This window comes from Xenopus tropicalis, chromosome 5 (assembly GCF_000004195.4).
Source record: "Xenopus tropicalis strain Nigerian chromosome 5, UCB_Xtro_10.0, whole genome shotgun sequence".
Taxonomy (NCBI): domain Eukaryota; kingdom Metazoa; phylum Chordata; class Amphibia; order Anura; family Pipidae; genus Xenopus; species Xenopus tropicalis.
The window spans coordinates 99323136-99395224 of NC_030681.2; the positions used below are offsets into that span (position 1 = coordinate 99323136).

General features: G+C 39.6%; 1 protein-coding gene across 1 annotated transcript; it reads left to right on the forward strand.

The window, feature by feature from the left end:
• The first annotated feature begins 26850 nt into the window (after window positions 1–26850).
• On the forward strand, window positions 26851–60298 carry ephb3 (EPH receptor B3). Its single transcript, XM_002935148.5, has 16 exons — window positions 26851–27182; window positions 45715–45779; window positions 46041–46713; window positions 46819–46974; window positions 52750–53079; window positions 53461–53585; window positions 54366–54528; window positions 55141–55246; window positions 55411–55466; window positions 56211–56333; window positions 56549–56796; window positions 57171–57386; window positions 57565–57714; window positions 57825–58018; window positions 58509–58664; window positions 58999–60298. The coding sequence occupies exons 1-16, from the start codon at window positions 27128–27130 to the stop codon at window positions 59105–59107; spliced, it is 2925 nt and encodes a 974-aa protein (XP_002935194.1). The 5' UTR covers window positions 26851–27127; the 3' UTR covers window positions 59108–60298.
• The last annotated feature ends 11791 nt before the right edge of the window (window positions 60299–72089 follow it).

A 72089-nucleotide genomic window follows, 5' to 3' on the forward strand; every position in this document is an offset into this window, starting at 1 on the left:
TAAGACACGAATTCGAATCCGAATTGGAAAAATTCCGATTGGAAAACGAACATTTTGCGTCTTTTTCGTATTTTTTGCGATTTTTTCAGCGCCTTTACGACTTTTCGGAAATTGTCGTGACTTTCTCGTTACCAATTCAATTTTCGCGAAAAAACGCGAATTTTTCGTAGCCATTACGATTCGCTCGTATCTTGTCGCGACTTTTTCGTATTGAGTGCTCGTAAGCGGCGGCCGAAACTTTCAGACTTAGCATGATTTTGGAAGCCTCCCATAGGACTCAATGGCACCCTGCAGCTCCAACCTGGCCCAAGAAAAGTCACCATACTGAAGCTTGAATGAATCCGAACGCTACGAAAAAATCGCAACATTTTGCGCAACTTTCGGAATGGCTACGAAAAAGTTTTAACGCTACGAAAAAATCGCCAGATTTTACACAACATTCGGATGGCAACGAAAAAGTTGCGATAATTTTCCGAAAAAATCGCCAAATACCGATCATTACGAAAAAAACGCAATCGGACGCATTCGGCTGAATGTATTATGCGCGCCTTTTTCGTAGCCATTCCGAAAGTTGCGCAAAATGTTGCGATTTTTTCGTAGTGTTCGGATTCATTCAAGCTTCAGTATGGTGACTTTTCTTGGGCCAGGTTGGAGCTGCAGGGTGCCATTGAGTCCTATGGGAGGCTTCCAAAATCATGCTAAGTCTGAAAGTTTCGGCCACCACTTACGAGCGCTCAATACGAAAAAGTCGCGACAAGATACGAGCAAATCGTAATGGCTACGAAAAACTCGCGTTTTTTCGCGAAAATCGTATTGGTAACGAAAAAGTCGCGACAATTTTTGTGGGCTATACTCACACAATGGCAGTCCCAGAGAATTTGTTAAATCTGCAGCTGAGAATGTGAACTGTGCACAGGCCCTATTAATATGATTATTTTTATGAACTGTATAGGAAGGAAACCTGACTAAATGAAAAAGAGTTATGTTGAAAGCAAATGTTTTCTAATGCTTGGGGAATATTGCATTACTGCAAGAAACACAGCAATGATCAGTTCTTGGCATCATGTTCCAAAGATAAGATTTGATAATCTTGATGAAAACAGTCTGCCCTATAAGATTATTTATGACAATGTTTTAAAGGGACTATGCTATAAATATAATATTAAATCATGCAGGGCTCTAATCGTTTGGACTGCTTGCTGTCGTTTGTTATATATCCTATTCTGCCAACATATAATGCTATCATTACTGTCTTTTTCTCATTAGATGAAAAAGGTGGTTCACATTAAAGTAATTTTTAGCATGATCTGAGAACTTTCAGTATGAGTTGCTCTCAGGCTTGGAATTTAATTGTATCCGATTACCAATGTTTATTTAAAGGGGTAGTTTACCTTTACATTAACTTTTCATGTGATATAGACATTGATATTCTGTGGTTATTTGCAATTGGTCTTCATTTTTTATTTCTGATGTTTTTTCAGTTATTTAGCGTTTTGTCCAGCAGCCCTCCATTTGTTATTTTAGCAGCTATCTGGTTGCTAGGGTCTTTTTTTGTGGAAGTGGTTTAAATGAGGGATGGGGATATGAAGAGTAGACGGCCTGCATAGAAATATAAGAAATAAAATGTAACAATAGTAATAACATTTTAGCCTTTCAAAGCAATAGGGGTCATTTAGGAACATAACCGCAAGAGCAAATGCATTCAGATGGACACAATGGAGCATATTGATGCAATTAATTAAAGTACTTGCATAAGTAGAAGTATAGGCTTCCATAAGTGGGCAATATGATCTGCTTTGCAAATACTAATTGATACAGTGCATCAGTATTGATTAGCAGTGGCATACTAAATGAATCCTGTTAAATTTGGGATCAGTGCTTCTGAGATTAGGAGATGTACTGTATATTCTAAGTACTGCTCATCCTATAATGTGGAATGTATGCTGGCTTTTCCAGCAATGATGAACACATGTAGTAGCATTCAAATGCAAGGGAAAGCAATGAAAATATATGTGCTATGCTTATAAGCATAGTTATATAATTATATAGTTATATAGTTATGTTGGGTTGGAAAAAAACCAGTCCATCAAATTTAACCCTTCTAAGCGAACCCCAACGCACACACATATACCTATACACTCACATTCATAAATTATATAAATATATACCAGTGTCAATACTAATTATAGATTTTAGTATCACAATAGCCTTGGATATTCTGCTTGTTCAAGAAATCATCCAAGCCCCTCTTAAAGGCACTAACAGAATCTGCCATTACCACATCTCTAGAAAGGGCATTCCACAACCTCACTGCCCTCACCGTGAAAAACCACCTACGCTCCTTCAAATGAACGTTCTGTTCCTCTACTCTAAAGGGGTGGCCTCTGGTGCGTTGATCGTTTTTATGAATAAAGAACATCGCCTATATGACCATAATCCCCTCTAATGTACTTGTACAGAGTAATCATGTCCCCTCGCAAGCAAGTTTTTTTCCAGAGAAAACAACCCCAACCCTGACAGTCTAACCTCATAGTTTAAATCTTCCATCCACTTTACCAGTTTAGTTTAATGAATTTGCACTCTCTTTAGCTCATAAATATCCTTCCTAGGGAATAGAGGCTGAAACTGCACTGCATACTCAAGGTGAGGCCTTACCAGGGACCTATAAAAAGAGGCAAAATTATGTTTCATCCCTTGAGTCAATGCCACTTTTATGCAAGACAGCACTTTATTTGCTTTAGTAGCCACCAAATGACACTGCCTCCCAAAAATCCAAATGGAAAGCTGTGGCTGTCCTCCCCCTGATTACCTGCCACACCAAGTGCACACAATCCATGTGATTTTAAAATTATGAGAGAAAAAGGAAGCACATTTTTATTCAGATACTATATTTTTGGTAAACACATTTGAATACAAATTAGGGGTTGGAATCAGTTTGGTTTTTAACACTGAACACAATATCTGGTCAAGTACAACAGTTATGGATTCAGTAACAATGAGTAGCAACAGCACCAGCAAGTACAAGTAATTATGCTTTCCCATAACCTGCTTAGAGGCATTACATACAATTATTGCAACTTGTGTGTGATTAACTGAATCAAGGCTAATTTGCCTCTGTAATGGTGCCTCATGGACAAATTGTGGTGGACACAATTTAGAGTGTGCCTAAACTGTTCAAAATTTGCACTCATAAATGAGATTTTTTTAATCATCTCTTCTGGCACAAAAGAGCTCCAATGTTTCTTGCTATGAACAGCTTTTTTTATGGAAAAGAAAAACAACAACAAAGTAATATGTTAATGCATCCATATTTTTATTTTAAAGGATACAAAAGGTTGCAAGAATAAATACTGTTTACAAGTATGCACTGATAGAGCTACTAGTAGTTTTAGGTCTCATGTAGATTGTGCAAATGAACAGCAGAGTACAATTACAAGCTTCAGAAAAGCCAAACCCTTACACCCCAGCTAGGCTTGAACAGAGTGTGTGTTTGGCCTGCAGCAGCTTTATGCTTTTGTTAGCCTGTAGCATTGGGACATCAATGCCTTTACAAATGGAGGTCTCCTCTTCTGAGCCACTGGCGTGAGCTATAGGTGAAAGCACATCTCACCTGGCACTCACTTACACACAGGCCCAGACTGGCAATCTGTGGATTCTGGCAAATCCCAGAGGGGTTGCTTTAAGATTCCATAGACAGTCACTATTTTGTGGGCTGCTGGGGGACTGTTTGGGCCTTTGTGCACTTGAAATGCCAGGGCCAATTTTGAACCCCAGTCAGGCCTGCTCTCATATATATGTGCACACTGATGTTAATTTAGGTCACTTTTCTGTGAAAACTAACCTTACAAAAAAGTGCTTTCTGTAATCCATTAAAGGAAAAGTATACCCTAAACAGGTAGATCTCTATAAAAAATATACTGCACTAAATAGCTCATATGTAAAACCCTCTTTTATCTAAATCAATGATCCACAACCAGGGCCAGATTTGAAAGTTGATCGCCCCTTGCATCACCCTACGTCCCACTGTGCGCTCGCACCCTCAGCCTGGCCCCCTAGCTCTCACTACATCCTAGATCTACTGCACTGGGGACTAGCTGGGAGATTTAAACACATCTCCTGTCCAGTCCCCAGCACAGATGCAGCCAGCGGGCAGCATGCTGCCCCCAGATCTTTGCCTCCCTACATCTGGGCCATTGTGGCCTGCCAATAAATTCAGGCCTATCCCCAACCAGTAGCTTGTGAGCTGCCAGTTGTCTCAAAGCGGATACTTAATTTGATTTTCTGACTTGGAGTCAAGTTTTGGTTGCATAAAAACAGATACAGTACTGCCAAACCGAGCCTCCTGTAGACTGCCAGTCTATGAAGGGGCTACCAAATAACCAATCACAGCCTATATTAGGCACCCTGGAACGAAAGTTAGCATTAGCTGAAATGAAAGTGAGGGATAGCAATTATATGCTGAATTCAATTTATTTACAGCTGTTTAAGGATCTGTTTCAAGTAACTATTAGGCATCCCAAGTTCAAAGAAATGCTTTCATTGACAGAATATCAGACAAGACTAATAAGTTGCTAGGTAATTCTGGTAAAGTCCCTATGATCAGCACTGTCCTTTGCATTAGAGATATTCATTAAACAAGAAAAATCAACTGACTAATGAAGGCCTAGCCCCAATTAGTCTTAAGCAAAATTTAATTTCTTCATATATCTGCTTGTTAGTTAAAGGGCTAAGATCATCACAAATTGTCGCTCTGTAACATATTTCTATTTTATTTCCATGCTCTTCTAATTAGTTCTGGCCAGTGTCCCTTACTGAGTGCAGCCAGTCTTAATAAAATTATATTTTTTTTAAAAACAGTTATGGAGCTGTTTCATTTGTTTTACTAAGCCCTTTTAAAAGGATCCAGGGCTCTATTACAAAAGGGATGCAACAGGCATGAATGGTGGATCTGAGGGTCCCCATTGACTTCTGCAAGGCAGTTGTCCTGACATGAGGTAATTATTATTAAAAATAGTAAATATTTGAGTTTAGTAAAAGGATTTCTTAGGCGGCAATGTTTAGAAATATGACCCTGCTTTGCAGAACCTTTGTACCATACAATAACTGAGCTAAAATATGGCATCATGTGCCATAACAATCACACAGGGCACTATAATGGTCATGGTTTTAGCAATGAGACAACGCTGCCATTTAATAATAAACGAAAGCTACATCAAAATATATTTACACACAATCAGCACATGACAGCTTTACATTCTGCTGTGGTATAAATAATATCATCAATCCATCATCCACAATCTAATTGTGACTAATGCCTTGTTTCAATGGTAGGTGCAATCCCAGTTGTAAGGAATTACTTTTTTCATGCTCATTTGGACATACAAGCAGGGCTTGTGATTTTAGTTTTCCTTTAAATTAAATTACTTTATTTATAACCTTCCTCAAAACCATAATGTTTTCAAGCATAGATAAAAAAAAGTTTCCAGTTTGATCACAGTTTCCTTGTAATTATCATTCGGGAAAAGAACCTTCATGTTTCTTAAATTGCCAGCAGGTGAGAAACAAGAGACAAACATATCAGGATTTTATCTCATGTGAGTCATTTCATATACAACTGCCTGTATTGTGCTGTATAAAATGAGAGATAATGCCCTTAGCTTTCATCTTTAAAACAGATGTTTGTTTTATGATTACAAGACAACCGTACAGTAGACAAAAGAAAGTTTTGGTTTAATCATCTAACCTTGTACAGTATGTTGCTTATACGGCTGTTGTATCCCTAGAACAAGTCTCCTCATTGTACCTTTGAATGATAAATTCCAGTATGAAGCAACTTCTATGTCCTCATTGCACTATATTGCTGACTGGGGGAGGAAGCCATTCTTTGTCCTACTCTCTTGCTAGTCAGTAGTCTGCAATGTGCTAGGAAGGCAGGAAGTAACAAATGCAAAGACAAATATTTTCAAATTCCCAACAGTGTTTTTACAGTTCCATTTGATGCAAGGTTGTGCTGAAATTTCTGCTTTTTCTGATTTGTTATGTTATATTATTTTATTACTGAATACTGCCAAGCCTTCACACACTAGCACAGACTGCCACCTTCAAGGATTTGTCTCTAAATAGCATTATAGTTTGCACTGCATTGTTTTGTACATTTGAATATAACAAAGTTTAGCTTACAGTTTTATAGGGCAACCACAGCAATGCTCTATGGCAGGCCCAGACTAGCAACCTGTGGAATCTGGCAAATGCCAGAAGGGCTGCTGTTAGATGCCATAGACAGTCACTATTCATTGGGTTCTTTGGCCCTCTGTGTACTTGAAATCCTATGGTATCCTTACAGGAGCATATTATGTGTTAAGCCAAGACAGTTTGATTTAATGGATCCAGTGCACAAAGTCAGAAAGTCATAAAAAGTGGCAACATTATCATTGCAATAATGCTTAACCTTCTTTCAGGCATTTGTGTTAGTCCCATTGCACTGAACCACTTAAAGCTTACAAAGCTAAGTCCTTGTGGGCAGTAAGGTGAGTGTGCAGAAAAACTGTGATACAGAGGGGATACTCAAAGTAATAGGCTGCTCCACAAAGGATAAAGGCACACTGGGTGACTGTCTAGCGTTTGAGCATTTTTTCGCATAGGCCACTTTTCACTTATAATATTGCAACCGGTGAAAGGCAGACAGGGGCATCTTGACAGTCATTTTAGCCCCCCGGGGTGCAAGAGTACTAAGGGGTTCCTCATTTCCTAGGCACTTGATGATGTGCTCTGCACGGAGCACCAGTTTAAAAATCCAGCACTTGGTAAAGAACACAACATCAGGACACGCAACTTAGTAAGGACAGGGTCCCCCAAACTGTGGCCTTTTTTGCACTTTGCACACTGTATGGGGAATTGCACCTGTCCCTTAATGTTTGCCTATAACATTTTTTTCTCTTCACACTTTCTTTTTATGGGAGTCTGATCTTCCATTTTGGTTTTCACTTACATGCAGTAACGATAGCAACTTTAGCTTTTGGTTTACATGCAATATTTTGCAAAGGTGTATATCTAAAGGAAGCCCCATGGCTTGAAGCTGCATTGGCCAAGGGCCTCTTGTGTATTTATTAAAAAGAAGTTCTAAGATGAGCGCTGAATAAACTATGCCCTCATAAATATCATCTAAAAGTATTTTTTTTCCAAACTGCCCCAGGGCACCCTCTGATTAGAAGCAAAATGCAAAAAGGCTTTCATTCTCTAAAGACTGTGAAACCTGGGGAGGATATTTAAAGATAGTGAGATGCTTTCGCTGATAAAACAAAAAGAAGTACCGGTACTATAATTAACATAAAAAGGCCCATGTTCTAGTAAAGTTGTGACAATTACAAGTCATAAGATCAAGAAGAAAGTAGAAAGCCTATAGACATCTATAAATACTCAGATGAGTGTTAAAGATAATATGGGGCCATGCATGATATACTACACATAAAACACATGTATATTGCACACAATTAGGGGGAGATTTATCAACATTTCAGTTTTCAGGGTTTTTTTTCACGATTCAAGGTTTTTAGCTCTAAAACATGCACAATTCGAATGTTTTTTCAAAAACTTGAATGTCTGGTATTTATTAAGTGCAAAAAATCCAAAAACTCAAATGTAAAACTTTGCCGTCTTAAAGTTTGCAAGTTTATATAGAAGTCAATGGGAGTTGTCGTAGGCAAAGTCAAGCCCTATTTTCAATTTGATGTACTCGAGTTTTATTCGAGTTTGTAAACTTGAAAATTCGACGTATTCAGTTTTTTTTATTTAAACAAGTTTTCCTTGTTAATAAATAAGCAAGAATTCAAAATGTGAGTTTATTCCAATTAGAAAAACAATCTCAAATTCACAAACTCGGAAACTGATAAATAAGCCCATTAGTTTACCTTCCACTTAGTTTACAAACTCCTCTTATAGCCAGAACACATTTTTTAATTTTTATATTCCACACTAAAAATTGCATGATGTGTCTGACTTAGAATGTCCAAATTCATGCGCAAACAGCTTGTATGTTATTTTAAAAACCGGTCTTTCCGCACCTGCTGAAAACATTTAAATCCTTTAGTAGCCGCAACTATTCCATTTCAGATGTTTCTAATAATATATTTAAAGGGGAAGTAGCCAGACTTAGCATAAGTCATTTGCTACATTCCTAGAGGTGATCCATATCCAACCTTGATGGTTGCCATTGTACTGGGACATTTCTGTTGAAGGTTAATTTTTAAAATATGACACTATGTGTAAAATGTATAAAATTGTACAAAGTGCCTTAGCATAGGCACAAAGGGTTGCATCTCAGCCTGAATGCAGTGCTGCCTGCATTTGGCAGTTTTGAATTGAGAAGCTAGGGTGTACTGGGGGCTGTAAGGTGCATGGAAACTCTGTATTTACTGTGTGCCTGTAGTGGGCATAAAGTACCTGACAACCATTCTTTTAATCTGGTGCAAGTGCCTGGCAACTGATTCATGCATGGGCCAAAAGGAGTGGTGTTTTGTATCTCTAAAGGTCCCCATACACGAGGCGATTTCACTCGTTGTGCGACGAACGATTATATCGACAAACGATCGTATGGCGATCGGGTTTCCATACGATATGCCATCCACGGGCAACGATAATTTGCAAAAGATTTCATCGTATCATTATCGTAAAATACGTACTATCGTACATCTACGTACGATCCAATGTCGTGGCGGAAGCGGTATTTATTTATGTTTGTTGACTTCCGCTGCTGGCAGTCATGACATGCTTCCCCTGGTAATCTGCTATGTTATCACCTTGCATCATGGCAAGAACACTCCTGGTTATCCTGCACCCAGTTATCTGTTGATCTACTCCTTTACAATCACAGGGCTGTCAGGCTCCCCAAGACTGTACCATCATCCGTTAAATGATGGGGGTGTGCAGTCTTGCTACTTACTAATCTAGTTAGCCATTTAAACTTAATTGCATCTGAGACAAGTCTAATTTAGAAAAATCCTAAAAACGTAATAAGAAAATGCTGTAGTATTAGCAAATGAAAGGAATGTAGCCATCTATTTTTAAAACGTAATCTGTACAATCCAGAGTAAAGGCCCCCATACACGGGCCGATAGAAGCTGCCAATATCGGTCCCTCGGACCGACTCGGCAGCTTATCTGTCCGTGTAGGGGAAGAAACGAGCAGGCTGGCCGAACCTACTGCCTCATTGCCGCCTACATAATCCGGTCGTTTAGGTACATAGTAACATAGTAGTTACATAGGGTTGAAAAAAGAGTCCATTAAGTTCAACCCTTCCAAGTAAACCCAGCACACACAACCTATACTTACCAATCTATACACTCACATACATAAACTATATATACAACCACTAATACTAACTGTAGATATTAGTATCACAATAGCCTTGGATATTCTGCTTGTTCAAGAACTCATCCAGGCCTCTCTTAAAGGCATTAACAGAATCTGCCATTACCACATCAGTAGGAAGGGCATTCCACAACCTCACTGCCCTGGTAGTTATATTAACACCCATGAAATGTACAGCCTTCCAATTTTGAAAAGGGTGCTACAGCAATGTACAGATGGGGCTATTAAAGTAAAGGGATACTGCCCACTTTGGGTTGGCTTATGGCTAAAATCCTATTGGATCTTATTGCCAGGTGTTGAGTCAGTTTCGGACCTGTCTGACCATACCCCTACATGAGTTACAAGCATAAAGAACCAATAACAACTTCAATGGCAATTATTCATTTTACTTGACATACAGTTCTGACCTTTATGCAAAAATCTTTTCTTAAAAGCAGAATTGTTGTTTTTTATTGCTGCGGATTAGCATTTTTCACACCACATTTGACATCAGCCTTAGATAATACATATTAATGAACTGCCCTCAAAATCCCTACCAGAAAAACTACAGGCATATCCATACAAAATGATGATATTTTCTAGAAATAGTGCAGAAGTGCAGACTAAGTGAATATTATAGATGCATTTAAAGCCAGTCTCATTCCCGGTCTCTTAAGGTGGCACGTTTGAAGTTTAAGGGAAAGACATCAAAAGCTATAGATGACTGTATATAAAATAGCATAATCCTTGTGGCTTTTTTCATGGAAGAATCGTATTCATTTCTTCAAATAAAGTTTCTGACACTTGCTGAAGCTCTTTGGGGAGAATGTGAATAGTGAATTGCCCAGTAGAATTAAAAATACAGTACAGAAATGCTATGCTGCTACGCTGCTCTGTGGGAACAATCTGTGCCTCTGAAATCAAAAACACAATAGGGTATGATCACACTTTTTTGTAGATATAAACTCTTACCCACAGCGACGGTGGGTCCGGGTGCTCATGCCCCAGACCATTCAGCAAAGGGAGCCATCACAGAAAACCAAATATGAAGATGGGCAGGCACTCCGAATTATTTGTTGCAAAAGTAGATAAATGCAGCCAGTAAAATATAGTTAAATTAAAAAAATATAAATTTTATTTTATCCATATGTAAAAGCAAAATAGCCTATTTTGCTTTTACATATGGATAAAATAAAATTTATATTTTTTTAATTTAACTATATTTTACTGGCTGCATTTATCTACTTTTGCAACAAATAATTCGGAGTGCCTGCCCATCTTCATATTTGGTTTTCTGTGCCTCTGAAATGGCAGACGGCCCATAGCTACACTTACAAAATTGACCTTTTCTGCACCTAGAATTTAAATTGGGAGAAGGGTGTGAAGCAGAGTTCGGATCTCCACCACTAAAGGGTTAAAGAAAATGGTCTGCTAGTGATTGTCTGCACATAGTATAAACCAATATCGCAGTATTTTTCCCCAGTGCCGTTGTTTGAAGATGTAATAAAAATGCCACTTGAGCTCTGTCAGTTGCTGATATTCCGAGAAATACTGGATGTTGTCACATAGTTAATGCAGGTAAAGTACAGCATTACTAAGCATAATATATCATGGTTATAAAAGCAGTTTGGGATTTATTCACAGCAGTCTTTAGTTAGCTAAAGATATACCACGCCATATAGCGTGGAACACTGAAGAAATAAAAATGATCTGAATGCTACCAGGGCATCTTTATGTTGGCATTGTTGAACTATTAGTTCCTGAGTGTATTGAACCGTTCTGTGATAAGGTATCAGAAATAGCAGTAAGCAAGAGATACTGTTGTACAATCATTGACAAGAAAATGGTATAAACATATAAGGAAAAGGAAGCATAGGGAGTGTCACATATACATCTCATTCTATATACTTCATTTTGAATATTAACAAAATAACCTAATTCTGTGGCAATTCAGTAAATATTAGCTGAGCATATTTTTGTCACTAATAATACAGAACTTCTCAAGCGCATACGAGTCTTTTTAAGCAAGAAAACAGACCAAAGCTTACTAGATTCTCAAAGTGAAACATGGGGACATGCATGGATGAAAACTTTTACTTGCGCAATGCCTATTTTTGACCATTTCCCCTTTAACCACACCCATTCAAAGTCATGCTTATTTTAACTCTGAAAAAACCTTGAGAATGAAATTTGCTATACGGATATTTCCTCATAAACATTATTGTAACCTCCATGAGTGTTGGAACCAGAGCGGTTGTACGTTTTCAGAATAACGTCCAAAAACATTTTATGCAGTTTAAATACTTTTTAACTGCATCCCCCCCATGATAAGGTTTCTATGCTCCATCCTGGCCAGAGCCATAGTTTTCACAGGTAAATATATAGATTCAAAGATATCAAAGAAACAGTATTTTAATTCCATACAATTTTAATAATTTGATATCTTCTTAGTGGGCAGGTATTTAGTTCCTATTAGAAAATAAAAGCTGAAGGAAGATGGGAAGAAGTTTTGTAGGTGTTTAGGTTTAAAAAACACTCATCCATCAGGTGCAACCCTCTGCTCATGTAATCCCTAAAAATCTCCCAGCTGATCCAGAGGAAGGCATAAAAACACCTAACTTCAAGCTTTCAGCTTGTCTCACAGGAAGAAAAAATCCTTCCTGACTCCAAAACGGCAATCAGATTAATCCCTGGATTAACTCTCTGTATATCTTAATACCTGTAACCTTGTATTTCTTGCTTTTCTGAGAAAGCCTTCAGACCCATCTTGAAATGATCTGCCAGCATGACATGTACATTCTGCATTCCACTGTACTCTTTTCACCATCTAAAACCCCCTTTCATTGCTGTAGATTAAATCATCATTCAACTGATGATTCAAGAGCTGCCGTCATGCCCTTTGGGAACACCCATTGGTAAATAAACCTCTACAGAGACTTTTTTGTATTACCCCCCAGATACATGTGTATAAAGTGATCCTATCCCACCACAAGCATCTCTAAATAAACCCAAATCAGTTGGCCTTGCCAGCCAGGGCTGTAGATGTTATGATCCATGGCAGACAACTGATTTCTTGGAAGTTCAGTTTTCCTCCATTGCCCTCCTACATGACTGAGTGTAACTGGCTGTAGATATGATGGATCTGGGGTGTGGCCTAACATTTAGGAATGTTTGGATAAATTATATGCAAGTATTTTCCTGAAGAAAGAAAATGAGATAATAAGCCCCACAGGGACAAGGAGTAACCTGAATGCAAATATCTGAACTGTGTAATATGCCTGGGCTTTTTAAATAAAGATGCCACTAGCAATGTTGCTTTTATGCAATCAGAAGTAAGTATATTTTCAATGGTTTCTTCCATATATTCTCAGTTATAGAGTACTATAAGCAAGTCCATCCCATATTCCTGCTACATCATTAGCCTCAGGTCTAATTTCTAGTTACATGGCCACTTTAAGGTGGCAGCTTTAAATCTCATTGAGTACCCAGCATAAATACCACTGAGGCCTGAAAAACTGGAAGAATGCCATTCAGTTGCTTGTGTTTCATAGCATAACCATTTGTGTGAAAGTATTCAGCTGAACATGAGATGTCTCCCCATTCGCCCAGTGTTCAGCGCCAGCTCTCGGAGACTCTGAATGGGAAAACCACATGGAATCATCTGCTTGGACTTCACTAGTGGTTACTGGGGAAAAGGAATGTGCTTAATGCTTCCCAGCTTTGTCTGTTGTTAAACTACAATTCTTAGCTGTCCTCAAAACCCTTCCACAGATAGGTGGCTGCTAAAAGCTGTAGTTTAGCACTAAGTACCAAACTACACAGAGGCTGCTGTTGCAATTTACCCATTGCTCTGGTTCATGCCACCTCTGAGTAGGAGAATGTTTTTGAACTTAACTAAAAACTAACAACGCTTTCGTAAATTACTCGAAAAGCATAATAAACACCTACAATGAAAAATGCAGAAAAAAACAGTGTATTATGATTAACATGATTTTTAAGCAATTAAAATAGTAGCAAAACACCTTTTTATATACATTTGTACACATTTTTTATTACATTTGATTTTCGTATAAAGGCCTCTTTACTTCTCATTCAATATAATTTTTTACCATTTACATTTCAGGCTCCATTTTCACATTACTTTGTTATTCTTCTCTCTCTTCTTCCTCCTGATATGGCTGATCTTTGCCTCCCATCTATCCCCTTGTTCTGCAAACTTTAAATTATATTTTCTCCTCTCTTCCCTTTGCCCCCGGACTTATTTCTTTCAGCTTCTCCAGAGACAAACTCAAATTACCTGATCCATTACAAAGCCTATGTAGATTGCTTGGAATGTGCACATGTATAATTACTCATGCAACACCATAAATGGTCCTAGGAATTTACCGATTATTAACAGCAGTGCATGGGTTTAAAAATTACAGCAACGTTTGTTCACTTATGTGGTTGCTGAAGGGTATAGTTCAACAACACCTAAATTGCAAGTGGATATAGGTTTGTAAAATTGTTACATGACCGTGGCTTTAATTGCAGGCCCAGTGATTCTTGGGACCCAGAACAAATGCCCCGATTACCCTGCCCTATAACTGGCCCTGGGCAGTTTCAGGCAGATTCAATTGCAGAGAAAACAAGTTCTAACTATACCCAACAGCTGTATTCAGAACAAATGAGGCATTTAGAGTTGCAGTTATTTTATAAGGTGTGGGGGGGGAAATATTCACAAAAACTATTTTCACACACTAAAAAAAGCCTCACAAAAACAAAAAATAGCTATGAATCATGGCCCATAAGAAACCCGTTTCAGAGCAAATGACCTTGTCACACAGAGCTAGCAATCTGAATGAAATCTAGATCCACATATGGAATTTCCCTCTACTCAGTGAACTCTCAGCTCAGGGAATAAATTTCAGTTATCTGGCTCTATCTTCTACAGTCTCAAAAATGTTAAACACATGTGGTGTGCATGTACTATGTAAACAGAAAAAGCACAGATTTCTTGATCACACGTAATGCTTCTTCACCCAACGCTAGAAAGTTCTGCAAGGTCACGTTTTTCTTTTCTTCTTAAGGTTTTCGTGTAATTTTTATTATGAAAGAGGGCGATCTGACCACAAACCAACTTTAAACATGCTGTGGGCTTGAAGAGATTTTATTTGGTGGGTTAAAGGGTCTAATTGGCACTCCCCACCTCAAAACATCCTGAGGGGTTTCGCTTCGCACAATTGCAAAACAGAATCCAGAGAATGACAGAGAAACAGACTGAATAAGAGTGTCACACTTGCAGAAATAGCCCCAGGGCAAGCTTTGCACCAGCAGTACTTCCTTCTCTGGGCAGACACACACATACATAAATACACAATCTGACAAACACACAGGCGCAGAGTGCTCTCACACACCCTCATGCTGCTGAATATCCGCACTGACTCCAAAGCTTATGGAAAATGTTGAGTCTGATAATGTTTTCCATCTGACACAGAGACATAATATGAATCTGATCCCAGCAGAACATACAGAGCTGTGCCCACTCCAGACAGAGATACGGCCTCTCGGTAAAAAAGCAATTTCGAATCTGCACATTCCATCCACCTAATACCAGAGGAATGTGGGAGTCTCTATGTAAAAATCTGCCTCAGATCTGTTTAACAATGACTTACAGCACTAAATGCTTCGCCCTATCCCAGCATGGGAACCAAACAAAAGCCAAATGTTCTGTTATTTTCAGTGTAGGGATTCAAACTGAGATGGGCTTTATGATTAGGAGGGCTCCTGATGTCTCATATTTTCCATTCAAAATCACTGCATGCAGCTGGGCGCTGAGGCAAAGTCAGGCTAACAACTGCCATTTTGTTCTATCCATGCTGCCTGCTGAACTGTGTGTGCTTGTCTGTGCATCATTCCGTATGTAGTGCACTAACGCTAATGCCCCACAAAGAGATTAGTTGTCCACGATAAATGTTTGCTACCGCGGGAGACTAGTCTCACTGAAATGCCTTTCCACTGGCAACAATTTGAATCACGGGTGGAAAAGGCACACTAGTTGCTTTGTTGCATATAATTGCTTGCAGAAGTAAACTTAGCGCAACTTTGGAAACACAAAGCAACACGTATGCCTTTCCACTGGCGATTCACTTAGTTGCCGATGGAAAGGTATTTCGGAGAGATTAGTCGCCTGCAGTAGCAGAGATTTTTCCATGGGGCATTAACCTAAAAGTGACAGATGTCTGACAGTATATGTGTATACCTTGGGGTGTTTCCCCTGGCCAAACTGGGAGTCATTTATAAACAGTGGGTAATTTTGTACCTGGGCATTTACCCATGGCAACCAAACAGAAGTCTGCTTTCATTGTTATACCTGGCTGGAAAAATGTACTCACTGATTGGCTGCTATAGGTTACTGCCCAGGTGCAAATTTGCCCAGTGTTTATAAATGAGCCCCAATGACTTTGTTAAAATTAAACATTTAGGTCAGGAATGCCAAACTGGCAGAGATTACAACTTGCAGTAAAGTTGATATTTACATGAGTTTCTTAAGTTGCAGGTTACAGCCCTCTTGCATTGCACAGGGTAAGGCCTATCATAGATTGGCTACTTGTGGATTGTGGCAAATGCTAGGGGACTGCTGTAAGATGCCATAGACAAGGGCCTATTTTGAATCCCGGGTCTGACAGGGTTCCCTATAATCCAATCCTGCCTTCAGCAAACCGACACTTTGGTCTATCTGACTTTTCCAAAACACTCCCCTTCCATATTAACCCACTTCCCAGAACATTCCAGTTTGCCCCTACAACTTCTAGCATCTGCCACACCTTACTAGGTCTGCAAAAGACCCGCACGAGGTGCTGAACTGTTTTTTTTGTTTTTTTTTAGACAAGTGGTTGTCAGACATTTTTAGCTCAAGTCCCCTTGGAGAACCAACCTTTGTTCACAGCAACTCTTAGCTTATAACAAGGTTACATATGTAATAAGGAAAACAATGCTGCATGAGCTATTCATTACTAGTTTGAAAAACATATAGAAATTTTTAACTCCAAATCTCACCACAACTGACTAGTTGGGCTTAAAGAGTTAATCTAGAGTAGCAAATCGGCATTAACCTGAAATCTCAGCCTAAGGCTAATGCCACAAGGAGCGTATTTTCGGCAAGCCAAAAAAGTTTGCAGAGAATACGCTCCATACGCTCAAAAATGTCCCTACCTGTGCCTGTAAATTGAATACACTTGGGTGCAGGCACATGTAGCCTATATCTGCCGAAAATGTATTGCGTTGTTTACTTACCACAAATGCAGTGGGCAAAGTGCAATTCCGAACACAATTAGCATATTTTTACCGCCCCTTGGGGGTGCAGGGGTCTCTGAGGCAGCAGACACGGTGGACCCTGCACCACCCAGTCCTACCCTGCTAATATAGTAACAATAGTAGAAATCAGTATATGCACTTTTGTGGAAATATATTAAAAGGTGCTGCTGGTCTAATTACCTACAGCAACTAATCAGCAGGCAGCATTTCTTGGTCATCAGTTTAAATGCAAACATCTTATTGGTTGCTATGAGTTACTGCATCTGGCCCAATGTGCAAATTTGTCAGTGGCCAACTCAAAATAATTTGGATTATTATTAAAATTGTATTTATAAAGAACCAACATATTCTGCAACATTGATATTTCATGCAGCTTTAAATCCACAGGTAACCAGCTCAACAGGAAATCATTAAGAACCATAGCACCCAAAATGCACCAGATGACAAACATTAGGTTAATTATCATTTCAATCTTGTACAATACTTAATAAATAAAAGCTACAGGAAAAGTGGCTTGATTTCTTGTATATCTTATTATCACCTTTCTGTTTGCCTAATTAATCTAATTTCCTTGTATTCTTTGATTTGTATTTATTTTCTATTATTAATTTGTATTCTGACAGAGTTTTTCCCCAGGCCATAAGGACAAAGACAGATTACAGGTCTTTGTGTCCCAAGGTTACCTGGTGTGTCTTGCACTCTTTGTTTTCTGTGCTCCTGAAATGATTAAGGGTCACACATCTGTATCTCCCTCTCCTTACTATCCTCCTAACCTTACTATATCAATATTGCAATAAATATATGCTTAAATTACTTTCTAATCCTGTAGATCATATATGCTTAACTCATTGCTCTTTGGCTGTTGCTGGACTATCATTTAAGAAAAATCAATGGCGGGAAACATGTTCTAGTCACAATATGTAAATGAGATAAAGTATTAGGGCTCTGGCACACGGGGAGATTAGTCGCCCCGCGACAAATCTCCCGTGTCTCGGGCGACTAATCTTCCCGGATTGCCATCCCACCGGGGAAAATGTAAATCGCTGGTGGGATGGCATAAGCAGCGGCGCGATTTCACTGAAATCGCGCCACCGCGTATGTCATCCCATCGGCGATTTACATTTTCGCCGGTGGGATGGCAATCCAGGGAGATTAGTCGCCCGCGAACGGGGAGTTTTGTCGCGGGCAACTAATCTCCCCGTGTGCCAGAGCCCTTAAAGTGGTGTCCCAGTCTGTTGTCTCATATAATTTGCACAATGCTGATTAAACTGTTCGATCATTGGGTCCCTGTCCAACTATATAATGTTCAGCACATCTTCCACTTTTATCTTTTATTAAACATATGATCAATATCCGAACATTTGTCAGAAGAAGACGAAAATCTGAAAGTGTATGGCCACCTATAGGTTTCTAAGGTGATCAAACTCTTTGCCAGTGGCATTGGTTCTTATTGGTCAAAACTATAATAACTTTTTTTTCCCCTGCTTCCATCATTTGCTGGTCTTTTGCTACTGGGCTTGCAAAAGTTGCAGTAGATCTGGAACATGGGACCTTGCACCATGAAGCAAAGTACAGCTGTAGGGCTAAAGGTGCTAACACACTGTGCCACCTGTAAAGGATGTTGTGGGGAGATGGTTTGAAGTAAGAAATTGCTGATAACTTTGGACATCCAGATCTTGCTGTGAAGAGAAGATGCACCTAAAAAATAATCCATTGGTGACCACTAAGCTCTGTTTCCTTGACTGCAAGTTTTACATGGATAAGCCTAACAGGAAGTCATTAAGAACACAAACAAAGAACTATACAACCTTAAACTCAAATGACAAAGAACAGGCTAATTAATTATCGCTAAAACAATTGCAAGTCGTTCTATTATTCCAGTAACTAGAGAATTCCAAGTTGACAGGTGGGTAACTTAACAAGATCACATTTTTTGGAGAACACAAATATTGGCTTTCCTATCTCTATTATCTTTCTTCCTATTAATAATATTTCCACCAGGAATCATTTGCACTGTCAGGCTGGTAAAAAAAAAGGCCAGGTCCAAGTAGCAACCCTACTAAAACTGAGGTATTCTTTAAATGACTCTCGGGTTCCTGGAATTGGCCACTAGGAAATATCTTTTGCCTCTGATCAGCAGTTTCTTTTTTATTCATATGGACACTCCACTGATTCTTGGATACAGAATTGCAGAAAATGTAGTAATCTATAACAACCAGCTGATTAGTAAATTGTTTGGTTTAGGTTTGTCAGTAAAAGAAAAAAAACCTGGTTAATATAGAATAGAGCATGGAAGCAATTTCTACTTTTATTAAAGGAACAGTAACGCCAAAAAATGAAAGCGTATAAAAGTAATTACAATATAATGTACTGTTGCTACAACTGGTGTGTTTGCCTCAGAAAGACTACTATAGTTTATATAAGTAAGCTGCTGTGTAGCCATGGGGGCAGCCATTCAAAGGAGAAAAGGCACAGGTTACTTAGCAGATAACAGATAAACCCCCATTATTTGGGGCTTATCTACTAGTTATCTGCTATGTAACCTGTGCCTTTTCTCCTTTTTTCCAGCTTGAATGGCTGCCCCCATAGCTACACAGCAGCTTATTTATATACTAGTTTTTCTGTAGCAAAAACACCAGTTTTTTGCAGAGCAACAACACATTATATTTTAATTACTTTAAAACACTTTATTTTTTTGATGTTACGGTTCCTTTAAGAAATGGGCCCCAACATTTCTGTAATGCTTGAAGTTGTCACAGATATGGCTTTACTCCTTTTAAAAATATACTTGAAATTAATATTTGATCTACATAATGAAGATTCTGATCTTTTTGTTAATGTGGTGCGGGGAGCCCTTATAAACACTGACCAATTTGTGTGTGCGTGTATGGCATAGAAAGTGCCAAAACAGGCCAATCAATGGTATACCCCATGCCTTGGAAAAAGGATAGAGGTGTGTCATAACCCATGATAAGCAAGGATTAGCCCCATGATTAGGACGGATTAGTGCAGTGATTGGCAACATTCGGTTTGCCAGCTGTTACAAAACTACAAAGCATGACAGCTAAGCAGTCCCTGTTACTTAGCTGTGAGTCACAATCCATTATAGGAGCTGTGCGTCAGCTGGTGTGCCACAAATGACCAAAGCCTGAATCAGTATCTGATGGAAAGGGTTGCAGATTCACAGTTGTTGCAAGGCCACAGATTACCCATCACTTGATCAGCATCTAAATAAAAGGGAACCTGGGTGCTATACAACAGCTGGAGTGCCATAGATCGCTCTCCTGCAAGAGTCTCATGCAAGCCTTGAATGCTGTATCTTGGGTTTGACCACAGGCTTCCTTATCATTCTGCCACATTTACATTCATTATTCTCTGGGTGACAAAGACAGCAGTGTGAAGGCAGAAGCCTACATCTGAGGTTTCTCTTTAACACTGGTCTCAAAAAAATGTTTTCAGGAGTTTACCACTACCAGTGTCTTCCCTGCAAATAAATCACAGCAAAATGTCTGTGCTGACAAGACCTTGGCTCTTCATAAAGCAGAATCAAATGGATAAAGAAAACTTTGATTACTGCAACAGGCGGTAACAAAAACATATTATATGTACCTAACAATATTGGAAAAAAACCTTATTTAGGATTGCTATTTTTTAAAAAATGGAGCAATTTATTTTATATATTGGCACTAAATATAGCAAAATTTTCCTTAGGACATCTGAGTAGAAATCTAGCATAAAATGAGGATTTTCATTGTATTATTCTTGCCATAGGTGACCAATATAAACATGTTATTTTTATGAAGATTGCCCAAGTGCAACCAAAGCATTGGGAAACATGGCTTCACTACTCTAAAAATAATAAACATAATCAATATATTAATATAAATATATAAAAATAACAGAAAAGTATAAGGGGCTAGGAAAACTTAACAACCATCCAATGTGGCCATACAAAAGATCACTTACCCAATCTATGTTGGTGAATGTCATGTTACATTTTCTGGAAAAAGAAAACAAAAATCACTGATCACACAGAACACCAACATACTCATTGCCTTTAGATATTTCAATACAAACAAGTATAACTTTCAAAACAGAGACTGAACCACACAAAGGGAATTTAACAAGCTTCCTTGAGGCTCCACGGTAAATGACTGGCTACATTAATTGTGAGTTTTATTCTGTATATATATAATAAGTTTATTTATGTCTAATACTGCACCTACCTGCAAATAAAGACCAGGCAGGATTTGGGTAAAATATCCCCCATTACCCCCACTTTTACCTTCACTTGGCTGCCCCCAGTGACATCATAACATATTGGCACATCAACAGGCTCACCAGGAATCTGCAGCCCAGATGTTTGAACTTTCTTTGGGCTTTGGGGCACATGACTGGTTAATTCATATAAATAAATAAAACATACATTTAAATCTAAAATTAGGCAAGGTATATGTTAATATATTACCTTTCGTAAGTAAATAACTTTCTTGATGATTATCTGGTTCCTCGCACCCCTCTGTAGTCAAATAATACCTAACCCCATGTTAGCCAGGGCATTAATCAGGAGTTTTTTCTTTTCTTTTTTTCTTATCTAAACATTTATACATAGTACTGTATAATAATACATTATCCTTGCTCATCCCCAAGGCAGACCAGCTTCATCCAGAAGGGGTGTTGGTGTAGGAATGTGCGGAAATGTTTAGAAGGGAAGGTGTGGAAGACTGGGTGGATATAATGCTATTGTCCATAGCTTGTGATACAGTAGCCATCTACATTCATGCAAACAAAATAAACAAAGTTTTCCCCTTGGGCTTTACATAACAAATCAGAAAAGCAGCTTACAGTAATCAGGTTGAGAAACTATTTTTCTTATCTGATCAACTGATCCAATCAGCAGCTAAAATTGGCCATTACCCATGCAATCCTTACACAGAACAGCCACATTATGTGCAGTGTGGCCTGTTAAGGAGTTAGGGTCCTGACACTAATCAGCCACCAATGACCGATTCCTACACATGTCAGAGTCATAAGACAAGGAAATTTCTATTTCTGAGAGCACATCATTCCTCTCAATAATTACCCAAATTAGTTGCCCCCTGAGGAAGCTGATGCTACATCAAAATACCTCAGGCAGGGTGGCATAGGTGTTGCTGTGTAGTTAGGCATGTGTAGTTAGGCAGGTCAATCTATGCCTGTTGTATGGGGGAAATTAAAGGACATTATCTAATTTCTGCTATTGTTTTTCAGTTTAGTTGGTGACTCTGGTGACCAACTTATTGTTAAAGGAAGAGTACCACCAAAAAATGAAAATTTTTAAAGTAAATGAAATATAATGTACTGTTGCCCTGCACTGGTGAAACTGGTGTGTTTGCTACAGTAACACTACTATAGGTTATTTAAATACCCTGCTGTGTAGCCATGGGGGCAGCCATACAAGCTGGAAAAAAGGAGAAAGGGCACAGGTTACATAGCAGATAACATATAAACTCTGTATAATACAATAGTGTTTTATCTGTTATCTGCTATGTAACCTGTGCCTTTTCTCCTTTGAATGGCTGCCCCCATGGCTACACAGCAGTTTTATTTATATAAACTATAGTAGTGTTTCTGAGGCAAACACACCTGTTGAACCAGTGCAGGGCAATAGTACATTATATAGGAATTTCTTTTATACACTTTAATTTTTTTTATGTTACTGTTCCTTTAAAATAAAATGACTTTATTGTGTCATGGAATTTTCTTTCACTTTTAAAGAAAATCCAATTTAAGTTTTATATACATTTGAGTACTGAATTAATAGTTGTGGATAGACCTCTCTATTAAGAAATTTCATTGCTACCTAGGCGTAAACTAGGTCTAGATCACTGAAGCCTCCAGGTTTGATTGCACTAAAATATAACTTTTTGTCATCGGTATCCAAGTCAGGAAGGTAAAGACAGCAATTCTAATACACCCTTTATTATTAAAACCGTTAGTATAATGAATTCATGAATTTATGTGATTAATTGTATCACAAAACATTTTAAGCCAAAGCAAAAATTGCTGAAAAAGACACAACTTCAAGCAGCAAGTGTAAATGATTCCATAAGACACCATGCTATCCAACCCATGCGATTAATCTCATTTGTCACCTGGGTAATTCAGCATTGACAGAATGGAACACTATACTCCCAGAGCTCAATAAAATGTGATTTGTAATCTGCAAAAGCAGCTGAAAAGCTGGAGTAAGCAGCAGAGCAGCAATTAGTCTACGTGTGGCAGACAAATATGTACCCTGAAAAGCCTATGCAAAACATTTGAGGACAAAAAATGGGACAGGGTATCAGAAAAAAGTCATTTATGCATGTTACATCACATTTATTGGTCACCACAAAAAGTGTGAATTTCTATCTGGTTACCATAAGAACTCTGCTGAGCCTACAATGAGGAAGGAAGTTTTAGGGGTGTGTGTGGGTTTGTGGGAAATAATGAGAATGTGGGCCACTTTCTCAAATGTGCTGCAAGAGGTGTTAAAAGGGATATCCTGTGGATCTGGGGATAACACTGGTACACTCATACCACTTAAACATGTAAGAATATTATTAGAATGGAAAAATGAGGGTGCGTGTATATGTAAGTAATACTGGGATGGGGCAAGAAACCCTGCGGTGGAAGTAGATGATGTAACAGAAAAATCTAGTATTAGTTACTGCACCTAGCAGCAATTTCTAAGCATATGGAAATCTTAACTTACAAACCACTAGAAATCAGACCTAGCCATTGTGTGGAGGGCCTGCATTTGTGACCACAGATAGTCGCTGGTAGGCTAATGTCCCATGGAGAGATTAGTCGCTGCAATTTTTTTTTATTGTCTTTACATAGAGAATAATATAAATTGCACTGAATGTAATTTCTAATTGTGGGCGGGGAATATGACACCTGGATCTGTGGGAAATAGAATCGCTCCGTTGTTGAAATCTCTAGTAATCGCTTGTAAAGAAAAGACGAGCGACTTGTCACTGGAACTCGCTTTTTAAAAATCACAGTGACTAAATTTCCCCGTGGGACATAAGCCTTATAGTGAAAAAAGTAAGCCATGCAGTATCGGACTGGACTACCAGGATACCAGGAAAACTCCCAGTGGGCCGAGGAGTCTGTGGGCCCTCTTGCTTCTAACTATTTGGCCAGTTGCTTGGTCATTCCCTATTTCTGTATTGAAAAAAGAGATTGAAGGATAGAGAAAAGAGACTTGGATAATAAAGAGGTTGAGGAAGGGGAGGTTGAGTGAGGAGAGGAGGATTAATAGTTTAGAAAGTGGGCCTATGGTCCAAGGTTTTCTGGTGGGCCCCTGGCATCTCAGTCTGACACAGAAGCCATGTTGGCTAGCAGGGTGCTGCCAGGATCTGCTCAGATAATGCAACTGCAGTATCAGTATCCTTTGATAAGTCTCACTTTTTTCAAATAAGGCAACTGCACAGAAACATTCCAGTGTTCCTTTTTGCCAGAAAGCCAATGCAGTTGGAATTACTGAACTTCCCAGGAAAGGCAGGCAGATAAAGTTAGTTTGTAAAAAATACTGCAAACTTATTAACTTCCACTTAACAAATATTAAAGAAGAACTAACGCAAAAACTATTGCAGGAGTTGGAGTCAGATTTTTATTGAAAGTTAGGTCTAATAAATTTGTGAGTTTTTGCTTAGACTATGTACCAGAGCTAAAGAAAATTAGTGGTACCAATACCTCATTTTTTCCTTGTCTGATTTTTTTAAAGGAATCTACACATGCTGAACTTGAGTGCTGCCCATTTTATATTTTTTTCTCCTTCTAATGTATTAGAGATAACACAAAGCTGCATTCCAAAGGACAGATTGCTAAGAGAGCACAGAATAACTTAATTACGAAACATTACAAAATTGTTAGCTGTTTATATTTACAATGTTTTTTTATTTCCATCAGATGAAGTGTCTATTTCATTTCCATTTTCATTATAGTTCCCATCTAAGATTGGGCACATAACCCACCTACAGACTTTTACAAGATTATGGTTACATCAGTATGTCAAATAGAATGACAGCACTGTCTCTAAACTTCTTGGCATTGCAGCCATCGATTTATGGAGACTTAGATGCAACTGGGAGTGTGCTGCAATATTTCTGAAAATTTTTGTGCCTTGGCTAGTCATTTTGCTAATGGATTTATCTAAATAGTGTTGCAAGATAATCACTTTGGAATCCATTTCCATGAGACCAGTCTGACCCAAGTCTGAATCAGTTTGGGGATTTCTACACTTGCGGCACTTCGTTGTCACACTTAACTGTGCACAAATCAGTGTCTCACACTCATCTAAACTGCATGAACATCGCATAGAAATTAATGATTAAGCTGTCAGTCACAAAAATTCATGGGTTTATGCTGACATAATTGTTGACATGTACTCAGAAACAAGTCTAGTTTGGTGTCCTTTCTAATTTCTAAAGGCTAGGTGCACAAAAAGAATTTTGTGTGTGTGTGCATGTCTGAAAAAAAATGTGTATGCAGCAAGACAAGTGGGACTGAGCAAAAGCTAATGATTAAGAGTGCACCAGTGTCATCGCTTCTGCAAGCACCCAAGCCCACAGCTTTGAGCCAGCATTCCTGTAATGTGTATGGACATCAAATAGCAGCACCAGCAGCCCCTGCCTTGCATGCATACTCTGAAAACATTAGTGCGTTTCCTGTCTGTGTCTATGCCAGCAACAAAAGGACCTGTCTGCACCCTATTATTTTAACTGACTCATTCTGCGCATTTTTTTTTTTACATTTATCTCATCAACAAGGCAGAGGTGATCAAGGGATGCTATTTCACTGGAGTAATAAATCACTAAATCCTAAGATACAATTTCCTGCTGGTGTTTGACAATCAAATGGCCGAATTCTACAGGTTTTGCTTTGAAGAAGGTGTTTGCCTCATGGCTAGCAAACAACCGAGTTTAACTGTTAAAAGAAAAAAATGCTGCCACATATTGCTGAGAAATTAAATGACTGCCACAAAATATTTGGTGTAGAGGCCATGGATATTTAAAGCAGCTCTTGATTTTGTTATAAACTGTGAGTCTGTGTACCCACATTAATGCATACAGAAAGTATTATTCCCAACATGTGTCTCATCTCCTATTAGATTGTAAGCTCTTTTGAGCAAAATTCTTTTTACTTTCTAAATCTATCAGTATTTGTATTTAATCTGTACGTTCTCTGTCAATATACATCACCTGTTGTACAGCACTGTGCAATATGTAAGCGCTTTCTAAATATATGTGACTTTAATAAACCCAATAAAGAACATTTTTAAAGCATTCATCATCCAGACCCACAGGGCAGATCAAAACAATTTAACACAGAGCCTAAGACGGTACAATGCAGAATTCCAGCGAGCATGTTAAACTTGCCATCTGTGCCGCATTTCCAGTGACAGTCCATGGTTGTGACTCTGTTCTCTGGGACTGTTTGACCCTTAACTTGACCCAGCATTTTCAAAGCGACCAACTGCAGGATATTAATAAGCTTTAAGCTATAAAAAAAAGTTCCCAGAGTCTAGAATCGGAAGCTTTTGAAACATCACACAGTGGCATCGCTCTAACAGTGCCCAGTAGGAATGCCGTCTATGCAAGGTGTAGTTTATTATGCCCAGTTTGCAGAAGGTATGACGATGGCAACCTTCAAAATGAGGCTTCTTTGCCGGCTGATCCGCAATTCCATCGCAACTTGTAGTTTAACAAGATCTAGACAGTCACAAGGGAGGATAGATTGCTAATCTCAGGAGGAGGTTATGATAGCATGAGGAGAGTTGTAGTTTAGCCACAGCAGCAATGCCACGGCCTCAGTATCATCTGTTTATTAATACTTTTCCAAAGTACTTTCACTCTGTTATGATTTCCTGAACTTCGCCTTCGTATTATTCCACGCTTCCTCTTTCCCTCTGTAGTAGTTCCTGGCCACACGGCGTCGCTCATCTCTTATCCATATAGATTTCCTCAATTGATTGACAAGCCATGCTGCGTTTCCATGGCTACGAAAAAGGAAACCAATAGAGCTGAGAGGCGGGGCGTTAGAACAACAAAGCCTGCCCAACTCAATTCATCTTTTTAACTTGGACACGCCTACAAATCTCTATAACCCACGTGCCTTGCGTAGAAAAAGGCGGAGCTTCCTACAGTATCCAATTACATTTGATAGAGGTGGCTGCTGACGGGGCACTGGGGCGTGACCGCCCGGAGATTGACACATTCCCCTTCCCCCAGTCCTGTGCTGTGGCTGCAGTGCGGGATCCGCCAGTCTGAGCTCGGGAGATACCCGAAAAACACTCTCGGGAGGGGGGGACGCAAAGGCTTGGATTTAACTGGCGTAAAGGCTAAAGCGACCCGAAAGGGCTTGAGTCTGGATACACACTCTGCAATTAGATAGCCGAATGAGTGGATAATCCCCTGCATTTGTACTGGCGGTGGTTCGGTCCGTTGGAAACCCAGAAATGGTCCCGGCTGTGTTCGTGATGCTGGCGCTGTCGGCAGTGCAAGGGCTGGAAGGTAAGAGCGCACCCATAGGTGTGAATACCGACACGGGCTGAGCGCGCATCCCGGTGCCTTTGTTTTAGGCAGCTCCATGCAGCGCCCGGGCACAAGCCCAAAGGGAATGATCAGAGGGACACGGTGGCTCCTACAGTGGCTTTGGCTAGTGTGGAAGTCACTCACTAGCCGCTTCCGTCCTCTCTCATTCACTCACTGAGCTTATTCTTATACTATCTGTCTTCTATCATTCTTATGAATTCTGTGTTCAGGGAGTTCCATGTCGGTGCGATTCAAATCGCATAGATTCAAACATATATGTACATACTTGCTCTCTCATTATGGGACATTACTTTCTGCCTGTGGTGCAGGGCCCCATATTTGAGGTGTTGGCAGAGCTCTGTTTAGCACAATTTATAAGAGTGCAGACATCTTTGTTTCTACCTCAGCTGCTGCTGCCCAAATAATGCCCATTCACTTGCATATACATCATCAGGGATGTCCTACCTGTGTCCCTTCAGCTCTTAGTCACAGGCCGGGGCCCACAGTAGATGATCATTTTGGTTAAACAGCAGCAGGAGGGCCACAGGTGGGAGAAGGCTCCATCAGGTGGTACAGCATAAGAGCTGGATATACATATACTCAGGGAAAATTCAATAAGATGGAGTAAGGAGAATTTGGAATCTACAAGACTAATGCAAAATAATTCTATAAAGAATGCAATATTTGCCAAAGCCTAAGTCCATTTGTGAATTCTGGTTTTGACTATTTCAGCATTAAATTGTCTCTTACTGTGCCTTTTTTGTAAATCTGGAGTATTTTGGCGAAGGTGGTGTAAAAAAGAAAACTGAAATGGCATTAAATTATTTGTAAATGTTGTTTAAGCAAAGATTGTTCTCGAGTTTAACATCAATTTCATACGAATGGCACTTTTGAGAAATTCCCTGCAGCTGTCATAACACACATATCCCATTTGTGCTATTCATCAGTCTCCAGCCTGTGGCAATTTTGCCGAACTATATTTTCCAGCATCATCTTAGGGCTATTGTGGAATGCCGGGATATGTAGTGCTACAGCAGTTGTTGAGCCCCAGGTTAAAGCAAACCACTTTATATCATCATGGCTAATAAGGTGCATTGGGATTATGAATACTGTTCTTATGCAGAATTTTGGGATGCCACGCTCATAGGAGTGTGGCTAGTAGCAAAGTTGCAATATGCCCCTTGACTTTTAAGCACGGTGTCACATGATAAGGTTTGCATAATTCCTGCTTAGTTTGGGACTTTGCTTTTCTGCATACTCTTACTAATTTTTGTACTATCTAGCATTATAAGTAGACATTGACTGTCACAGTCTGTAGGGAGGAGTAAGTGCGCAATAACTGGACAAACGCAATTCAGGGAACCCTATGGTCGTGCACCAGATATTACTTGGATTGCCCACTATGATACAGCTTTAGGCTTTACTAATACTGGTCCTATTGCTTTGCTGTTTCTGGCCTCCAGTATGGATCTGTAGCTTGTAATATATATTTTTGATCTGTACACCCTTTTACTGTACATCGCTGGGGAACACGTTTGCATGAAATACATGTTGTTAATAATAATAATGATATTCGAACCTGAGTTTGGAGCCGACTAGTTTATGTGTAGGCTTCAGTATACATTAAACCCCTGAATCCACATGCCTGAGGTGCATACTAAAGAGAAAGGAAGCTTTTTTTCCTTACAAAGCGTTGCAGCCGATGTTGAAAATTAGCTGCTTAACAAAATGTGTTTGTATCCCCAGACACAACTGTTAGCAGCATCTTTTTTCATGCAAATCAGTGTTAAGACTCCGGACAGTTTTCACAGGAGAATAAAGTGATGCTAGCCTTATGTCTTTTCATGTGCATATGTGTGTTTGTTTACTGGCCAAGGACAGGATAAGATTAATAAAAGTTGCCACAATGCCATGCATATATAGAAATACAGTCCTTCTTTCTTCTAGTATAAAGTTCTTTTCTTTGTGCACTGAAAAAAGAACAATGACTTTTTTCCTACTTTATACTATGAAGAGAGTTTGCATTCCAGTTGTCAGGACCCTTCCTGCAAATAAACAAATCAGCCAGGGGGGTCTGCAGTCTTAAACTTTATTTTTCCCTCAAGTAGGGAAGTGAGCCTGCTATAAAGTCCCTTTTAAACTACAGGAAAACTTTCTTACAGGCCATGCATAGATGAAAAATAGCTTTTACGAACAATTGAGAAAATACTTGTAAAACTGGAGTTAAGTTGGCTATACACATGCCAATATAATTGCACAAAACTTACGTTCATATGATTTTTGGACCATGTGGGGGTTCAGAATTAGTGTCCCCATAATTTTCATACCATGACGATAGGTCGTCTAGACGATCTGACAGGTTAGAAAATGTTGGACAGATAACGATAAAATCTGTGCATGTATTGTGTATCTGACGATATCCTTGGGGGACCTACAATGCATTTCCAGGAAGTCGCTTTCGTAACGACTGGTGTCTGCCTACTATTTCATATTCAGAACATCTTCCAATTTATCCTACAATTTCAGTCTGAATATTCGTTTTAGATCATTGCATTTAAACATACGATCGATATCCAAGCATTTGTTGGAAGAAGGCTAAAATCTCAACGTGTATAACTACCTTTACTGAGATTTTCAGTGCATGTATGTTGGACAGACAGTCATGACTGATGTTTGTTTATTATTTTTTTTTTTTGGTTCTGTGGATATCGGTGGGTTAGATGATCAAACATGTTTCAACATTTTATCTTCCGATGCACTGGAAGTCCTGACTGTTGGCCCAAATAAATGAAATTTTAGAAAGGTGGCCATCCTCTGTATGGCCCATTATACATTGTGTCTTTTTGTCAGATACCAGATACCAGTATTGGGGTTTAACGCATAGAGTCTCAAAGGCCTAGCGCTGAGAACCTATTTAAACATCTATTGGCCAGTGTATGGCCACTTTTAGATTAGGGCTGCCACCTAGCCAGTAAGAACAATACCCATTAATTGCAAAGACGTATAAAAGAGAAGAAAAGCCAGTATTTCTTTTCCCAAGGATGGTGGAAAACTAAGGACACAATGATATTCGTTCTGATTGGAGTCTTTATTTTTGCAGCTTTGTGATTTTGGTAAGCGGCTGAACAATTTCACGGCTTTCTGCGGGCCCTGAGTGAGCATGGTTATGTTTTGTGACAGGGGAGAGGGCTCCTTTCTCTGGGTGCAGAACAGCCATTCCAGTGGGTAATTGGCGAGGCTGAAGCAGAGAGAGGATTGTTGTGACTGACACTAATGCAGAAAGATCACCTATGCATGCCTGCCAGGCTGGCTTCTGAAATAAAACATTCTGAGGGGAAGGGATGGTGTTGGCTTTAATAAAATTTGACTGATTCTCACATATGCATTGAGCATGTTACTGATAGCAGCATTACTTATGTTAACATTAAAATGAATCAATCTTACTGAAAGCAAACAATATTGTAATGCTGCCTTTCTTTCTTGGATTTTTCTGATGCTATCTCTCCTAGGGCACATGTGAAGTCTTGCCAACGATATGATTGATACCCGTTTTATCTAAATCTGACACCTCATTGCATTTTAAAGTTTAATTTGCAAGGCTTTAATTTCCTCTGTTAACTCCCTTTGTCTGATATCCTATCACCGGCGCAAAGGCAATAGTTGCAGTGGGCAAGATAACGCTGCCTACCTCGGTTTATTTGTATTAGATCTTTGATAATGGCAGAGACAGGTTGGACAAAAGAAAACATTTGATTGACAAGAACTTCCTTATTTGGATTTCTCTCAAGACAGCAGAGTCCCCCACCTGGATGGGCATTAAAAGTTGTAGTTTAACAGCAGCTGTAGGGGGGTAGATCAGTCATCTTCTAAGTTTGACTCTCTAATTCTGGCTGGACTACAGCTCTGTTTCCCAAATACAGTAATATAGTTTACCTTTTGTTTTTGTGCATGTATTACTAATGTGGTTTTCTCCTAGAGACAGGCGTGTCCATCTCTAGGCCCCACGGCAAGAAACATGTTAGGTTTGCCCTCATTAAGGACTGTTGAGTCAGTCAAAATTCCTGAGTCACTAATGAGCTCACCGGAACTCACGTATAGATATCTATATAACCTGGCCAGTTTTGGCCATTTAGGCCAAGTGGCAACCACCTCTGACCTGCAGTAAGTGCTACATTGCAACAGGTGTAAATACTTGGGACTTTTGATCTGTGGCTGGTTTGTGATCATTAGGCTTCGGGCAAATATATATAATTTGTGGTTCTGTACTTCAAAGACTGGGAGTGGATTTCTTTACATAGTAAAGACTATGGAAGGCACCTCAAACTCAAATGGCATGGTGGACAGTACCTAGGGCCACAGCTATTTGAAGAGGAGCCATTTACACAACAGAGAAATAATATTATAGCATATAAAGGGATTAATAGAATTTGTTTCCCTGTTCTTGAGTTCATTATTGATGACATTCATATGAAAAACCTCTTGTATCTTACTGCTTCTCTTGCATCTTCCTTATTTGCCAGATTTATATAAAACATCCCCCAAAAAACAAAGAACTAATAATTTACTCACAGGAATATTTTACACTAATAGTGTAAAGGTTTGGTGCTACATTTCATTAGGTATGAGAAGAGTCTTGGGAGCCTTAGAAGAGGAAACCAGCAACATATTAGTTTGTCATGTCTTCTTTGTGGATTTTGCCAGCATTTTATGAGCATGATATTTAAGAAAAATGTATTAATCTTGGGCCAGCTGGGCAACTGGAGGCTGAGTTGCCATATTGATTGCTTTAAATGGATTGCCGACTTGTGTTTTAAGACATGCTGGTCACATCGATTATGAATTCAGTATGCTCAGTATTGTATGGGGCACAGTTCCAGTGCAATACAAAGAGCACTAGGAAAAATGTTGACTTAAGTTTTTTTTCACATAGTGATACATACTGAGTATGTGAATGTGGCTTATATTAGCGTATTTCACCTTGCAACTTTGTAATGATTTAATACAGTGTAGAGGATAAAAGACCAAGCAAAGTCTTGCAGCTGTATCAGCTTGTGTTTGCACATTCTTGTGGTGGCATGTTATTAGTGTTGTTTGTTGGGGGTTGCATACTCTCATGATTTTGGGATTGGAGATGGCCGATTGTTGTTCTGGTTTGATAATGATTTTGTGCGGTGGTGTTTGGAGGGATGGAGATGGTTATGCGCTTGTTATCTTGGTCTCCTGCTTTACTTTCTCTGAGCATATTTTCGTTTGCTTGATCTGGAGCTCTCCCTCATGTTCCATGTTAGTTTTCCTGCTTGTTTGGGCTTTTATGAAGTGTACAGTGAGATGGCTCGGCTGATTCTACACCCCCACCCCCCAACATGATGATTATACACAGTGTAGCCTGGTGCAATTCTGTATGGGCCTATAGTGAAATATGATCTTACCGGCCTGTGTACGAAGAAATTGAATTCAGTAAATTGCACAGCAGTGTGCTGTACGAAATATGTGGTGCAGTAACCTGGCAAGTCGGTAGATGCAGTCTTTTCTAAAACAAACATCAGTTTTAACCAGTTTTACTACAGAATTACAGGCCATATAGAACGAGACTGCTGTTTGTAGTGTGTGTCAACCTATGGGAATTCTCATGGTATTTTCCTTTTTTTTACCTTTTGCTAAAGCAGTAGTTCTGTTATCTTAATATGTCTGCACTAAATAAAGCAAGAGAATAATAGCAAGGCAGTGACAGCCTAATCAGACAGTTTTGTCGCTGCAACTCCCAGCATCCTCTTAATGTGAAAGCTGGGGGTTAAAGTTAAAAGGTTGAGTGATGCATGTATGATACAGCCGGGTTACTAATAATAAAATTATACCATACTGATAATTAAGTGTACTGCTCAGACAGACTGAGGGCCAAATAAATCAAATTTTAGGCAACTTCTGGCTTCTGTGCCTCCAGTTGATGTGTTGGAGCAGTTGGAGTGTTGTGAAGGATGCAGAAGGTCATTGTAAAGCCTAATGCAATCAGTTGGTGCTGCCATTTGTATTAGGTCTCTTCTTTCTCTGATAGTTATAAATGGCTTCTTCTGTATGATGGTCATTGTTGGGTCCACCAGCCTGGGCATGGGGAATGACTTTCTACCACAATGGATATTTTGTTTAAAATATGTCCTCCCCCTTGTTTTCTTAACACAGTATGGAAAAAGTTCTAGGCAGCCTCATATAATTTCCATCATGCACTAAATGCCCTGTAGGTATTACAATGGCGTAGGGCAACGGCACTCAGTTTCCACTTGTTCCAAATGTTTTGTCTCTGTTTTGTCAGATTAATGTCAAAACTCTATATATCTACCTATGCATAAATAATAATATCAGGAATAGCCTTGTGTGCCATTACGGCTTACAAAAATCCCAGCTCCCTTTATCCTATAATATCGCAATAAACACCATAGTGGCAATTGTCCAAGAATTTATGGGGGCGTCTGCTTTAACAGTATGTAAAATGCTGTCTTTGCTTGTGACTTATCACAATGTATAAAAATATGCAAGGTATTTTGCAGGGAACATGAAAGCTCTAATGTTATATACAAACATATGAAATAAAGTAGGAAGCCCCTGGAGGGTTGCATTTTGGTTCTTGGGTGCTCTCCTTGCCCAGGTAGGTCCATGTTGCTATTTAGCATTAGTGTTGTATCTGAACTTATTCACAGATTCACAGAATGGGCATAGTAGAACATCCAATTGTTTTTATTCATAAATTACTGTGCAAATTCCAGTAGTAAGACCTTTTTAGCCTATCAGTTAGTAAGTGTTTTGGGATAAATGTAAGGCTGCTTTCTTGTTTGAAATAACATTCTCATCATGTCAACTGTTTCCCAGTGGGACGCTGTGTTCTGATGTACCCAGGAGGTTTGTCTCTGCTGCGAGAGTTAACATTTTATTTTGCACTTGTTAAGAATATTAACTTGCCTTTTAGGGCTGTGACACACGGGGGGATTAGTCGCCCTCTACAGATCTCCCTTGTCGCGGGCAACTAATCTTCCCGAAATGCCATCCCACCGATGAAAATGTAAATTGCTGGTGGGGTGGCATACGCGGCGCTGTGATTTCCCAAAATTGCGGAAGTTGCCTTGAGAGGCGCCGCCTCTCCAACCTTTTTCTGGTCACCCCCAGGAGCTTGTGTTGCTCTCCAACTTCCTTATATTTAAATGTTATTCACGGGTTAAAAAGGTTGGGGACCCCTGATTTAAAGACTGTTAACCATTTAGAAATTTAACATAATTTAAACCTGTACTTGCTGAGAGTGGTGCTGAAAATGGCATGGGAGTTATAGACTAATGCCACATTGGGGAGACTTTCCAGGAGCTAAAAAATCCAGGAAGTTATTAAAAGTTCCCAAATTGGACTGGTGTGCTGCAAGTCGCACTGAGCTGTGGACATGACTGTTTTTCTGCACCCTTGTCATACTGGGCAGCTGTTTACTCAGAGGGAAACATGTCAAGTGTTGTCCTAATAGGGATATTTCAGGGGCTCGCCTCCTTGCACAGCCCCAGGTCATTATTTGTTATTTATTTGTATATGGCCAATAGCTCCTGTATCTCGGTTCAAACAAGGGAACATTTAAACCTAGCATTATAGCAGTTGCAACACATTAAGTTAATTTCAGCACATTATAATTAATTACAAGGAGCTAAGAGATCAAAGCTGTGATTCACTGCAAGGCATATACTTGCAGAACTCTGGGGAGTTGTATTGGGCGAGTCCCTCTTGCCTTGTGTGACATTAACAGTAAAGTGAGGCTGGCCTTGATCTAAAATAATATGTATATGATCAACTAACCCTGTGTAGTGGCATGCAGTATCTACCTTGAGCATTGGATAGTACACTTTTGTACTGTGATATGTAGGAGGTATATCACTGTTTAGATAACAATCCCTAATGCCAATCAGAGCCTTTTGTTGTCCACTGGCAGTATGGGTTATGCAAATGTGCCACCATCCATTATTTCCCAATATCTTTTAGTGGTCACAAATTATGGTTTGCACAGAAGGAGGTCTGAAATCAGGGCTGTGGAGTCGGTAGATAAATTCTCCGACTCCTCAGTTTCTGATACTTCCGACTCCTCTGTTTTTAATATGTTAATGTATTTTATACATTCATACAGTCAATGAAAAGCATTCTTGATGGTCACTCAACGTGTTGGTTTATGCACTGTGTGCATTGGGCTTTATTCTTATAGCAGAGAAGTAATTAATTATGTTTGTGAATTGGGACATTTAAACTTGCTTTATTTTTTTTTTTTATTCCCATTGAAATTTAGTAGGAGTCGGAGTCGGTTCTTTTTTTGCCGACTCCGACTCCAGGAACTTAAAATTGCCTCCGACTCCTTGACTCCGACTCCACAGCCCTGTCTGAAATCATTAGGAACTGTAGTGGGGGGAGCAATTCGTTCTGCTTTAATGGCTGGGTTGCAGTTGCCAAATCTATTAAAATGACATAGGGCTAGGCCAAATGATACACAGGGAATTAGCTGGTGTGAAAAACTATTATGGTACCTATCACTGTTAGATAATTCTAGTGACAAATCTGCAAATAGTTCTATTCAGTCCTTCACATTGAAATGTGTTTTGTTCTGAGCAATTCCTGACCAATTGCCCTGGTTAGCTTTTTTCCTTAAATAACTGTTGAGCAAGTGTTAATGGCTACTATACAGCGTTCTGCAATTTTACAGGCGGTTAGTAATTTTGTGCTTGCTTGAGAGTTTTTCCCCTCATAATCGGGACCCTGTGTTTACTTCCTCCTGATGAGAAGAGAACAGTCTAGTGATGTTTGTTGGCAAAGGTTTCCCATAGTGTCCTGCTGACCCCCAGTCACTCGCTCTCTGTGGAAGGCACAGTCATTCTATTGTTTGCAGTGTTGTTAAAAGAGGAAAAAACCTTAATCATCTAAATTAGCCGAGAGAGAGGGGAATGGAAACAAGCAATTCTATGCCAGCTGAAAGCTGATAATTGTATGTAGATTGGAAATGATAGGGAAATTACACAGTTAATGCAGATAGTTGTGAATAGTAAACAGAAAGATTAATAAAAACCAATTAAAATAAAAAAGGAAGCCTGATGATTTTCCTTTAGATTCTGGCAGGTAGAAAGGGCAGGGTTTTTCACAAGGATGTTATCTCCCTAGAGTAATAAATCAGTGAGCTCCTTTTGTGGTGCTGCATGTAAGGTGTTGCTTTATCAGATACGGAGTTTCTCTATCTTTGTCTCGTGAGCTAGGTGTTTGCTAATGATTACCCTACATCCTGCTAATAAATACTAGTCCATAGCCCCGTATAACTAACTACCCTGTCTCCATTGCATTGCTTACATAGTACATATCGTATTTCTGACTGGAATTTGTGTCTGTGTGGTATTTACACTTTATATTGTATCAAACAATAGTAGGGTTGATAATGTTTTTATGTAATGCTTACAGTGCGCTATCATTATACAGATTACTAGGTTATGCGTGGGAAACTTATGGGGAAGTCAGACCTGCTGCTACATTTCGGGTGTTAGTGGGAGCCATTACTACCAGTTTCCTCAGCCAGGGGCAATGAGAGCTGAGAGGCTACAGGCCTGACATTCCTGCGCGAGGGCTATTTAAGGACTGCTATGGAGGGATCCTTGTGCGCACTCACAGAGAATAAGGGTTCTGTTTATGTTCTGGCAGTGACTCATCTTTTCTGGAGTTTCTTTCTTGGTAATAGTTACAGATGTGCCAGGTCACGGGTAACACCCCTTCCTCACCTCCTAGCTTTGTTCAATGTTCAGAAAGAAATGGGAACTTGGGGAGGGCTTATTAACGTTACACCTAGGTGTTGCGTGTCTGGAGTTTCTCTGGCGGAGAAAACACAAGATTAGCACGATCCTTGTAAATTGTTAGAATGTAGATTTCATAGCAATCTTTGGGATCGGTTGGATTCAGTTCAGTCAAAAACAGATACAGAATAATTCAGGCCATGATTTACATGAAGTTAAAGAGATTTGGGGAGTGGTCTTTATGGTTCGGTATGTGCACACGCAGCGTCATGCTGCTCTCTGGCAGTCTTCCCGGTGGAGCAGCTTCTTTGAGGGTTAAACATGTCATGGCATTTTTTTAATTACTAATTTATGCATCATTTCCCATGAGAGGGGGAATCACTAACTGCCACTGGGAGCAGCGGGGGTTCCTTGGTGGTTACTACCTAGCACTGAAACAGCAGATCCTATGCTTGACGTATTTCTAACAAAGTCCGCTTGTCTTTGCTCTGACGGGAGGTTAAACTCCCAATTCCAGATTTTCTGTTTCTGGTCCATACCTTTTCTGGTGCCTTTGAAGGAGCTGCTTGTGAGATTCTTGGTGTAGCCCGCATGAGGGAAAATCCATGGGATTAAAGAAATACCTATATAATGGTGTGTGTCTGTCTCTCTGGCTAAAAGATCTGATCAAAGTTCACCGGCCGGGATGGGAAAACAAGGAAAGCACTCAGTGTTAAAAGGTGCCCATTCTCCCATCACTTATGTAGCAACGTTGGTATGTTTGCAGTCAATATGGATTGCAATACAGTAATATTCAGCTGTTGTATCTGTTTTTCATCAGCTTTGAAGCTGCCTTTAACCCCCTAGTAGTTGGTGCCTGGTCTATCCACTCTGTGTGTGGCCAGACATCAGTTTGCAACAGAAATATGTTTAATGCTGAGCTGGCAGGACTGTCACTGTTTCTCATTTTTATTTGGCTGTTTAAAAACCACAAAATCATATAAGGCACCTGTGTTTTAAAGGGGCAGTAGAAAAACTAGAAAATTGGAAGCTCTGAATGGCTTTTCTTGTTTAATAGCACTCCCAAATATTAAAAAATAGTTGCTATAAAGTATTGCTGAAACTATTATTCATCAGAACCACGGTTCATTACAATTGTTTATCAGAGCATCTGATATGGGTGCTACTGAGTGCCATTTAATAGACTGCTGTGAACCCTATGCTCTAAAAACAATTATAGAAACATTATGTAAAGCAAAAAAAAAAATTAATGGAAACAGATAGTTAACATTTTTTATTGTAGTATAGTGAATTAGGGTATATCTAGAATTGTACCTCAGGTTTATATGAAGTTACAGCAGCAGCTAGGTCTGATATATTGTGAATATCAATAGAAGAGCTCTGTATAGGTTATCCCATGCAGAGTACTTTGTAAGCTTTTTTTGTTTCAGAAATCCTGCACCTAGCTCTCTCTTTTTTTTGTCTGTGTGCAGTATAGTCCCTTCATGTATTTGCCACGTGTACCTCATTGGCTCAGTATAATTAAAGGGAAAATACCCCACCTATATAAGGCTTGTTTTTCAGTAAAGCAGCTTGAAAGTAGATTTGGAGGAGCAGTTTTCTTTTGTCCTTAGCATGCCTTTTTCAGGGATCTGTGATCCATTCTGGTAAAGCCAGCAGGAAGTGACAGTTCCAAGCTAAATCTTTTCTTTCAGTTAAAACCATGTGGGTCAGCTGGTTTTTCCTTCATGTAGACTGATTCTCAAAAGATCGTACTTTAAGAACTATATTTTATTTAAATGTCTGGTACTTTGAAATCTGCCCTGCTTTGGTTGTCAGTGATGATTTTAATTCAATTAAACCTGGGATCTTAGATTGTACTGACCTGTATTTAGGGAATTAAAGACTATAGATTTTTTTTTGCTGAGTAAAAGGTGCTCCTGTGTCTGAGTGGCACTCAATTACAAAGTTACCGCTAAGTATATTCAAGCAAGCATTGTAGCATTTTTCATGATAATGTTGCCACTATTTTACCCATACAGAGGAAGCAGTATACCTGCTTTTTTCAGTCAATATGAAGGAAAGTAAAACACTTGCTTCCTTTATTAATGTTCTTTCAGAACAATTCACTTGTCTCTCTATCTTTCGTGCCTATATCCATATGCTTGTTTTATAGTGGTTGCCTTCTTCAGAAAGCCACCCAAGTATATAATGGGCTCATACCCTCAGGTATTTTTATGGACTTTTTCAGTAAAGAGAGCACATGATGATTGGGTGGTGGGTGCAGCTCAAACACAGAACCTGCAGCTGTTCTACTCGAGCTTCTCTTGACCTTTACTAAAGACACACAGAGCAACTAGTAGCACATACTTGTCTCTGCTACTAAAAAAGACAATACTGATCTTTTATTGATAATTGTCTCTACGTGTGTTTTTAGCAGAGGCAATTCTCGGTATTGTCTATGGCAATATGGAGTATTTGGAGTTTTTTTTTGTGGCCATGAAAAGTAGCTCAGTGTGTCTTCACTCTAAAGTGTAGCAGGCACAAGACCAGTGTTCCTGCTGCAACAGTGACCAAGCTAAAAATGCATTGGACTTAAGCTGGCCATACACGCACTGATAGTACGATCGTACGAAACCCATTATATTCGGTGTGTGTATGGCGGATGGATGATATGACCAATATTGCATCAGATATTGGTCTTCTTGTCGATCAGGCGAGCAAAATGATTTTGATTGGGCACCATTGAAGGCCCTAAGCAAAATCTTCGTTTAGGGCTGAATCGTTGGGTGGAGGTAGAATCCCTATTGTTTCTACCTCCATATCGGACAATTCAGCCCTGAACATCAGTGGAAAGGAAAGAACGATCTTATTGTTATTGGTATGTGTATGGCCGCCTTTATGCTTTGCAGACATTCAGTGTGTAATAGGGGCATATAAAAATGCTACCATTCTAAACACAACTAGTACAATTCTAATACAATCTAGTTCATTGTAATACAAATATTGTATTTAGAATGCACTGGGCTGTAGTGATTGTACATACAATATAAACAGAGGCAGTGTCTCTGCAGCTCATCTTCCACTGTAAGAGACATTTTCTGCATTAGCCTCTAACAGGGGATGATGAGTATTGTATTGTAGCCACTAAAGTACTCCCCATAACGGTATAAAAACACATTCATCCAAAATGGTGGAGGGTACTGCTGTTAAGCTGCTAGAAAAATAGAGTAAGCTGGAAAAGCTTATTTTAGTCATGTGACTTGCATTCATTTTAAATTCCTTTTATTTTCTTTGCCTGCTCAAAAAGTCTGTGGACTCTCTTCTCTCTGCTCTACTAACCTTAACTGTCTATAGGGCTCTGTGGGGAATAGCCCTTAAATCTGTGCCAATTTAATTAGCAGAGGGAGAGCGATAAGTAAACAAAGGCAAATTGCTTGAGAATACAAGAGTCGGGAACATATAATTTTAAGCACACTGGCAGTTGTTAAACTGAAAACGGCCTAACGCCAAGGCGCTTTATTAAGGGAAATAGGGCTTAGAAAATGCATGGTCAATAAGAGTATATAAAATTAAATGGAAGTCATGCTTTAGCCTGTGTGTGTATATGTGTGTGTATGTGTATATATGTATATATATATATATGTCAGAAATCTGCACTAGCTACACTACAAAAAATCTGAGTTTAATTAGAAAATTGTACCTTATGCCATTCAAATTACAAAAATAAATTGCTGCAGTCTATTTATTGCCACACTATATAAAAAAATTGATCGTTCTGCATTGTCTAGAGATTAGCCACCCTGGTAGTGTGAGATTGTTATGATGATGGCAAAAATGCCCTGTTTCCAAACAGCAAGCAAAGAAGACTTGATTACTTTTCCTAGAGGTGGAGTCGATAACACTAAATAAATAAATAAATAAATAAGTATAATAAATATTAATTAGAACTGCAAATGCCTTCTATCACCTTCACCTCTAGGAAAAGTAACCATGCCTTCTTTGCTTGCTGTTCAGCAACAGGTCTTCATTTTTGCCCCATCATAAAAGTCTTCGAATGCCAGGGCAGCCCTCCCGCCCCATTCACTTCTGTCCCCCCTGCCCTATATGATCCCTATAATATTGCCACACTATGTTCAATTTAATTAACCTAACAGTGTTAATTTAGGGTGGATTGAGAGGGTGGGTAAAAGGGGGGTCCAAACACTGAAATTCTCCCCAGCCATGTACTCAGTAACTGTTGTGGGAGCCAAAAAATCTAAAACTGAAGTGCAATATAATCTTTCCAACACGATCATAGTTTATATTCCATTTTCTAGCAAATGTCTCTCAGTTCTCCTGTAGGTAAGGGGGGACTAGGGGGGTTGTGCTTGAGCTTTATCGACTGGGCCACTGCATAGTTTTTACATTGCAAAAGACAGTTTTCAGGGAGGAATGGCTCAGCCGCAAAGCATTTTCTCCCTCATCCTCTGTGTAATGAGGTCTGCACACATATGTCACAGTGTTAGTGTGAATCTTGAAGGCATGAAATTAACAATGTTCTTTAATCTGTGTTGAGCTCCAAGTATTTTTTTTTTTGCCTTACTCTCTTGATTAGTAATTCTCATATATATATATATATATATATATATATATATATATATATATATATATATATATATATATATATATATATATATATATATAGTGTGTGTGTTTATATTGTTTGTTGGTATGCACAATTATGTATGCTCCTCCCCCTCCCTCATGGGGCTCTTTTGTGAGCTGTCCTGCAGGGAGGGGGAGCCCCCTGGGACTGTCAGATGAAGGGGGGGGGGCAGTGTTAGGATTAGCTTTCCCTGTTTTACACAGCAATCTGCCCCAACTTAAGTTCTTTCTTTTCTTTCTTTTTTTTTTTAATGAGAAAAATGTGTCCAAGTTGAAACCAAGCCAGAGAGTCAGGACTTACAGTGAAACATTATGTTGCACAGAGGAAAAGTTCTTCTCCTGGCCATGGAAGCACTAAAGGGACGTATTAGTGTGGGTGCATGATGTGTAATTTTACCTGTGTAATTCCAGCTATATATTTAACACCTTACACAATTACAGCACAGGAAAGAAGCCCTGTACTTCTTAACTGGAGACAGCCAATCAGGTGATAATTATAGAATGGCACTTAAGCAAATGACCTGTGGCTCACTGTTCTTGCCTTTATGTGAGGGTTTGTTTTGCTATGTACACACTTGGGGCACAAGTCTATAATATAAAATTTTAACAGAGACTGAAAAAGGCATGTCCATTAAGTACAACCCTTCACTAACATAATACCTCATTGAATTTCATTTATCCATAAGATGGCAACCCCCCTCCCTTCTAAAGCAGCCTTAGATTTGCCTCAGAAAAAAAAAATTCCTTCCGGGCTCCAAGAAAAATCAGTGGGACTAATCCCTGGATCAACAGAACATACGATTAGCTGCACTATGACAACCATTGTTGGGAAAGACCCACATGAGATCCATTAGTATGATTAAATTAAAGGATCCAAAGAATAGAAAAAGCCAGCAGCTTATTAGGTGGGGTAGGAAGAAGCTGTAAGAATGATCTAGGAATACCATCCCATGAATAATTGATTAACTTGCCATTTAGTATTTTCACTTGCCATATTAATATATTTATTCCATCCTTGCATGAATGTACAGTTTGTTATTTTGTAAAGGGACATACATGCTGGTTATCATGATCACACAGACTCTTCTTACTAGAAATTCCTTTTATATATGAATCAACTTTTCTTTCCAAAGCCGTGGACACAAACTTAGCTTTCTAGACCAAGTTGCCAGCTTATTCGTCCAAGTAATGGTGCCTTGCCAACACGCCTGTCGAACAATATCTAGCCGAAAATTAGCCAGCTATCAATCAGGCAGTTTTAAAAACCCATCAGGTCGAGGGCCACATTGGCTCGTTGATGTGGGGGTCCTTGCCTTGACAACCTGCATTTATTATTGTTGTGATCCAGTCAGCCAGATATCACCCAGCTTAATGTGGGCATATTGGGGAAACATCCACTTGGTGAATTAGAAAGCATGGCAGTTTAAACAGAAACTGGATGAATAGTTTGGGCTTTGACATGTATCTTTGCACACCTGCTTTGTTAAGTCACTATTTTCTCTATGCTTTGTCATGGCCACCATAATAGTATATAATACCTCTCCCTGTTGGGGTGTGATTTTCCACATTAAACATTATAAGAATGTTGCCGAACAACTTCTGTGGGAGAAATGCTCTTAAAATAAAAATAATTTAAAAGGGAGGTAGAACCTGTTTTATTAGCAGAAGTTTTCTTTCCTGTATTTTACCTTTAATAGACCTTGGAGTATAGGGCCATAGGTTCTCATGCACTGAAAATTAGCTTGTTATACTTCTTAGCCAAAATTTCCTTTTTGTGTGCCTTTTCTGAGGTGTCCTTCATAGACTGAATGTAACAGAAGCATTTATATTTGTTCATTCAGTTTGTGCTGATAATGTGCCAGGCTGATACATACTACCTGTACTGCTACTGATATCTTTGCTTTCTGCAAAGATACCAGTAGTGGTCAATTTTAATTTGTTCACAAATTTTTAAATGGAATTTTCTTCCAGCTAAATAATATTGAAAATATTTGTGAACCAGGGTAATTGTTGCTGAGTGCCCTTTCAAACAGTCCAAGTGAACTTACATACAAAATTCCAAGCTACGTAAGGTGTAACTTACTAAATGGAAGCATGATGACCATTTGCAGGGGTCATTTTTTGCCCCCGATTGCAGTTGCTTGAGGGTGCCATATTGCTAAAATTTATATACAGATCTGGTTTCTATAGGAGAAGAACATATGTTTTTATATAAACAACATTATACCTTTAAATCCTACTTGCTATTTCTTAGAATAAATACTTTATCATCCTTCTGTCTTCACCATTTATTGTAAAACAGTTAAACAGAAATGTATAAATATGCCTTATTTCTTTTCACGTAGGAACCGTTTGTACCCTAGCTATGTATTGTATAGTTCTTTCCCTCAGAAGCGTGAGCTTGGTCACTAGTCAGCTGCTGCTGACCTGACCTCCAGTCTCTGTGGGTGATCTGTTAGGCACCATTCTATACATTTGTTTCTAGAGTGCAGAGGTTGCAGGGCTGCCTCTGAATTGGACATTTATCTAGGGGAAGGCAGATGTTGCTGAGCTCACTTTGGAAAAGGATTTAGGAGTAGTACTTGCATAATCCTAAGTGCACCTCCTCTCCTTACATACCAGCAGAGATAAATGCAAAAGCGATTTCTTCACAGGGAATTAAGGGAGGGTGACTCTAGAAAGGCCAGTTTGTACTCTTGGGATACAGCCATTCCTTGTGTTAATTCTTAAAGCAGTGAGTCCTAACACTTTTCCAGTATGCTGACCCCATTTCAACCTCCAGACATTTTATGGTCTCCCATATGTTACTGGAGTTTGTGCAGCCACATGCTGCCATGATACCACACAAAGTAAACAAGCAAAAATAAATCAACTTGTGAAGTGCACTCGGGGTCGGGCTGGGGGGGGGGGGGTGCAGGGCCCACCAGGGCTGCCGCCCCAGGGGCCCTGCACCCCCAAGGAACCCCCACCGGCTGTGTCCCCCTCAGGTGCCCCGCCACTCCCCCTTAAATCCAGTGGCCAGGGGAGCAGTAACGGGGATTGGGTCTATGCCACCAGGGCCCACCTGGTTTTTTCTGGTATTCCAGCAGCCCAGTCAGACCCTGAGTGCACTGCAAGCGCCTCTTGAAAATATATGATCCCAGCCTAATGTACAGAGGCAGTGATGTTATCTGATGACCACACTGGTATGATGATGAGGTCTTAAGTAGGGCAAATGATCATATTGCACCCACACATATAACAATATCTGGCCAGTTTAATTAAAACAAGCAAGTTCACCAAACAGGCTAATATGTAGCCTGTTGCACAGATTGGTCATATGCAGTCTGTTGACACAAGCTGATGACCACACACAGATGGTGCATCCAAAATGGCTGAAGACACCAGTGCTTATGGTGATTTTGGCTAACCACCATTTGTTGTTTAATGGTGGGGCCTATTTATTATGCTGTGTAAAATAAAATTTGACAAAAAAAACAGTTTAAAAAGCTATGTAAAATAAATGTAGAAGTTTGCAGTCCAAACGCCTAAAAAAATGACACCTATTTTACACCGTTCTTTTCACAGCATAATAATTTTGCCTCTTAATGTGATAAGGATAATGAATGGTGCCCGACTAGTCATTGGAATCTTGTGAATTGCAAAAATTAACTTAACCTATCAGTTAAGGGTTATTTATTTTTTTCTATAAAATTGTCCAACTATTGTGTATTGATTGACCTCTAAAAGAATCATTTTGAATATTCAGTGTGCTGGCTTCCACCTATACCGGTGGAAGATCATTGGTAACATCTTGTTATAGCTGTGCATCTACATTGTCAGCCCAACTGCTGAATGGCAGGCTTTCTGTAGTTTGGCCATTCACTTATGGCAGTAAGGCCATATGACATCTTTGCTTCATTCGGTATATGGGCAACACAAAAGGCAGTAAAAGAGCTCTGTCTCATGTCAGAGAGCAGAATCTTTAAGGCATTGTTTTTCAAAATTGTATCCAGAGGGGGTTTATGTTCTATAATGTACTGGATAAATATAATGTTTGTAGGAACATGTTTTGGGCTTTTTGTGTGACTCTCCAGTGTAACAGCTTATATTCTTATTTTCAGAGACTCTGATGGACACAAAATGGACAACATCAGAATTAGCATGGGTTGCATACCCAGATTCAGGGGTGAGTTTGAACTTTTTTTATCTAAAGGTGTGCACACTCTCTTGCAATTTAATCTTAGTTATACCCTATCAGTTACCTCTCTCTTTTTTTTTTTTTTTTTTTTTTTTCCTCCAGTCCTTCTTTCTTTTTGCATCATTTGTTCTGCTGGTGCCTAAAACTTTCCCTTGTATCTACTTGCGATGTACAATTACTTCGATCTGCCTTCTCCTTTGTTTGTAACCTCTTCTTACTCTGCTGCTCAATGTCTCTTCTTTACTATAGTGGGAGGAAGTAAGTGGATACGATGAAGCCTCAAACCCAATCCGGACGTATCAGGTTTGTAATGTACGGGATGGTAATCAGAATAATTGGCTACGTACGCAGTTTATTCCACGGCAAGATGTTCAGCGCGTGTATGTGGAGTTGAAGTTTACTGTCAGAGACTGTAACAGCCTGCCGAATATCCCAGGATCTTGCAAAGAGACCTTTAATTTCTTCTACTATGAATCGGACTCTGACTCTGCTTCTGCTGACAGCCCATTCTGGATGGAAAACCCATACATGAAGGTGGATACCATAGCTCCAGATGAGAGCTTTTCACGACGGGATTCTGGGCGTGTCAACACAAAGATACGTAGCTTTGGACCTTTATCCCGTACAGGTTTCTACTTGGCTTTTCAGGACCTGGGTGCCTGTGTATCCCTAATTTCAGTTCGTGTCTTCTTTAAAAAGTGTCCTCGAACCATTGCTGGATTTGCCACTTTTCCCGAGACAGTTACAGGGGCTGAAGCAACATCACTTGTTATTGCACCAGGTACATGTGTGCCGAATGCCCTAGAAGTTTCTGTGCCTCTCAAGCTGTACTGCAATGGAGATGGAGAATGGATGGTGCCTGTGGGTGCCTGTACATGCGCATCTGGGTTTGAAGCAGCTGGGAAGGACACTCAATGCCAAGGTATCCAACAAAGCACCCTTTTTAGACATGAGAAAGTTCTACTACTTTATTGTGTATCTTCTTTAAATAGTATATTTAATTTTTAAATGCATATTTTTTTCTCAGCATGCAAACGTGGAACATACAAGTCAAAGCAGGGAGAGGGAAGCTGTGTGCCTTGCCCCGTTAACAGCAGAGCCATTTCTTCAGCAGCCACTATCTGTTCCTGTCAGAATGGATACTACCGTGCTGACGGAGAGAGTGCTGAGACTGCGTGTACCTGTAAGTAGGAGAGAGGGATGGGAAGGCAATAAGGAGAAAGTAATGGGGCCACAGGGAATAGGGAGAGTGTAATGGGGCCACAGGCCGGAAAAGGGAATTTTTCTTAGAGAAGGGGAAAGTTTGGGCTGGGGCCCAGAAGAGGGAAAACAAAGAATCTGACGGCAGATAAGAACCATTTGGTCCATTTAGCTTACCCATTTTCCCAACCACTTAAAAACCTCAGAGTAATCTTATCCCTGGCCTTGTTTTATACCACTTATGTATGCAAATCCCTCTGCAAGCTTCCAATTTCCTCCTGAATCAGATAAAAAAAACTCGGGAAAAAAAAAAATATATATAATGTATAAAATGTGTGTATACAATATATATATACACACACACTCATTCTCTCTCTGTATGCTGCCCTGTTACATGTCCCATTCCATGATGCCAAGTTTTACCTTCACAATACTACTTTTTCTAGGCAAGTGCCTATTGTCTTTCTCTTCATATAATCCTCATCCTGTTTAGACCAATAGAAGTGTAGCCTGTTGCTAGAAACCAATTGTTCATGGTATATATATGAGGTAAAAACATTTCTGTTTTGTATAACTGTGACACATTGTGCTGTAAGTAATATTATTATACTTTTATATAGTGCAAACATTTTGCACTGTACTTCAGATTTTATTTTTTACATTGGCCTTTGCCTCAATAGAGTACATTTCCCCAACACACCAAGCCAGTTAACTTACCAATATGTTTTTAGTGTAGGAGGAAACCAGAGTACCTGGAGAGAACCTATAACTTGAACAAAATTGTGCCCTTGTCAGACTCAAGCTCAGGACCCCAGTTCTGCAAGTGTGAATTGATAATTAATGCTCCACCATCCTGTTATATCAAAGTTAATATTACATCCATCTGGCATGGAGTAGCCTAATACTGGTAGTCATGAGGCATTTTCTTTCAAGTTTAAGAAACTGCATTTTAGTAATCCTTTATGGCTGAAATTCCAGGTATGTTTATCATAGAGAGCATGAGTCAAGAAAGAGTCAATGGCTCTCTGTCTAGCCGGCACAGGGATTGTATTGTTTACTATCCCACAGCATAGTGTAAGTCCTTTAGCTAAACTTAAGAGAGTTAGGTTTGTAGAATAGCCCCAAAGATGCTGCTGCCGACAACGACACCCTTGAGGACTCATTTTTTTTGCCTGAACACTGAAATTCTGATTAGTTCACCCATATTACATAAACATATGAAAAACAGCTGTATATTTCCTGCAACTGACAAATGCAGCTCAGATCATTTATTACCTTAGTGAGTGCCATAGCTAACTCTTGCTTGTGCTCCTTATTAATAGAGGCCAGCATCCTGCTGCATTTATTCACCTATGTGAAATGCTGATAAATGCTTTTAAAATGGACATTAAATGTAAATAGGTTGGGCCAGAACATGTTCATGCATGCTAGTCACATTTGATCTTCCGAAAGGGTGCATATTTAATGCAACCTATATGTCTCAAAAAGAAAGACAGCCCTGGCTTGGTTAAGGCAGAGAGACTTTCTATCTGTATTAGATGGAGTCACAGATCATCCGCATCACTGTATGATGATGGAAAGTAATTATCAGGGCATTGCTTTTGGCTCATCTTTTGTTATAACATATTTAGGGATTGTACCAAAGCTTACCAGAAAAAAATGTAAATGTGGTTTTGTAGAATAATACTAAATTTATATAAATGTAGGTTAAGTAGTATATTTCTTAGGGATAAAAATACAAAATACCCGAAAGGTAATAAAAATCCCTGATGTTTTGTTTAGGTAGAATTTTACTAGGATTCAGTTTTAGGGAAAAAAGGTAAACTGATATAGTTAACCTTTAGCTGAAATACAAATCCGAATAGGATCTGCACTACTGCTAAAATGTGTAATATTACGTACAGCACTGGCTATTTGTTGATGGAATCTGTTTAATCCCGCTCTCTGAGAGGTTGTGACTTTCCAGGGGTCACAAGATGCTGACATGGCAGTTCAACCTGGCTTTCCTGCCTCAGAGGATCTGTTTTTAATCTGTGTTTTTAAACTTGGCTAGGGCCAAGCCCTCAGCAGATCTGACAAGTTTGAGAAACAAACTTGAGTACTTACAGGAAGAGATTCTTCTGACTGACTTGTGGCAGGGTCTCTGTTGGAGTGAGGAGTGAGTCACCTAGGGGTGTGGGACAGATTGTCTAAACTGTGTAAATAGCATTGTATGTAACAAATGGAACATCCAAACACCAGTTTTTGTATTAAAAAGCATAACGCACCCATAGTGCATTTGTTAAAAAAAATCCTTGCATTAACTATACAACCAGGTTATTATTAATTTAACATGGCAAATTTTCAGGATAGGAAAACTGGCAAATGATCTGTTACGTAATGTGCAGTTTGGACACCTTATGTGGTTGGGTAGATTGAACTGATATGGCTATGCCAGCTGCTGTATCACTACAGGAATCTGCCCTGTGCTACTATGAGTTGGCTGCTGACCTCATATACATGTGGGGAGGGTTGTCATTCATTTTCCTGTTTCGGCAATCATCTGTGGTTTGTTTATTTAAAACACGGACTGTACATTTTAGTTTATATGGTCAAATCCATGGTCAAGGGCTGGCTACTTATAGTACAAGTGAGATTATCCACGGCAACTCTCTGGGGCACTAAAAGAGCTGCTAGTGGTTGTGTGATTACAAATGGAATTAATTCAATTGGGGACATACAATATCTGGGGGGCTTAAGTTGATTTTGTGAATCTATTAGGGTCTTTGTACAGTTCAGTAGCCATTATGCAGCATTACTTCTATTGCTCTGGCTTTTCTGATATTGTTCTTAAAATGCCTTTTTTTATTCTTAATTTGCTTTTATTTTCATGAACCCTTTCACTTCTGTCTGGCAAGTGTTGGTAGATATGGGAATTATTTGGTAAAGGTCATAATAAACAATGTTTTCAGTGGTTTGCACTTGCCTAAATTCACATTCTTATATTTGCCTTTTGTATTTTATATTAAAATATTTGTTGAGTATCAGCATGTGAATATAGTATGCGGAATCCAGAATTAGAGACAGTGAATATGTCTTTGACCAGATGGATGAATGTTACTAGTTCACACTCTTTGATCACTCACTTTATACACTTCAGCCCTTTGGCTCAGCTCATTGCTGTCTGCCTTCCATGACAGAATTGGAAAGTGGACTGAGCTGGCAGCAGACATGTCTGTGCAGAGTTGTATAGACTTCCATACTCTCTGTGCCATTCATACCGCCCTGCAGCAGCGCTGTGCATATAATATAGCATATACATATATAAATAAGGTAGCAATACTCAGAAATGGGGTGTGGGAATGATACAGCTTATTAACAAGGAATAAAGTAAAGGCTGATAAAGGGTGGCTGCGTTTTCTATAATTAGCACTACTTTATTCCAATTTATTCAGTTTCCCACATTGTAGATCACTGAAAGTAGAGTACGTTTCTCTGTTTCAGACTGAGTAGTATTACAGTATAATCCTAATTTAACCAGCCATAATCTCACAGAGGATCCTGGGTGTTGTAGCTAGAGGTTGGACATTGTATAAACTGTAGTAGTGAGCCCATAAAGTGTAACTGTATCAGTAGGTCTCAGGTTACACTTCCTATGGCTACAACATAACTGTAGTAATATTAATGTACAGGTATTGGACCCCTTATCCGGAAATTCATTATCCAGAAACCTTTTCCTTTTTCTCTATACTGATAAAACAGTACTTTGTACTTCATCCCAACTAAGATATAATGAATCCTTATTGGAGCCAAAACAGTTCTATTGGGTTTAATTACTGTTTAAATATTTTTTTTAGCAGACAGGCAGGAGATCCGAATGTTTTCAGTGGTTTGCACATGCATAAATTCACATTCTGATATTTGCTCTTTGTATTTAATAGCAAAATATTAGTTGAGTATCAGCATGTGAATTAGTATGCAGAATCCAGAATTAGCAGATTTAAGGCAGGAGATCTGATGTTTTCAGTGGTTTGCACATGCATAATTTCACATTCTAATATTTGCTCTATTGGGATTAATTACTGTTTTAAATATTTTTTTTTAGCAGACTTAAGGCAGGAGATCCAAATTACGGAAATGCCCCTTATCCAGAAAACACCAGGTCTCGAGCGTTCTGGATAACAGGTCCCATACCTGTAGTATAAAATTGAAAATTGGGCAATGGCAGTGTAGTAATTATACTGGTGTAACATCACCTAATACAGTAACATAATAGTACTTTCTGGCCATTTTAACACAAGCCAGTTCAGAAGAAAGCAATATAGAACTGTGAGAGGCAGCAGCGTGTAGTAATCTGAGCCTTTAATTCCAAACAGCACAATATATACAATTACATTGCTTAGGATTGTACTTTTAAACATAAAGCCTAGACAGAAGGCTTGGAGGGCAATGTGGGAATGTCTGTGTGGGAGCTGACATACACTTCCTGATGTCCTGCATATGTACAGTAGAATATGATGAATCGCTGCCCCCTGTGGCCAAACTATCATGAAACATAGCAGAACGCTTGCTTGGCCTCAGCAAACAGAAACTTTGCATTCTTTTATCTTACAGATACAGAATTATATACATGAATTTAACAGGTTTTAGGGCCCTAAACATAATCATGTTTCTATGCAAAAATCAGAGTTTTGTGCCCAACTTGTTGAATGCAGGGGGCTGCAATGCTAGGACTCTAAATACACAAATACAAACTTGTGCATACGTAATAACTTCATCAGAAATATCCTCCCGTGGCTAGGGTTACTACAGTTCCTGGAAAAAATATATCCACTTTTCTATGTTTTAGATTTACTTTGGTGGCAACCCTACCTTTGGCACCGAGTTATTGTTAATTCCAATAATTTCTTGACTTCATTTACCCATCAAGGGATTCTGGGAGTTTTAGAATAACAGTGTTGACATATCCGGTCCAAAGAACCCCCCCCCTCAACAGATGTAATTGTTATAGCAAGTGCCTTAGCAAGGTATCAGTGCCTGGAGACAAGCAATTACTTTTAGTTTATTATATAAATCTATGTACTTTATACTTTGATGTCCACATGAGCAGGCCAGCTGCTGGCTTATTGTTGGTCAGACTGAAAAAAGGGTAAAAGTTCAGTGGGCAACAAGCAGAAAACTGTAATTAATGAAATCATATACTGTTTCTGCTTGGAGTTGGACCCAGATACAAGCCACAGCATTGTAGCAAGTGTAGTTTTCCATGCAAGCTGATAGCCAATAAGCTGGATTATTTGATGGCAATCTCTTCTCTGACTTATTGCTTACAGGACCAATTTTGTATGGGGAAGAAAGAGATAATTAATTTTGATTCAGTTTAGTTTCCGGTTAGCTGACACCAGTTTTTATCATTTATATATCCTCTTTCCCCAGAGTTCTAATGTAATAGGCCTTAGAACAGATGGGCCAGTAACTCCCCTAAGGAATGGAGGGCCAAAGGGCACTGCTTATCTGTGAAATGGGGTCTGTTTTCCCATACCTATTTATTGATAGAAGTTTTCCTCCAAAATATGACCCAGTATCAATTGATTCAAAGCCAAAGATTGCAGTTTAAAGGAATATAATTTACCAAGAAACTAACCAGTTTCAATAATAAAAAAGAGCACTTGGCATCATCTTGCTGGGACATAAAAGCATAATTTAAGCAGTTTTGCCCCTATGGACATCTTTCTGAGAAAAAAGTTAACATAGAATTTTTCCAACTGTTTTTTACTTCCAGCTGTGCCCTCGGCACCACGACATGTTATCTCCAATGTAAATGAAACCTCTGTGGTCCTTGAATGGGCAGAGCCTGGTCATTTAGGCGGTCGGGATGACATTCTATACAATGTGATCTGTAAGAAATGCTTGGAGCGACTGTGTTCTCGCTGTGATGATAATGTTCAGTTCTGGCCACGGCAGCTTGGTGTCACCCAGAGGCGAGTCTCAGTCAGTCATCTCCAGGCCCACACCAAGTATAGCTTTGAAATCCAGGCGGTCAACGGAGTGTCTGGCAAAAGTCCACACATCCCCAACTACTATACTGTGAATATTACAACTAACCAGGCAGGTGAGTAAGAGCAGAACTGAAATGTGTTCATATAAGTGTAGTTAATGTATTTAAGGGTTTGTAATCATTATTAGGTGATAAACAAACCAAAATCCTTTATCATTTGAACCAAATATTTAATGTGACATCACTTTAGTGGCACAGATAAATGCCAAAAAATATTTCTTCACAGATGCTGTGTTGATTGTATTAGGCTTTGATTTTACAAATTAGGGTTAAAATTGAGTTTGTCATTCACAGCAATCAAAAAACAGTGTCTAAATAGGAGACAAATAGGAGATTAACCTGGAAAATAAAAAGTGATTAGGAGATACATTGATGTACAAGTAAAATTATGGTTTTTATCTTTGTGTTTAAACTATGTGCTTTCCCACTCCCTAGCCCCTTCAGCTGTGCCAATGGTGCAGTCTCATGGAAGTTCGGCAAACTCTCTAACTCTGTCTTGGGCACCTCCAGAGAGCCCCAATGGCATCATATTAGACTATGAAATAAAATACTATCCCAAAGTAAGTTCCTTGAGCCTTTTTTTTTTTTTCTTTTGTGTTATATATGCTTTTTTCATACTACATTCTTTATCACTCAAGCACAATATTACACTACTTTCTCTCTTGTTAATTGTTTTATATCATATACTTTTCATTTAGTACTTCTCATCATCTCGGTGCTACCAATAAGCTGAGCAGCAGCTGTAATCTCTCTCTGCGTAAATGCCTTTTGCTTTTCTTACTATCAGCTCTTTTAATGTAATAATGCTATTCCCCCTTTATCTACTTTGACCCTGGACCCCTTCTCAAGCTATTCCCCATTCTCTTTACACCTATCCTGTTTATCTTCTAGCATTCTTCAGTGCTCATAGCATGCCTGTATGCTTGTCTTTGCATTGCCTAACCCTACACCAGACTTCCTCCTCCATTTGATTTTATTTTCTCCCCCACTCATTATCCTTCTCTTTCAGCACCTCCCTGTGGTGCCCTTCTGCCCTCTACCCCTTCAGCCTGTGATGTTATCACATCTCCCATTCCCTCTCATGTTGTCTTTTCTTTTCTCTGCCAGTCTCTCATTCTCACTTGACAGCTCCACTTGCCGCTGAGTGCTTCTAGCCCTCTCATTATTATCTTTATAGTTTTCCTTACTGTAACATATACTGTCATTATTTTCTTTCCATTCCCCTCTTGCCTACGCAGACATTTACATGCTATATAGCAATCTTCATTCTTTCCTTTGCTCTCCATTTGTTTTTTTTTTCTAGCTCTCTAAGTCTTTAACTTTTCTTGCATCCCCTTTAGGGCCAAAGCGGTGCAGGTAACACAGTGACCAGCCAGCGCACAACTGTGCGAATGGAAGCAATGACCCCAGATACAGTGTATGTTGTTCAGGTTCGAGCCCGTACTGTGGCTGGATATGGAGCCTATAGTGAACCTAGAGAGTTCCAGACAATCTCTGAAGATGGTGAGTAAATATCTCCTATTAAATCCTGACCATAAACGTCTTTAGCTACTAATCTCTCCCTTTGGGGCTACTGATCTGCGTGACTGCTGTAAGAATTGATTGTTCATCATATATGTTACATTGCACCTTAAGATATATCATTATCATGATTTATTTATATATGTAGGGCCAGCAAATTATGCAGTGATTTACAATAATTTTATAACCTGTATGCCTAGAGTGTGGGCACTCATATCATACAGGAAAAAATATTAATTACTACAGCAGTTTATATAAAGGTACAAAAATGTTTCTACTAGGGTTAGTCCCAACAATATCCATCATGTGGTACCAGTTTGTCATTAAGCAGGTTGTTGTGTCCAATGGCTCTCTAACTCTCTGTGCTCTTTGTGTCCACTGATCCTCAATACAATCCTGTATTTTTTTCATTTGACCGAACTCCTTGTGACAGCAGCTTGTTGTATCCTCTTCACTACTCCCTATGTGTGCCATAGCCTGTGTTTCTACCGCATATACATATTCTGCTTACCTGTGTCCTCTGGTCCATCCTTGTACCCATTAAACTCACCCATCCCTCCTTTCCCTTTTTTCCTCCCCTACTTTACCTAACAGGTGACCGGAGCAGTCTGCAGGAACAAGTCCCGATGGTTGTTGGCTCTGTAACAGCCGGACTCATTTTTATCATTGCAGTGGTCATTATAGTAATAGTTTGTTTCAGGTGAGTGGCTTGATGTATTGGTTTGCCTACAGGGAATGTTTTCAGCAAACTCTTTGCTTGGTAAATTATATTACAGCAAGGACTGTTGGGTATTACTTTATTTTATGGGGATTACTTGGGTTATTTACGGCTTTATCTATACTGACCTTTTTTTTTTTATTCAGCCGCAAGCAAAGGAATGATGCTGAATCTGAATACACTGAAAAGCTGCAGCAGTACAGTGAGTGCCTATTTTCATTTTTTGACATTTTTATCTGTCTTAATAAGAACACTCAAGCCCTATTTCAACAACAGTTTGCTAAGTTGTTCTAGGGCAGTGTTCTGTTATGTCCTATATATGGGAAAATGTATTTTTTCTTTTGAGAGACCCTGAGTTATTTCATGAATATCCAATGTGCAGCCCAAAATTCAGTACTAAATTACAACTCTCTATCTAATGTAGTTCAGCCACAGCTTGAAAATGTCAGTCTAGATATCCCATCATCATTTTATGATGCTCTTCAAAGTATTGCTCCACAAATGCACCTCTGCCCTTCTCTAATTTATGGTCTTATCAGCTTGTTATACAAATGTTTTTAATTGCCCTTTTTATATGTCCCACCCTTCAGTGTTAGTGGCCCTTTAAACTGTGTATCATACAGTTTCCAGCCAAACCACAGTCATCTTGCCATATGTGGCCCATTTAAATTATCAGTCTGGCTAATCAACTTTTCTGTGATCACTCAAAAGAAAGTTTAACCAGCCCATGAAAGCTTTTGCTTGTTGCGTAATTAGTAAATGTGTGCTGATGTTGTACTGCAGTCTAGCTTATTGTCTAGCTTGATAATTGGTTTGATATCCCGTGCCTTGGCCAATGTGTTGCCAAATTATTTTCATTTCTGATTTCTGCTTTTCTGCTCAAACAGCCTTTGTATAATTTAAACTGAGTTAGATATTAAACATGAGTCACCTTTCTCTTTCACAGTGGTGCCTGGCATGAAGCTTTACATTGATCCATTTACGTATGAGGATCCTAATGAAGCTGTGCGAGACTTTGCTAAAGAAATTGACATTTCCTGTGTGAAGATTGAAGAAGTGATTGGTGCAGGTTAGTGGCATGATATGGCTCACTAAACTAAAGTTAATGTTCATCTACTGAAACATACTATTGTACTGTCATAGATTTAGGGGAGGGAGTACTGATACAGCTATACTGAAGGCAATACTTTGTATAAGATCAACTGATAAGAAATTATATGTAGATGAACAACTTTGACTTTATGATTTACATTTTTGTTGTGTCTCTTTGTCATTGATTCATAGGTGAATTTGGGGAAGTGTGCCGGGGGAGACTAAAGCAAGCAGGTCGCAGAGAACAGCTTGTAGCTATTAAGACATTGAAGGCAGGTTACACAGAACAACAAAGAAGAGACTTTCTCGGTGAGGCCAGCATCATGGGACAGTTTGATCATCCAAACATCATTCGACTGGAAGGAGTTGTGACAAGGAGCCGGCCTGTCATGATCTTGACTGAATTTATGGAGAATGGAGCCCTTGACTCATTTCTAAGGGTATGTTGGAGAGATAAATTACTAGAAAGTTATAAATGTTAGGGGAGTGGTAAGGGAAGGAGATTTATGAGCAAGCTATTAGATACCACTGCAGGTAAACTGATTGACAGCATTTGTGCAGTGTGGAATGACTGGCCTAAAAGTCTGGGTGGCATATTGATTACACTGAGCAAGGAGAAAAGGGTCAGGCTAGTTAACAGGAGGGTTTTTGTGTGCCTGGGCAGCGGTGTGGTGTGATGAAGTAAAGGTAAAGACTTGGGTTCTTGTTTATTTTTTGTTTTATTTTGTTAAAAAATATCAAAAATAAACCTTTAAAAAAAAAAAAAGAGCTGGGTTGTGGAAGAAAATGTATTTACACAGTGCTTTTCCTACAGATGAACGATGGACAGTTCACAGTTATCCAGCTGGTTGGGATACTCCGTGGCATTGCATCTGGAATGAAATATTTGTCCGAGATGAACTATGTTCATCGGGATCTTGCTGCAAGGAACATCCTGGTGAACAGTAACCTTGTCTGCAAAGTGTCTGATTTTGGTCTGTCTAGATTTTTGGAAAACAGTCGCTCTGATCCAACGTACACAAGTTCATTGGTAAGTTGTTAGTGTGTGTGTGTGTAATTCTCTTCCTTTTGTATGTACCCTTTGCCATCGTCCAGGATTTAAATACAATAGTAATTTAAGTGTAATAAATTTCTTAGGGAATTCTGTACAATTGTGTTACCATTGTATGGTACAAATACACAATACAAATACCTCTTTTCCTAATTAGGGAGGAAAGATTCCAATTCGTTGGACTGCTCCAGAGGCTATCTCATACAGAAAGTTCACTTCTGCAAGCGATGTCTGGAGTTATGGCATTGTCATGTGGGAGGTTATGTCTTACGGAGAGCGGCCATATTGGGACATGTCAAATCAAGATGTAAGTAGGATCGTGTGTTGATACATAGAGCAGAGTTGGTGGTACACAGATTTGGTGAATTTAGTGTACAGAAATGTGCGTTGTATATTAATGAAACCCTTCACTGGCAGGTAATTAATGCAATTGAGCAAGACTATCGGCTGCCACCTCCTATGGATTGTCCTGCTGCTCTACACCAGCTCATGCTGGACTGCTGGCTCCGTGACCGCAACTTAAGACCCAAATTCTCACAGATCGTTAGTTCACTTGACAAGCTAATACGTAATGCAGCAAGTTTAAAGGTGACCAGCCCAGCACAGGCAGGGTAAGTAAAGTGGTATTCTTAGCAGACATTTAATTTTTTAATTATATTCTCATATACTTGCATTATATACTCCCTTTGCTTTTACTCACAAACTGTTGAGTAAGCTGGGAAGCAGCTCAAATTTGTGGAATAGAAATGGGTTATTTAAATTGTCATTCTAAGGTAATTTAAGGTGGGACTTTGGATGAATGCTTACTTGTTATCACCTATACATATTAGCTGTACTCCTAGAACTATTGCAGGGCTACTTCCAGCAAGTTTTTGTATACCTATAAACCTTCCTCAAATTTAAAGAGGTCTTGAACCCTCTTTTGTGTAATGTGCTTGGTCTTTATTATTGTTAACCTTATATAAGGCAATGTATTTCATACTTATGCTAAGTCCTCTTCTGCAAGCATTAGAATATTGTTGTCTGTGATGTCTAAACAGTTTTTCTCTCTCTCTGTTGCTTTTGCTTCCTCATAGTAATCTTAACATTCTTTTGCTTCAGAGTATCTCAGCAGCTTCTAGATCGCACTGTTCCTGATTACACTACTTTTCCCACTGTGAGCGATTGGTTGGAAGCCATTAAGATGGGGCAGTATCAAGAGAATTTTCTAAGCGCTGGCTTCACTTCTTTCCACTTGGTAGCACAAATGACAGCTGAGTAAGTAACCATAACTTCAAGTTAGTAGTTTTATAAAGGAAGCACATCCTGCCAAAGCTGGGAGCCCCAGAAGATATAGGAGGTCCATTTGGACCCTGACTGATAAGCAATTTCAATATAGATTTATGAATACTGTCTTGTTCCTAAAGTTGTGGGGGACTAAAATGATTTTTTGGATTTTTTTGTTTTGGAGCTCATTAACTTCTAGGTAAGCCCTGTCAAAAAGGGATCATTTTAGATGTAGGGAATTAGTCTCAACTGGATCCATAAATGACTGCAAAGAATAGGAATGTGTGTTTGCAGATATTTGAAGGATTTTCTTTTTCCCCTTTAGGGACTTGCTCCGTATCGGGGTGACGCTGGCTGGTCACCAGAAAAAACTTCTCAATAGTGTTCAGGACATGAGACTGCAAATGAGTCAGACACTTCCTGTCCAGGTGTGAAACTACAGTAACCAAGGAACTCATCTCTTCATATTGAAGAAATAATATGGACTAGGATAGGGCTCAACAGGGAGCTGAGGAGGTGGACAAGAGAGAACATGGACAAAGGACGTGGATTTACAAGAGAAATCACAGTCTTTGTACACCTGGGGCTCTCTGCTCTCTGCTTGTTGGTTACTTGCACTTGGTGATGATGTGTGAGAACTTGGTGCTGCTGTGAGAACATAGCCCACTCCTGCATAGCCTCTGTGTCCTATGTGGGGTGAGGAGAGTGTAAGAATGTGGAGGTAGGGGTGTTTAGAGTGACAAACTGAGGTTGTGTGAAGGGTAGCAGTGATGAGTGTGAGAAGGAAGCATGTAGCTAAGGGGAGATTCTGGCTTTGCATGAAGCTCTGGATGGTACAAGAAAGGCAATAATATAAAGAGTCTTCCACCTACTGCAGAATTTCTGGAGGGTTACAGGATTTCAGAAGTAGCTATTCCTTACATTTCTATAGATACCTGCAGTGAAAGCCCAGAATCTGCCCCACCTCACAGATACAGGCGCCACACCCGTGTGTACACTGCAGTGCCTTATGCAATTTGCTCAATTGCAGCCAAACTAGGCTGCTTCGGACTGTTTTCTTCCTGGATTCCTTGCATATATAAAATATATATACATATACGTTCCAAGCTGTTCTGTTATTAACAGCCAAGTGAGTGAGGCGGAAGAACCGTATCTCGCTAAGTGATTGATAAACTTCTTCACTGTGTGCTGTATTTCATTCCCCAGGGAAGAGGTAATACAGCTCATGGATTTATCTTTCATGTTTGTTTTTCTTTTCCTCCCTTCTGTTCCCTCCCGCTGTTCTTTCCTCATATTCTTGTCATCCTTCCAGGTCTGTCCTTATAATCTTGGTCTGTCTTCTCTCCCAGTGTTTCTACTCACCCTCTTCTTTTCACTTTATCACTCTCATCTGCCCTCCCCTTTCTCCTCTCAAGCTTCCACTCTTCCTTTCTCTCAGCCCTCCTCTTCTCTACTATCCTTCCTCCTATCCTGCCACCATGTTGCTTTGTTTTTATTTCGCAAATACTCTTGACACTTTCGCAGTTTTGAAAATGTGTTTTAGAGTGGATTTTGTCATAACATTGCATTTTATAATTGTTTTTATAAAGAAGTACTTTTTTCAATTAAATTATTCAAGAAAAGTATTTGTCATTTGAGTTGTCCTTTGTTGTTGTGTCTTTTGTGCAAATGGATAGTTCAACCGTGACATGTGTAATGCCTGGAGCCATTGACCTGCTGTATTCCTGAAATCTTATATGCTGTTCCTGTGTGTTTTCTCTGTTACACAGTGTGGATAAATTCTAACAGACAGTCAGTGAGTGGGTGATGGGTGACCATATCATAACCACAAGTCTTGTTTGCTTTTGCTTACAAAGAAGCGCATGATAAAGACCTAGTCTCCTGTATGTTTGAGTTAAACCCTAAGGCAAACATATGAATCATGGGGATGCACTAGAGACAGAGTATATGTAACAGATTTTCGGATTGGTTTGCTCACTCTGATTCACAATAGCAGTATATGCCAAGTAAATTGCAGGCTCTGGTAGTGGGAATCAGACTTGGCCTCCAGTGACTACAAAAACAGATAATTCATTTGTTGGGAGATTATAAAGGTTACTTGGCTTACATTTAAAATAGTTTCAGCATCAGAAACAGGCTTACTACCCAAGGGAAAATCTTTATTTTATGCAGACATGTATTGATCAGAATACCTTTTTAGTGATGCACTTATAACACAGAACCTGATACAGCAATCAAGTAAATAAATGAGCCAAGCATAGCTGAATCTAACAATGCATAAGTCCCTCAATGTCTAAACACCAGATGCTATGTATGTTGCCCCATTCAGTTCTAGGTTTAACAGTGACTCCAAACCTGCCCAGTTAGTTTGAATTGCCTGACCTGTTTGTTTTAGATGGGTAGCACTGGAATAAAGGAACCCATTAGTCACCGAAGCTACAATCTAAAAATTAGGTATGGGTTAAAAGACCTGATGTTGATTCCTACTGCTGACCTCTGTTAGGTCAAGTAGCTCCCAATATTAGTTACAGGCAATTATGAGCCTTGGCCCATTTTCTTAGGCTGTAAAGCAGAGATCCCCAACCTCTTTTACCCATGAGTCACATTCAAATGTAAAAAGACTTTGGGAGAAACACAAGCATAAAAAAAGTTTCTGGGGTGCCAAATAAGGGCTGTGATTGGCTATTTAGTAGCCCCTAAGTGGCCTGGCAGCCTATAGGTGGTTCTGTTTGGCAGTACATCTGGTTTTTATGCAACCAAAACTTGCCTCCAAGCCAGGAATTCAAAACTAAGCACCTGCTTTAAGGTCACTGGGAGCAACATCCAAGGGATTGGGGAGCAACATGTTATGTTATCCCTATGCTATAGGCATATATATATATATATATATATATATACCTTTATGTTTAATATTGTTAAAGGGGAAATAAACTCCCATTATTGACATGAGCTTGTTCAATTGGACTTATATTCTGCAATTATTTATTTCTGGATTTTCTACTTTGCAGAGGATCTGTGCACCACAAGTTGTGCATTTAGTATAGTATATGTGCACCACAAGTTGTGCATTTAGTATAGTATATGCAGAGATCTGTTAGCTATCAAAATATTGACAAAATTACTCGTACAACTGTTATCTGAGCCACGTTTTCTTCCTGGGCACCATATAAGTGTAAGTGCAAGCAAACATGTAAATGAATTGCCAGCCAGTGAGTCTGTTTCCAACTATAGATCCCCCAATAAAACAGAGAGATTGGGTCCAAAATCCTGAAGATTATTCTCCATGTGCACCCTTTTAGCCAGTTAGCCCATAAAGTTCTTAGGATTTCTGCTCACTGGCCTGTTCACTGAGATCAGCAATGTTGTTTTAGTGCATTTGATAAAGGGCAAATTCATTAACAACTTGAGAATTGCTGGAAAGTGTACATCTCAGGCAAACAGAAAATAATGGGTTTAAAAGAGTGGGCAGGTTTATGGGCTTTTCTTTACTGTCACATCCTAGGTGCTTGAGCCACAGCAATATAACAGACTGCTGCAATAAAGCATGGCAATGAAAAGGGAAAACTAGAGAGACTAATCACTGGAACAAAGCAGAAATCTGTTACTATAAAAATAAACGTTTCTGGACTTTTTTGTACCAATGCCACAATGTAATTAAGAGCAAACATGCTGCATTTGCTGAACTAACAGAATTAGAATTGGTAGCAGACAATATGATCTTATGGGTGATGCACTAGCTTTTATAGTGTGTACTTTAACACCCCCTTCTGACAGAATTTATATCCAAGTAAGGGGTGAATGCTAACTGAAGTGCAGAAAGGAACACTTTTTGTGACTTTTAGTATGCCAGCCAGAAGCTTTTGAGTCCTACTCTAGATGACCTGTGCAAGTGTTATGGTATGCAGACTAAACAAATGGCATAGGTGCCCACCTTGTCGTAAATGTGAAGTCAGGGGTCGTGTGGGCTGGGAAAGTCCCAGACCAAAGTGTTTGTACAACTTCTTTACACTCTTAACACTTAAGTGTTGGGAGAGGTTACAAGTGCCGGCATGAACTTTTCATGCAAGGAAAATACCTGGTCAAACATTCTCGAATCTCAGACAAAGATTGCAAAAGCTTGGTACAATAAACCATAGACAGCCTCTATCAAAGTGAAGGAGAAATAAAATCACAGTTTACTTTAACCTGGTTTCACATAGATCGTTCTTTTACATCATACCTAGAAATGGAATGGGCTCTGACATGTAAAAGTTATTATTGCTTTGTGCAAACTCTGAGATTCCTTCTGTCATAGAAGTTTGCTTTTCTGCCTCCGTTTACATGTGAAGTCATGCCCCAATGTCATACAGGGGGTGCTGATATATGTGCAAACACAAGTCCCACTTAACTGGCTCATAAAATATGAAGAAAATGCTCCATTATGCAGTCAGGTATAACTTTTGTTATGGTTTGCTGTATTCGGGATGTTCCTGCGTAGGACAACTATGTATGTAGGATGCAGACATTTGAGTTAGCTGTTGTTAGAACTCCTTATTTGAAAAGCAGATATAGGACCTTTTTTTGGAAAAAAAGAGACAAACCAAGTGCCAAAAAGGAAGCACTTAAGGCTGACATGCCATGGAGAGATATAGTCGCCCGCAAAAGACGACTAATCTCCCCAAAATGCCTTTCCACCAGCAACAATACAAACCACTGGTGGAAAGGCCCACACATCTCTTTGATTTTCCAAAGTCGTACAAAATTTCCTCCTGCAGGCAACTTTGTGATGTGTGGGCCTTTCCACTAGCAATTCAAGTTGTTGCTGGTGCAAAGGCATTTTGGAGAGATAAGTTGCACGTGGTAGCAGAGATCAATCGCAGGCGACTTAATCTCTCTGTGGGACATCAGCCTAAAGGAGAAAGGGAATAGAGGATGAATGAGGTGGTTGGCATGAGGTGTTGACCTGGGGCCTTTAAATTTTACTTTTTCAACTGTAAATGCATTACAACTATTGTTTGGAAAGGCAAAGGAGACTATCCTTGATCTATAGTCTATCTACATTTTTGGAAAGGGTTTTTTTTAGCATGAGAGCTGTAAAGTTGTGGAATTCTCTCACCGAATCAGTTATACTGGCAGATACATTAGATACCTGTAGCTTCAAAAGGGGTTGGATGGCTTTTTAGCAAGTGAGAAAATACAGGGTTATTGAAAATAGTCCTTAGTACAAGTTGATCCATGGACTGGTCCGATTGCCATCTTGGAGTCAGGAAGGATTTTTTTTCCTCCGAATTAGCAAGGCTACAGATGGGGTTTTTTTTTTGCCTTACTCTGGATCAACTAGCAGTTTGGCAGGTTTTATATTGACATGAAAAGTTGAACTTGATGGACCTGTGTCTTATTTCAACCTAACTTTACTATATAACTATGTAAACTAGTTCAACTTGGTGGTACATTACTTGATATTAATATACTGTATGTGGCCCTAAGTATGTTTAACTGTTATGTAAATAATTCTGTTGAAAACTTGTGGAGGGAGAGAGCTGCAAACCTTTCTTAAAGGGACACTAGTGGGACATTCTTGATTTAAACAAAGCCGTGTTTCTCAGAGCCCTCCTCATCTCTCTTAACCCGGTGTGCTTAACCCCAATTTTACTGCACTAAGTAATAAGATATATAATATTCATGGTAAGGAGAGGGGGAGGATTATGACTCATAGCTAAAGCAAGGAGACAGGCAAGATAACTGAAGAGGACAGGTCTGACTGCTGAATTTTGTATGAGCTGAAATAGGGACTGACAGGTTATGGACATTCCAGCCAGAAGGAATTTGTAGTAGCCAAGGTAAAAATCAGTTAAGTGCATTACAATTTTAGCAATGTTTTGAGTCTTCAAAAGAATGTATTGTCAGGAGTTAACACTAGGAGAGGGTAGGAAAATGGGAGCCATATTCAGTATATTAAATTGGGCCATTGATAGAGGAAGGTAGTCTCATTAAAGCGTGACTAAATGAGAAAATAACATTGCATACCATCAGGTAAATTACTGTAGGTGGCAAAAGGTTGTGTGTCTTTCCATGATGCAGAGACAAAACAATTCGTAAGTGTTCTGACTAGAAAGGAAAATCGTACTATGAAGTCCTGAAGTTGACTAATTTGCATGTCAAATCATTTGTTATTCTCCGGTGCAAACTGCATGTAATTGTCATCCTAGTGAGCAACTATTCTTAGCTGCTCTTGTGACAACTGGAACCGTAGAAGTTGTCTTGAATGAATTACATTTTAGCCATTTTGGGTCAAAATTTGTGCCAAAGTGGCAAAATTCTAGAGCATTAATTCCATGGGAGAGCGAAAGTGCATTTATATGTTAACTTGCAATTAAATTAAGTTTGTGGTTTGATATAATTTCTGTACTTTTGCTGCTGAGTTATATGCTTAACAGGGAATGGGAAAGCTCTGCATATGTTGTGGAACTAGAACTCCCACAGACCTAGCCTGGGTAGTAGTATGCTGGGAGTTGTAGCACTACCATATATTGAATAGAAATTAAATAAGTACAGGGGCTTAGATCAAAATCCAACCAAATGCCAAAATGTTTTGCAGGATTTGGCTAAATCTTCAGTGACTAGCCAAACCATAGCTAAACACTTTTGCAGAAGGGGAATAGGCATATCGATGTTAAAAAACGCAGTCATGTTCTTCATTACAATTCCATTTTTTTTTTTGCATCAGATGCAGATTCTCCCATGGCCATTTTTTTCCACTGTAGCATTTTTTCAAAATGAAAAGCTCTAATAACTCACCCTCCCCAGGTCATGTGATTTCTAAGCACTGGCCAAATGAAGATGACAATTTCCGTTTTCTGATGGTGTAATTTTTTTTTTTTTAACTTATTCAAATTCAAATGAGCAATTTAGCCATTGATACTGACTCGTGATTGATTATCAATCACGAGTGCAAAGCTAACATAGCTAACATAGAGAGTCACAAGTTGCCTTCCATGCGTTAAAGCAGTTAGAGTCCAACCTGCTACCTTCCCGCTCAGATTATATAGAGCATTTCCCAGCAGACAAAGCTGATGGATGAACTGGAAACTGTAGATTAGAAACAGAGGCCTAAATACTAAATATGTTAAAAAACCTCTGCAAACCATCCTGCTGAAAAAGAAATGGTGATTCTTCCCTTGCCTTATTAGGGAATCTGCTTAGAATGGGTGCAATGAGAGACTCCCCCACATTTTAGAGTGCCTCTTTCTTGAAGAGGCCTGGAATGCAAAAGTGATAAGGGTGAATGGGAAACCTTAGGGATGGCGATAGAGAAATACTATTTTGGGCTATAGTAAGATAGTGAGAGACAGGAGAGGAACTACCTTTGCTGCTTTGAATGGAAGAGCTGCACTGTATGCACTGCGAGTGAATGCCTTGCACATAGAACAACACTGTCTCTCTTGATTGCCAGAGAAAATACTCTGTTTTGATTATTGGGAGGGACTGCAGAGGAGGGGTGTGGGCATCCTGTTTTGTGCATGCTTTAGGGGTACCTCTTTTCGCTGGCATGGGGCCTTCCATGCAGGAAAAGGTTCTGCTGCTGTGAAAACAGGTTTGTGATCATATGACTTTCCATGCAAACTGAGGATAAGATAACAAGTAAAACAAAAACAGGGTCTGTGGGGTTAATCTGCCCCTAATACCATGCTTCAATTAACCATTTTGATCTTAAACAGAATTTGACAGGAGATAAGGGCTCATAGGCTCACCTAGTCAACGTAAAACTGAACGCCCTTTTTTATCCTTGGCTGCTTTTCACATTCCATATAGCATACACCCATCTCAAGTTCTTTTGAATTCTCTGTATTTGCATCTATCATCCCTCTTATGAGGCCTTATGGAGACCGCGCTACTATATTTCCCTGGTCGTACTCCATATCAGCACTATCTGGGATATCCCCGCCCCCATGCCCCATCAGAAGGATCCTCCCCAAAGCTTTAAAAGCCACCCCCACCCCCTCTATGGCGTCTTTTTTTCCTTCTGCTTTCCTTGCTCCATTGGAAGCAACATTTTTGCTTTTTAGCCTTGGGAAAGCATTAGGTGACCGGAAATGGCACCTAGGGACTGGGGTTTTTTGGTCCATGAGATCTTTTCCCCTGCACATTACCTCATATCCTGGGATCTTCGGCTCTGTTCTGCTTGATAAGGTAGGACAATGCTGTTTGGTATATTTGATCCCATGTGCCTTTCTGGTTTGTCATAATGGCATCCAATGGCAAGTGCTAGTCCCCCCATCCGTATGCCCTCCCAGGCCGTGAGTGTCTGGTGGCAATGGTGTGTGGCCCGACACACTTAATATTTTTGCGGATGGGCGAGGGAGGTGGAAGTTAGCAGTCCTCAACATTTAGTTAGTGGCCTGAGTCTGGCGATCTCCATATTCCTTTTTGTTCTACTGTGTGGAGAGATTTTTTTTTTAATAGAGCCAGAGTTCAAAGCCTACTGCCTCCCTCACAAAGTCTTTCCTAAGGTTTTGTATTAAGAGGTGTTTAAAAAAAAAAAAAAAAAAAAAAAAAAAAGGGCCTGACACCCCACTGTCTTTAAACATTGGGCTGCATTATGTACTACAAATGGGATAGTTTGCCTGCTAGTTGCTACATACCTGGATAGCTTTAGCTGAATGTAACCAGTCAAATATTATGGTTACTTGCAGACAGATTGGGTGTTTCATTGAACCTTTCAGTTGCTCTGGATTGTGTTACAGTTGCTAGGGCAGAGCCATGTAGTAACCTTGGGAACTGCCTAATGAAATGCATTCCTGAGTAGCCTCAGGTGAATGTGATTATGTGCTAAGCTACACTCTACCTGAGCTTTCCAGAGATTGCAGCAGTCCTGTGTCATGGCTACTTGCTGATACATGGGGTAATGCGTCAACTCCTTTCAGCTGCCTGCATTGTGTTATGGTTGCTAGGGCACTGTAGTGTAGTTACTACTAAGAACTGGCTAATTAGATGCATTCCTGAGTAGCCTCAGGTGAATGTGATTACGTGATCAGCTACACTCCAGCTGAGCTTCCCAGAGAGTTGCACCAGTTCTGTGTTATGGCTACTGCTACTACACCAGGTAATGCACTAATATTTCACTTACTATGGAAGGTGTTTATAGTAGTCAGGGCATTATAGAGTTGAAGTACCTCTGAGATCTGTATCTGCATTAGCTGGGTATAATTATGTGTATGCACATGGATCCAGTACTTTGCCATCACGATTGTAGCCAGATTGTATTGCTGCATTAGGGCTGAAGTTGTTCAGGTGCCTCGCTAGTAGTAGCCTGGCTAATTATGTTTAAAACTCTGTATAAGGGTCTGTAGTATAACCCTACTGGCTAATAGGGGTGTAACCAGAGTACCTCTGCTGAAGGTAATTATGTAATTAGCCAAAGGTGTTGTGGCTCTCATTCCAATCCTGAGTTCCCAGAGTATAGCACTATGGGCTGGGAAGGTAAGGTTCTGTATAATGATTTTGTTTGCTGGTTTCCTATAATCAGTCCTCCTTTAGGAACCTCTTTCCAGTTTTTGATGCCTAAGGTAGGCCATAACTATTGGCTTAGAGAGCTATAGTATTATAGAAATCGAGAGCCCTTTATTCTGATCACTTAAAGATGTTTTGTAGCACACTGCAGAGGGCTGTAATCCTACCTTGTCAGCTAGCAGCAATTATTGGCCGTGCTTTGGGGTCCCCAGGCCAGGCTTGTGTTGCTACCAGTAAACTAACACAATTATTGATTTGTGATTAGCATTATCTGCATATGTGTTAATAGTGTATTGCCATGTAGTTTTCTTTCAGGCTATGCATGGGCACATTGCCATTAAGTGTTCCTATACTTATGCTGTATGTTTCTCTGTACAATAATCACCAGCAGATTTTTTTTTTTTTTCACTTTTCTAAGGTTTAGAACCCTGTATTATGTATGCTTAAACTGCAAATGTCTGGGTACCAGATAATATTCATTAGTTCTTCAGCAACCCTGTAGAACCCTGTATTATGCATGCTTAAACTGCAAATGTCTGGGTACCAGATAATATTCATTAGTTTTTCAGCAACCATTGGCTGGTAACAATTTGGGCAGTAAGCATACCTAAAGCTTTAGCTGACTGAATGTTTGCTGTATTGGGCAATGTGCATGTTCATGAATCTGCAGCCCAAACAGAGTGCATCTCTAGCATCTCCAAATATGTGCTATTAGCATGCCTAAAGCTGCAGCACAATTCATGGTTCCTGTATTATGCATGCTTAAACTGCAAATGCCGGGGTACAAAATAATATTCATTAGTTTCTGCAGCAACCAGAGTCTGGTACCAGTTTGGGCAGTAAGCATACCTAGAGCTTTAGCTGACTGAATGTTTGCTGTACTGGGCAATGTGCATGTTTATGAATCTGCAGCCCAAACAGAGTACTATCTCCAGCATTTCTTTTATCTGTGCTATTAGCATGCCTAAAGCTGCAGCACAATTCATGGTTCACTGTGTCCTATTATTGATAAGCTTCATAAGCTGTTGCCAGTTCTGGGTTTTGTAGGCCTTTTTTGCAGTACTTCTAAGACCAGGTAGTATGTATGGGCCAAGCTGCAGGTTTCATTGGGCCCTGTGGGTATGCAAGCGGAATGCATTACGGTTATAACTACATCTGAACCAAAAGGGTTATGCTCACATGCTGTAGTTCAACTGTGGGGCCATTGGGCCTGTAGTAATTATTGAGCCTGGCATAAAACCATGATCCATAATATGCTGCAAAACAAACATTCCTCTGAGTTTGCAGTTATTCTAGAGCCCAGCAACATGCGTTCCTTTGTGCTGCAGGGAGGCATCACTTTAGTAGTATATACACTTGGTGAACAGCATCTGACTTGCATGTTCTACAGGGCTCTCTCATGAGTTTGATCTACATGGTAAGTCAGTCCAAAAACATTAAATAGTTAAATAGGGGCTGGCTCCATGACCGGTTTGAAGCAAACCCATCAGTGTGTTCATGAATCTCCACATTGCTAGTGTATAACACTAGCCTTTTTTGAAAGGTGCCAGTACACTTGCTGGTATTGCCTCTTGGGAGCTAAAGGCTGGCAGGTTGCAGCCAATCTCATGGCATCTGCGGGATCGCAGTAGCTCAAGCAGGGTAATAAGATGGCATGTACATTACATCTTAATTATGTTGCTGGGTATCTTCTCTGCCTTGAATAGCTTCACAGCTAAACGCTTGTTTTCGAAGCTGTTTTTTGTTGACAGGGGTTAGGTGTTTTTTGCCCAGCAAGCAGCCGTTAAATAGACTATGCATTACCTTGCTAAGCTATCATTGTCACTTCTGTTGGGTTCGGAGGGTCTAACCCTTGCATTGAATTGGCTGTGGGATTACAGCTGTTTAGGCATATTGTATACATTCTACAGGGCTTGAGAATATATAAAGGTTCACCTGGCTTCCAATTACATGCTGTAAGTAAATGTTTTGGGGTAGCTGCCATTCCATACCTAGTTCCCCCAAGAGGACACGTGTTTGCTCTTTGGGTTTTCTGTTATACACTGTTCTGATTGCAGGGCATATGGCAGGGAATGACCTGGTCTCTCAAGGGATGTGTCACATTCGCACTGCTTGGGATGACCTATGCTTTCCAATTTATGGACTGTGCCATCATAGTCTCTAGAGGTAAGTTCTACCTACATCTCCCTGCCTAGGGCCCAGTTATCTGGCCCATAGTATTGCCTGCGCAACAGTTAATTACTTGCCCTGAAGTATTCTCCCTTGGGTGAGGGTGCCTCCAGCTGGGAAGCTTGAAACAGGGTGTTTTTGACTTCCATCAAATTAGTCCGGATACAGGGCATACACACTGGTTAGGTCTAGAAGCTCTAACCTTAACTCATACTTGAAAGACATTCCTTATTCCTACCCAGTTGTCTACATTGGCTGGGATTGTCTTCCTGTTCCTATGCTATATATTAGTTTAGCGGCATGGTGGCTATGAGTATGCCTTCCCGTCCAGGGTATATCATATGTAGTGGCATTGCCGTTCATGTCTTCTGTCATGGGTTGCCCTGCTTGTCTCATTTTATGCTAGTCCCCATAAAGGGACAGCATATAGCCCAAAAATTAGGGACTGTTTTGTCATTGCAGTACCTGAGATTCCTGGAATTAGGTTACTCTTGTGGAGGGTTATCACTCTAGTATGTGACCTCGGCATGAGAGCAACCTTTAAAGATTGTTATGGGATAGAGTGCTACTAGCGGTCAAGAGGTCAGCATAAGCACATATAGGACTCATAAAGGTCTGACAGGGCTCACATGGTTTCTGCCTATAGTACTTCCTTCATGATGCATATCTTCTACCTTGTAATGTTCATGTTGCATTAGTTCCAGATACTGATATGTATAGAGACCGGATTCTCTGCTATGGTTTAGCAGGTATTTTCCACTTGCGGTGAATTTCACAGCTGTCAAATGGTATGTCTCTAAATAGTTTTGTGAAATTCTGGGAGTTTGTTCTTATGGTGTGTCAGGCACTGTCCACCTCTAACCAAGTGGCGATGAGATGGTCAGTTTGGGGTCACACTCACTGTGTGTGTTTCTCTGTGTAGGTCTGGGTCCTAGCAGGATCTTCTTTCCTTAGTATCACTGTTCATTCTTTCTCCTGGTTTGGTTTGAGATCAGCCAATCCTATTAGAAGTCTTCAATACATTGCTAGGTTCTTTTCCTGAAGTTGTTAGCATGACAATGGATAGGTTACTATGACGTTCAGCAAAGTTATTGCAGTACCATCCAGAAGTCTGCCAGAGCCTAGTTTCCCTCCCAACTGGGTATTAGCTTGCTATGTCCCAGATAGTGCTGATATGGAGTACGACCAGGGAAAAGGGAAAATTGTATCATACTTACCGTGATTTTCCTTTCCTGGGAGTACTCCATATCAGCATGTTCCCATCCCTTATGCAATGGTAGTCTTAAAGCTCGTAACAAAGACGCCATAGAGGGGGTGGGGGTGGCTTTTAAAGCTTTGGGGAGGATCCTTCTGATGGGGCATGGGGGCGGGGATATCCCAGATAGTGCTGATATGGAGTACTCCCAGGAAAGGAAAATCACGGTAAGTATGATACAATTTTCCCTTTTCTAATGCAGTTTGACAGTAGGGTCTTCATAGCAGGGACTTCTCTTTCTATGCAGTTATTGTTAGAAGCATCTATTTTATATATTGTTGTGGTTATCTCTGTGAAGCTCTCTTCTCTTTTGTCACTCTACAAAAATACATCAAACATGGAATTTTCTTTGCGTCACCCTTGTCTGTCGCCCTGCCATCCACTTGTCATGACACTTCTCTATATCTGAAATATATATCCTGTAATTGTTCTGAAGTTATTGTAATATTATTTCAAACAGTTTAAGAAGTTGTGTTAAAGTAAAATAAGTGCCAATGTACTGG

Excerpts from the sequence above, each read along its gene's own strand:
- ephb3 (XM_002935148.5), top strand. The coding sequence starts at position 27,128 with ATGGTCCCGGCTGTGTTCGTGATGCTGGCGCTGTCGGCAGTGCAAGGG. Across the intron at positions 54,529-55,140 it reads CCAGACAATCTCTGAAGATG|GTGACCGGAGCAGTCTGCAG; the intron begins GTGAGTAAATAT and ends TTTACCTAACAG. Across the intron at positions 58,019-58,508 it reads ACCAGCCCAGCACAGGCAGG|AGTATCTCAGCAGCTTCTAG; the intron begins GTAAGTAAAGTG and ends CTTTTGCTTCAG.